The 72,089-nt window shown below is 42.3% G+C and overlaps 1 protein-coding gene across 1 annotated transcript; it reads left to right on the forward strand.

Moving 5' to 3' along the window:
* Positions 1-3,994: 3,994 nt before the first annotated feature.
* Positions 3,995-38,499, forward strand: LOC147620619 (vacuolar protein-sorting-associated protein 37 homolog 1-like). Its single transcript, XM_086824865.1, has 7 exons — positions 3,995-4,150; positions 4,981-5,163; positions 5,595-5,682; positions 5,798-5,837; positions 5,974-6,020; positions 37,680-37,800; positions 37,953-38,499. The coding sequence occupies exons 1-7, from the start codon at positions 4,134-4,136 to the stop codon at positions 38,120-38,122; spliced, it is 666 nt and encodes a 221-aa protein (XP_086680991.1). The 5' UTR covers positions 3,995-4,133; the 3' UTR covers positions 38,123-38,499.
* Positions 38,500-72,089: the final 33,590 nt, after the last annotated feature.

The following is a 72,089-nucleotide window of genomic DNA, read 5'->3' on the forward strand; positions in this document are numbered from 1 at the left end:
GATAAGATGGGCATCAAGGCATTACTACTAAGGAGGTGTATGTGAAGAAGCTCTTCACATACATCTCGAATAATTTTCCAAATGGCTTGAAAATAAGCCACATTGATGTAACCTACTTTCAAGGCCCTTGGGGGTATTCTAGGGAGTATGTGAAGCTCCATGTGTACCGTCTTTTAAAGCCAAGCCATGCATGGGGATACGCCTAGCGGCCATGTCTATGAAGAAGAAGTTTGGGAAGGGGTCCCATGGGCAAGTGGTTGCACAGGGGGATTACCAATCTTCGAGCACTTATAAGTACCCATGATAATTGTTCAGGGTATGAAAGCATGTAGATGAGCATCAAGGCATCACCATCAAATGCATCACTAGCATGATGGGCAACATCAAATGCATGAGGGGAGGAAGGGCATGCACAACAAGATGTGATGGAATAAAAGCATGTATATGAAGAAGTTAAGGAGCATTAAGGACATTTTTTTTAAAAGCCCTTGGAGCTTGAAAAGAGGTCATTTTTTTTCAACTCATTAAGGACAATATGGGTATCAAGGCATGTATATGGGTTTCAATAGAAGATGGGTATCAAGGCATGTAGATAAGGATAAGATGGGAAGCAAGACATTATTAGCCAAGGAGGGGTATATGAAGAAGCTCTTCAGATACATCCCTAATAATTTTCCAAATGGCTTGAAAATAGGTTGCATTGATGCACTTTCAAGGCACTTGGGGTTATTCTAGGGAGTATGTGAAGCTTCTTATATATCCCCTCCCCCCCCCCCCCAAAAGTACCAAAGTGCCTTATAAACACATTGATACATACATACATATATAAGTATGTATGTATGTACACACACACACACACACACAAAAGATGTTAAAATATTTTTAATTTAAAAACTCTAATGCCACCAATGATTTCAAAATGATTTTTTCATTTGATTTGAGTACAAATTTGACCACATTCCAATATTGTATGAAAAAGTTATGATACTTAAATTTATTATCAAATGGCTTGAAAAGAGGCCTCAAAAAGGCACTTTAGTTTTTTTTTTTTTTGGGTGGGAGAGAGGATCTCTCAAAAATCCCCCGAGTGCCTTAAAAGGAGCCAGCATCAATGTGGTCTCTTTTTAGGCCATTTTGGCAAAATTTTAAAGTGTCATAACTTTCTCACACAATATCAAAATATGGTCAAATTTATATTCAAATTGAACGGAACGATCATTTTGAGCCATTGGTATTATTAGTTTTTTCAAACTAATTTGTAAATCTTAAAATTAAAATTTTTAAAATATAGTTTATTTTCTTTACAACATATTTGCAAGTTTCAAGGCACTTTGGTATTTTTTGGGAGAAGTATTTGAAGCTCTTCACATAACCCCTCCCCCCCCCACAAAAAAAACCCCCATGCCCACATGTTTCCAAGTTTCAAGGCACTTTGGTGTTTTTGGGGAGAATATTTGAAGCTCTTCACATACATCTCCCTTGTCCCTTCTCTCTCTCTCTCTCTCTCTCTCTCTCTCTCTCTCTCTCTCTCTCTCTCTCTCTCTCTCTCTCTCTCTCTCTCTCTCTCTCTCTCTCTCTCTCTCTCTATTCGTCGACGATTGGGTGTATAACCCTCTAAGTCGGCATTAAGCGACTCCGTCTCCGTCTCTCTATCTCTCTTTGTCTCTCCCCAAACTTCAAAAAAACAAAGCACCATACTTAATGATGTGCACTTGTTTACATTAGTATTAATTATTGTTTTGAGACTCCCATAGGACTTTTATGTATGCTTAACCTAGTACTTGGATTTATTTGTTGATGGTATATCTTATCATTTTGTTTTTTCCTAAATGACTAGAACTGTGTCTTGATATAAGGGTCATCATATCCTCTACTGGTAGACTCACAAACAAACACATTAATACTTGCTCTATCTATGCTATCTAGTACTCCATACTTATGTCTTTCATGGATGGTCATTAAAGCCTTCATACCCTTAAGACAATACCCTTGAGACAATATCTTTATACATTGTATCTCCATTCAATTTGAGACAATCCCTTTACACATTGTATCTTCATTCAATTTGGAACCCATTTTTTAGCCACACAAAGATCTAATGTGTACGAGTGGGAAATTACATTAATAAAGTTAAATTTCAATTATCTTAGTTGCAGTATTTAATTCACATCAGGTTTTAATAAATTGGAATTTCTATTGGGGTCGGCTTGGTTTTTTTCTTGGCTAGTGTTTTTACTTGCCTTGATAATGAGTTGAAATAGTAGTGCATAATAGTAGTAGTAGTGCAAGGGAGTGGCAGCATTTGGAGCATTTCTTGGAGGCTTCAGCTAGGGTGTTCAAATTATCGTCATGTCAACAATAAGAATCTAAGGGGGAGGGGGTAAGAATGGTGAAGATGTGGCTCTTGTGAGGGTTGTGTACCAAGGTAACGCCAAAGTAGACACTCATGTAGTGGTGGAGAAAGCATTTGGTGGCACTGCGGAGGTCATTCTCAAGGAGTTCAAGGCAATGTTCTATGCCTTGAACACCATGGAGTTCAAGGTGGTGTTCTAATCCTTGAACACCGTTGAGTTTAAGGCGATGTTCTACGTGGTGGAATCATGGTTGGCAGATCGGGCGCTGCTCCTAGAACAGTCTAGATGGGAACATCCGTCTACTTCTCTGCCACCACCGCCATGGTGAGTTGCCTTGGCAGGTCCAGCATTGCCTCCTTGCCTGTCCTCCCACTAATAAGGCGTAGCTTTGCTAAGTCATCGGCCACCCATAAGCCCTCTTCCACTATCAGCACACATGCCAACCTAGGATTCTCTGTGAATCCTTCTAGCTTGGAAAAGGCACCACCTCTGCAGCCCCACTAACTCTTCACTTCCAGCACTTTCTACAAAGACACGGCGATCATTGCCTCCTCCAAAGCCACCATCGTTTTTGGTCCTTACCCGTGGCATCCAAGATAACCCCTGAAACATCACTCGCTCAGCTCGCTAGAGACCCCACATGCCCTCCTTGTCCTATAAGCAAAGGGAGGATCGTAGGTTGAAGCTACACAAGAGACGAGGGTAGCCATTGGCTGTGGCATCCAAGACAACCCCTAAAATATCGCTCACTTCCTTCAACTCGCTAGAGATCTTTAGTTGCCCTACACTTGCAAGCAAAGTGAGGATTAGAGCTTGAATTTGCACAAGAGATGAGGATATAGCCATTGGATAGGGAGAAGTTAACCTTTATTTATCCAAGTTCACAAGTATAATATATCTTTCTTAAGATGTTGTTCATATGATTCTGATTTTCAAGCAATATTCTTCGATGGCTTTCTTGAATCATTTCTCATCCTATATTGATTATGTGAATTGGGTTAGAGTCTCGAGTGTATCCTCTTAGACTTCAAGTCATTGCAACTTCTACCATGATTATTTCATCACGCTATATTTTTTATTTCAATCGGAGTTTCGTTTTTAAGGTATTTTAACAAGGCTCTCACTAATTTTTTATTTTCCAGCTTAAGACATGATTTTTGAGTGGTTAATACTTAGCTTCAATCAAAGCTTGTTAAGCCTTTTATTTCTAGGCTTATTTAAACCTTAACTAACAACAACTAAGGTTTACAAGCCTTAGTAGTTTTAAAGTCTATAAAATACTTAGTTCCTTAAGCCTAATAGACCTAAAATCTTTAAGGTCTAGCACACGAACCTTTGCCACCTAGGCACAACAAGGGCTCCTCCTAACAACTACAACAGGATAAGTCAAGTAAGATGAGGCAAGTTTTTGCCACTCGGTTTTAGATCTCGCTCGATGTTTTGACTGTTTCTAAAGAAGAAAAGTTTTTTTGTTTTGTTTTTCGAGCGTAAGTGGGAAGCGGACCCCAATGTCATTGGAAAAGTCCCTTTGCTAACTGATGCGTCCGGACGCCGGCCAATCGCGCCCACGTGTGAAAGCAAAGCCACCGGCGGTAACCTTTAATGAAAGTGCTAGGGAGTCGGAAGCGTGAATTTTCCTTACGTTGTTATATATTTTTCGAATCGTGCAGGACGAAGCCATTTTCCTCTTGGCTGCTACATCGAACAGGACACTGCTATAATCCAGAGCTTTGAATTAACAGGGTTTCAGTCGCAGCACAGGAATCAGCCTCTGCGGCCATGTACAGACCTTACTCGTAAGTACTTGTTCGCTCTCCCTTCTCAACATTTGTGTACACTCATTTGCCGATTCGGCGCCTGTTGTTCTGCTCAAAAATCGCTATCCCAATACCTCTTTAGGGTCTTTTTCTCAAGCCCAACTCATGGCAGGATAGGATCTGCTCTTCACCTTTGAAAAATTGATAGAAATCCATTTTCTTCTAGGGCGTAGATGCGATTATCAAGGTGGACATGCCTCATACAACAAGATAAGGATGCCATGGCTTTTGGTTTGTGTTTACGCTCTCATAAAGGCAAGGTGGACATGTCTCACATGTCAAGGTAGGGATGCCATCGCATTTGCTTGTGATTATGCCCTTGTAAAGGCAAGATGTCCCTGCAATAATGGCCAATGTGTGGTCAGTGCCTGGGATCGGAGCCATAGTCTAAGGCCTAAGTCACATATCAGACTGGAGACAAGCTTGGACACAGTAGCCTTTATGTACACACTGGGCTAGAATGACTGCAATTGTAATCATTCTCAACGAAGCAAAGCTGTTTGCCAGAGTTAGTACAACACATAGTTGCATAATCATATCACAGGATTGGATTTAAAAACTGGACCTGTACGGAAGATGACAGGGATCCAATCTATGGTTGGGAGCCAATCAAATGTCAGGCGACGATTATTTTTGTGTCAGTTTGTTACTTATTGATACTGGTTCAAGAAAAATCTATCTTCTTGTCTGGATACTAAGCAAGCAGAATGATTTATAAAGTAGATTGCATGCATACACAGTGAGCATGTAGCATTTTAAAGGTTCCAGAGAAGTGATTTACTATGCTTTTTGAACAATTTTTGTTTCAGGAATGGCTCTTACCCGCCCTTTTCAGCACAGTCATGGTATCCAACAGCACAGTCTGGAATGGAAGTACCTCCATCTGGAGGTACTGCATCAACAATTCACAATAACGACCTCAGGCCATATTCTCCACAACAAACTATAGCATCAAGCACTTCTGATATATTCCTTGCTCTTAGAAATAAGAGGTGAGTACTACTCTAGATGTCATGGTTATAGTAGTAATCAACAAGAGAACCGGTACAAATAACTTGGGTTCTCTGGTTTAGTCTGATCATCAAAGCAGTAAAAATTACCTCAATGGCGCAAAACTATTGTGATATATATATATATATGTGTGTGTGTGTGTGTGTGTGTGTGTGTGAAACCAAATACATAAATGAGGATCGTGAAGGTCTTATGCCAAATTTCTGGAGAGAGAGAGAGAGAGAGAGAGAGAGAGAGAGAGAGTTGTGTCAATGTTATGGAAGGCCAAAATGGCATATGAGACCAAATACATGATTGAGGATCGTGAAGGTCTTATGCCAAATTTCTGGAGAGAGAGAGAGAGAGAGAGAGAGAGAGAGAGAGAGAGAGAGAGAGAGAGAGAGTCATCTAAGATGTTTTTGTATCTTTTCAGTACAGAAGAGCTTCAAAGATTGCTGTCAGATCAAAACGCGTATTCTTCATTTCTTCAATCTTTAGATTCAGTCAGACAGATTGACTCAGTAAGGCTTCTAAAGCTGAGCATGTTTTGGCTTTTGTGTTTCATTGTTCATTGTGAATGGTTGCAACTTATTGTACCGAAGCTTACACTTTTTCCTTGTCTTATGATTGTAACAGCTCTGGACTGAGCTTCTAAACAGGAATGTTGAACTTGCAAGTAAGCATTTCTCTTGTCAGTGATGCTCTGTAAGGCTTGTGTCATGGGCAAGTTGTCACTTCTTTTTTAAAAAGTTTTGTAACGTTAGGTGAGGTGCATGATTATTTCCAACTAATTACTAGTGTGTGGGATGCAGAGCAAAATTTAGAGAGAGAATCTGACATTTTCCAGCTCAGAAATCAGGTAGTGTACATCTCATTTTTCTGCGAGAGGGTGGTCACATAGCTAGAGAGAGAGAGAGAGAGTTATATTAACGTCTTCAAAAGACCCAAAGGGTGTGGACAGTGGGAGACCAAAATGATGTGTACATAGTGTCCATGAAATCTGGTCATGGGTGAAATAAGAAAAAGTAACAGTAAACTAAAATCGAAAACTAAAAGCTAAGATATTAGAAATCTCGTCATGGGTGAAATAAGAAAAAGCAACAGTAAACTAAAACTGAAAACTGAAAGCTAAGATCTTAGACTCTTGAGATTATACAAGATGAAAAATCTAGATCCTACTATGCTAGGTATAGGGTACAATAAGTGATGGGATATGGGAGAGCTGAATAAAAATAGTCAATCAACCTTGTATGCCGGGTAAGGGTGTGAGAGGGTAGCGGAAAGATGTAGATGAATAACAAAAACACTGAAGCTCCAAGAGAGAGAGATGAGAGAAACAACAAAACGCTGATGCACTAATCCTCAAGAAAAGAGTGGATACAACTTGCCCAGCCTGTAGGTGAGGAGTGGACTCCGTAGGTAGAGGGTTGAAGGTGCTCACCAAAGTGATCAAGAAAGAATGATGAAAAGTGAGGAAGAGGACAACATACACCACATATGAGCTGGCCGACTGCCTTCCAGGCTCCTACACGACTTGAAAATAGGCATAATAGCCATAAAAAGGGTGGGCAACCCACATCAAAGGCAATGGCATAAAATAGGGGATGCATGAGCATGGAAAGGACCCCTGTAGACACTAGAATAGTCACCAATAGGAGATGATATATGCTAACACCCCCTCTTAGGTCTTGGGAGTGGCCCAAGGCCCAAGGAGGTGCCATGAATGCCAATAGTTGACTGAGATAATCCTTTGGTGAATAAGTTTCTAGTGTTGTTGTCGTGGGTAGGACAATATTCAAGGATAATGTCTCCCTCCAAGGTCTGCTCCCACACAAAGTGTTACGGGATCTCTATATGCTTGGTCCGTGCATGAAATACTGGATTCTTAGCAATAGCCAAGCAACTTTGGTAGTTGCATGAGATAAGGGTAGGTTGCTGTTGTCGAAAACCGATCTCCTCAAGTAGCCGCCACAACCAAATCACCTCACAAGCAGCCGAACATGCTACTCGATATTCCGCCTCAGTCGATGAAAGCACCACCGTAGGCTGCTTTGTGCATGAAATTGCTCCATATCCAAGAGTAAAGCAATACCTTGTAGTAGATTGTTGGGAATTGGCATCCCCAGCCTAGTCGGAGTTGCTTCAGCCATGTGAAGTGGTGTACTCTCCATAGAAAATGCCAAATCCTTGGTACCTGCATGAGAGCACTGAGAATTAGCACCACAAGTGTACAATTAGGCCTTGTGTTGAGCAACCAAATCAAGGAACCAACCAGTTTCCTGTATAGAAGTGTATCTACTGTTGGATCCGATCGAGAAGAGGAGAGTTTGATGCTCGGGGATCAGATCCAGAAGAGGAGAGTTTGATGCCGGGATCCATGGGGGAAGTGATGGGCTTACAATTTGTCATCCTAAAAGTCTCTAGCAGCTTTGTAACATACTGCTGCTGTTGTTGAGAAATGAATATGCCATCCGAGTGCTGAAAATCTCCAATCCAAGAAAGAAGTAAACCAACGCAAGGTTTGTCATCTCAAGTTCCTTACTGAGGGCAGCCTTTGTTTGAGCAATGTGTGTTGAATGGATGCTTGTGATGATCAAGTCGTCCACATAGAGAATGATAAAATTATACAGCCCTTTCTCGGGATAGATGCAGAGATTTGGATCAACCGGCGAGCGCTTGATGTGCTTCTGTTGAAAGAAAGCATCAATCTTCTTATACCAAGCCCTAAGGCCAATTCAAACCATACAAGGTCTTTTTTAGCCTGTAGACCATACCTTTGGAGCCAAGAACTTGAAATTGCGGGGGCTATTCCACATAAACTTCCTTCTTTAGCTCCCTGTTGAGGAATGCCGACTTGACATCCATTTGAAAGATGGGCCAATAAGAGTGTGCAACAAGAGCAAGAACTGTCTGTATGGTTGCCATCTGAGTAGTTATCCAACGGCTTTTCAAGACAAGGTGATCGGTGGAGTGCAGCAAGAGAACTCTATTCGATATCATGAAAATCCACGCCAGCTTTCTAAGAATAGCCTTTGGCCACAAGCTTGGCCTTGTCCAGAGTTCCATCCGATTTGTACTTGGTCTTATAGATCCACTTGACACCAATCACCTTCCGCTTTGCCGGTCTAGGAGCCAGCTCCCAAGTTTGATTCCGTTCGATAGAGTCAAGCTCCGCTTCTATTGCTTGTGTCCAAGTTGGTTTAGAAAGCGCCTCCCGAATATGAATAGGTTCCGAGTCCTTCTGGATGCGTAACATCAGTGCATAATTGACGCATAGGTTCTCTTGAGATGATGTCGTGGTACGCAACCACTCCGATCGTTGGGGACCCCCCTGTTGGAGGTGAAGGCAACCGTGTTACCCTTGAGTCGTGCAATGTCTGGTACAACCAATTGGGAATACGAGATCCCCTCCTCAGAAGTTGAACCCTGCTCCTGAGTTGTAGTCTGCTGTGGAGCATCCACCAAAATCTCCTCCTGATTAATGTTTGAAGATTCCTCCGCCTGAGGTGCTCGAGGACGTGCTGGGTCAAGTCGAGGAACAGGAGGATCCAACGAGGAACTAAGGAGAGGCTGACTTTGCCTTTATTAGTTTCTTTATCCAATGAAACCTTGGTTACCTTTCTTTGAAGAAGAATCCCTGAATATGCCCTCCTGATCAAGGACCATAGGCACCAGCTCATCCCAGATAATGGTTTCCGTCCATCTTGAGGTAAGAAGTGAACAATAGAAGCTCTCATATTTTGGGGACAATTGAGCAAGTAGCCGGATGGCCATATCCTCGGTGGAAATCTCCTTCCCGCACCCAAAAATCTCAGATCGCAATGACTCCAATTTGTTGATGTGATCCCGCATGGAAGTAGAACCAGTGGGTGAAAGCTTCAACATTTGAAGCCCGAGGGAAACTCTATTTATGGGTGTCTTTTGGTCGTAGATGTCGGAGAGTCTCTACCAGGAAACATGTTCATGGGTATTCCGTTTGATGTGAGCGATGACTGAGGGTTGAGAGTTCAGGAGGGTGAATGACGGAGCCTGGGCATTAAGCCGATCCCATAGAGCAGCTTCGTGCGTAAGGACATCCCCCGTATCCTCATCCTCTGCGGTGTCCAAGTTAGGCCGGAGGATTGGTCGAGTGATGAACTCCAGAAGATCGTACCTCCAGGCACATTCCACCATCTGTCGTATAGTCGGCACTTGCCCCAGCAGAGGGGAGATCCGGGATCTTCTCCAGGCCCGCCTTCTTGCAGATGTGGGCAAGATCCTGGACGTTCAGCTACTGGGCCGCGGACACTACCAGATTGAGTTCGAGACAGCCCAGAGCGTGGCCCAGGTCCTAGCCATGAGTCCCCTTGACATTAGGGGCGCTCGGGCCTTCTTCAGACCTTGGCAGCATGGCTTCGACCCAGCAGCGGTGGCTGAGCAGGGAGAGCGCCTATTTCATGTCACAGTTTGCTTCCCTGGACTCCGCCGCGAGTACCTTCCGCTCCTTTCTAGGATAGGAGCATTGGTGGGCTCGGTGCTTGAGATTGGCCCCACAGTAGCTTCAGTGGTGGCTAGAGCAGCTGGCCTGCCTTCGGTCAGAGTTTTGGTTCCTGACATCTCCTCTCTTCCGAAGGTCATTCAGCTACCTAGGATAGGGGGGGGATGGATTGATCAGAGAGTGGAGTTCTCGGGGCTCCCGAACCAGTGTTTTATATGCAGGCAGGTCGGCCACCTGGCCAAGGCCTGCCCTCGCAGGAGACCCCGACCTTCACCACAACAGCAGGCCCCCGATGGCCCGCCCACAGATGCGGCTCGGCAGGCAGCCTCTGGGACACCTGCTCAGCCCACGGAGACCTCGGATTGGTAGCCTGGACAGGGGCGCCGTAGAGGGAGACAGCCATAGCAGCAGGCCCAGAGGCCGATGCAGGAGCAGTCACAGTCTCAGCATCACTGGGTTCTAGTGAGGAACAGCTTTGCTCCCCTCCAAGAGGAGACCCCAGCGCAGACTGAGGATCTGGAGATGCCAGCACCCCCTCCTTCGCCCCCACCCCCCCCCTCCCCCCTCCCCTCCCCCTCCCCCTCCCCCTCCCCCGTCCCCCCCTCCCGCCTCGCTTCCGCCTTCGCCTCCTCCCGTTCCCGCTCCCGTTTTGTCTGCGGCTCCTTCCCCACCCCCTTCTCCCCCCCTCTCCCTCCGCTCGCCTCAGCTCCTCGGGAGGCCCTGGCAGTACCCTAGCGCTCACCTGCTGTCCGGCGGGCAATGAGCACCGACCTTGCTCGAGCACCGCATCAGAGTGCATGTGGTGATACCTCCGGCCCGAGGGGAGGAGGCACTTGATTCAGCGCGGTGGCCTTCTCCTTCCCTCTTTGTGGCACTAGTGACCGGGAGTGGACTCTGGATCTCGCTCTTAGCATACTGAAGACTCATGCAGTTGAGGTTTCTCACCATGTGAGCGATTTGGAGGTGACAGACGTGATAGGCCGACTTTGGGAGCTGGCTCACTTCTTTGATTCCGGGAGTGCGGATGTCTCCGGGGTTCGCCACTTGGTGGTTCGCATAGTGGCAGACCTAGCACGCGACTCTGGATATGTATGTATACACGAGGTTGCTCTCTCTAAAGGGAGGCCGTCGCTATGGGACAGAGCCACTGGCGCCTGATCCGAGATTCTTGCAGCACACCGGGTGGGCAGATTCGTAGCCGCTTGGATGGGGACTATTCTCCATCCAAGCCGCTTGCGAAGGCCCGCCGTATGGCTGAGATAGCCTGTCTCTACGCAGTAACAGTCCACCGCCTTCCACTTGCTCCTCCTGCTGTCCACTGTCTTCCACGAGAAAGAGAAAAACAGAGAGAGAAGCATAGGAAAAGCCTGCAGTCCAGCCCACCTGTTGGCAAGGGAAAGGGAGAGAGCACGCCCAGCTCTGTGCGCCTGCTGTCCTGCAGCCGCCTGCAAGGGAAAGTCCCTGCTGACCAGTCCGCCTCCTTCTCCTGCAGCTGTACCTGCTCACAGATGCTGCAGCCTGACTGTGTATCCAAGAAGAGAACCAGCCAGCCACCTGTAGCCTCTGTATCTCCTGCCCCGCCCTTCACAGGAGCATGAGAGAGAGTTCAGCGTGCAGTTCTGTGCGCCCAGCCAAGCAGCCTGCTTTCCAACGAAAAAGCCAGCCCATGTATCTTTAGGCGACCAGCCCTCCTCAGCGAAAAAGCACACACTCAACAAGAGATAGGCGCCCCTTTTTCTGCCCGCCAGCCCCTCTTCTTCAGAAAAGCACACACGTGGCCCCAAAATAGCATAAGGGCCACGTTTTTCTTTAATGAAGGGCTTTATAATGATTTTTAAAGGTTTTTGAAACCTTTTAAGTTAAAATCTTTTTGCCCCCTTCACACTTGGGGTTGTCCACACATGGGCTTCCTTTTTCACTCCAACCTGATGCCATTCACACTGTCCACCATGTCCCCGTGCACACCTGCATATTGTCCGGAGAAAAACACAGGGTCGTGACATACCTCCCTCTTGAAAAATGGCAAGCGTCCTCGATTGCACTCAATTGCACAGTAAAGCATCTTATGAGCAAAGACACCCCATATGGCAAAAACAATGGCCTTCCAATGCATCTGGGTGATAAAATAATCATCCTGCACAATAAGCCACACTGTCACGCCAAAGTGACAAACACCTCTTGCTTGTTCCTTCAGAACCTACAGCAAAAGTCTAAAACCAAATGGAAACACGTTAACGGTGTTAGCCAAAAACAAAACCATGCATCATTCTACATATGGCACACATATGCATGACACACATATGCATTCGCAAACAATATGCTCCTCAAAATGCTCTACCTACTCCAAAGTAACAGTCTAAGGGCTGCTCGCAAGCCTTACGCCCATGGGCATCCCGCAGGACCCACGACTGATGGTACAACATGAGCATATGCAAGCACTTAACGCATTCCAAACACTACATCGACCAAGTACTTTCCCACATATATCTCATGGCCATCCCGCAGGAGTTACACCCAATGGTGCATCCATGAACATAATAAAGCACTTGATGAATCATACCAACATACATGCAGTACACGACACAATGCAGAGTATTTCCCAATGTATTCTCAATGGTACCAGGATCCAATGGCACCAGAATACAAAAATACCTCTACCTCAAAAAGTGTATGCATACATGCACAAATAGAGTTCGATCCATATTTCCATGAACCAAACCAACTCTAGGACTGCTCGCAAGACTTATGCCCTCCATAGAGTTATCCATAGTTGCAGTTATAGTTCAAGGTGCGCGCGACTGTGAACCATACTCAACCATCATCTCATGTGTCTAGAACACAATATCATAGAAGTCCCATAAGCAGATGTACTGTCAGCCTCAGTACCTTCGGGTGAATACAAAGATGTCACCAAGCGACTCCTAGATAACAACTGAGCCTGTCTGTAACAAGGGAGCGGAGGTGCTACCCCCCTCTTGAGCATCAGGCAATGCTCCAGACCTATGCTCTGCTGAACCTGAATGAGCCGTAACAAGAGTCGACTCCAACTCATAGGCATCAAGATAAAGCTGCAACTCCTGAGGTGAATCTGCTAAGTCACCCTCCTCCATCCACTTTGCATCCATCAGTGAACCTCCTCCATCCACTTCGTATCCATCAGTGAACAGCTCTTGAACTTCACAGGATAGCGACGGGAAACCTTACCCTGTACCTTTCTTTCCTTATGTGCCAGTATTTGCTCGGGAATAAGAACCTCGTCAAGTTCCTCCACTTCCATCTGAGCCTCATCTGATACATCCTCAGGCACCCAAAACCTGCTTGCACTCCACCCAAGTGATAAGCACAAGTCCTCGATGAAGCATAGTAGATCACCACTGCTAAACATAGAAAGAAACTGTCTTCCGAACCCATGAAGCCTCTATGAAGATACCACCGGTGACAAACTGTCGAAAGCCATAGCCTTCAACGCATCTCCTGCACCATAACACTTCAACTGCTTCTTGTTCCTGGCCGACTACTTCTTGTCCTTGGTGTCTTTTCTCCTGAGCTTCATCTTCAGCTCTTGCTCTTCACCTCATATAGGCAAAGACACAAAATCTTGTACCGTGTCCTGCACTTCCTTTTCACTTTCCTCATGTTGAAGCTTTTGATGTGACTCTCATGAGACAACCACAAGCTCGCCCCCTTAGGAAAGTTGGCGATTGTCCCGACCAAAACAACCCTGGGCTCGCCCACTTGAGAAAGTCGACGACATCCCGGCAACGGAACCTTGAAACCGGCCTGACGGGCGGTGAAACAAACACTTGCACATAAAACACTTCAACGCCATTGAGGACCTAGAAAAAGAAAACAAACAGGGGGAGCTAGAGTGCTCCTGCAAACAGTACACAGACACCGATTGGCCCCAAAACGCAGTGGCGCCCCTTGCGGTATTTCTTTAATTGAATATAAGAGCTTTGATTACAATAAGGCTGGGAACTCAGCCGTCACAGCAGAGCCTTTGAAGCCTGCAAAGAACCTGCATCTGGCTTCTTGTCCACACGGCATCCACAAACAAATCCAGCCATTGTTCACATCGAAAGACTCTCTCACAATTGAGTCTGCATACAGAAGCTTTCTCCCATGATCAAGGCTGCCACAACCATCCATAGCCTCTCACACTATGAACAGCATCACACCCTGACACATCCAGTGCTCCTGCATCACAACACAGACTCCCAAACTGTCTCTCAAAAAAAGTATCACAGCACAGCATACCATACAGTCGACACACCTGTACCAACCCTCTCTACCTTCCAAGGGAACTATCCATCTCTGTCATGGATTCCCTGTCCCCTGCCCAATCAGTAGCAAGACTGTACCAAACATGTGTCCATTCCTGTACCTTCTGCTTGCATGTGACCTATCTCCTGGAGAAACCCAAAAACATGTTTCCTCGAGAAACCTACGACCTATTTCCACATGAAACCCTTAGGCCTGTTCCCCTTTGAAACTTCTGTCCTGTTTCCATACATCTAGTTACCTGTTCCCTCATGAAACATCTGGCAACATAGAGATGCCCATAACTGTAGGTCCCTCTGTTCCTTTCTAGCAGGAAGAAAACAATCTGCTCCATGAGCACGCAGCCATGCGAGCTTGCATCACTCCCATGCCAAGAAACATAACCAAAAGACCTGTACTTGTAGTCAAAAACCCAAGCACATAGCTGAATTTGCAGCCAAACAAAAACAGCCCATAAACAGTCCTGTTTTCACCCTCTGAACTGCCAAACCCTTCCTCTCACAAAGGGCTAGAGAGAACCACTCTGGAACAGTCTTGAGCCAGTGAAAAGAGAGACTAAGAGAAGAGAAAATAAACAGTAGCTGGCTGTCTCTACACAGTAACAGTCCACCGCCTTCCACTTGCTCCTCCTGCTGTCCACTGTCTTCCACGAGAAAGAGAAAAACAGAGAGAGAAGCATAGGAAAAGCCTGCAGTCCAGCCCACCTGTTGGCAAGGGAAAGGGAGAGAGCACGCCCAGCTCTGTGCGCCTGCTGTCCTGCAGCCGCTTGCAAGGGAAAGTCCCTGCTGACCAGTCCGCCTCCTTCTCCTGCAGCGGTACCTGCTCACAGATACTGCAGCCTGACTGTGTATCCAAGAAGAGAACCAGCCAGCCACCTGTAGCCTCTGTATCTCCTGCCCCGCCCTTCACAGGAGCATGAGAGAGAGTTCAGCGTGCAGTTCTGTGCGCCCAGCCAAGCAGCCTGCTTTCCAACGAAAAAGCCAGCCCATGTATCTTCAGGCGACCAGCCCTCCTCAGCGAAAAAGCACACACTCAACAAGAGATAGGCGCCCCTTTTTCTGCCTGCCAGCCCCTCTTCTTCAGAAAAGCACACACGTGGCCCCAAAATAGCATAAGGGCCACATTTTTCTTTAATGAAGGGCTTTATAATGATTTTTAAAGGTTTTTGAAACCTTTTAAGTTAAAATCTTTTTGCCCCCTTCACACTTGGGGTTGTCCACACATGGGCTTCCTTTTTCACTCCAACCTGATGCCATTCACACTGTCCACCATGTCCTCGTGCACACCTGCATATTGTCCAGAGTGTGACACATCCAGTGCTTCTGCATCACAACACAGACTCCCAAACTGTCTCTCGAAAGAGAACTCGTATCACAGCACAGCATACCATACAGTCGACACACTTGTACCAACCCTCTCTACCTTCCGGGTACTATCCATCTCTGTCATGGATTCCCTGTCCCCTGTCCAATCAGTAGCAAGGCTGTACAAAACATGTGTCCATTCCTGTACCTTCTGCCTGCATGTGACCTATCTCCTAGAGAAACCCAAAAACATGTTTCTTCGAGAAACCTACGACCTGTTTCCACATGAAACCCTTAGGCCTGTTTCCCTTTGAAACTTCTGTCCTGTTTCCATACAGAACCATTCATGGCACCATTCAACAACAGTGCCAACAACAGCATACATCTAGCTACATGTTCCCTCATGAAACATCTGGCAACATAGAGATGCCCATGACTGTAGGTCCCTCTGTTCCTTTCTAGCAGGAAGAAAACAATCTGCTCCATGAGCACGCAGCCATGCGAGCTTGCATCACTCCCATGCCAAGAAACATAACCAAAAGTGACTTGTACTTGCAGCCGGAAACCCAAGTACATAGCTGAATTTGCAGCCAAGCAAAAACAGCCCATAAACTGTCCCAAAACAGTCCCGAACCCAAAGAAAGAGAAGCTGAAAGTTCCATCAGTTGAACGCCATTGACATGATGTCTATGTTCATGAAAAACCAGCCCCTCCTTTCTGCAAAAAAACACGGCGTCCTCCAAAAAGCACACACCTGGCTGCCTGTGTGTCTAGAGAAACCAACCGGTAAGCGACTCTTGTGCAAAAGAGCATGAGTTTCAGCCCTCTGCGCCTGCAGTCCAGCCCCTTGTGCGTGGAGAAAAACATGCGCTGCTCTGTCCAGCGCTGCCTGCAGCCACCTGTTTGCCAAGAGAGAGAGAGAGAGAAAGGAGGCCTGTGTCTTTGTCCTGTAGCGCAGCACAGCAGCCAGCCTTCACTCTCCAAAAAGCATGCATAAGGAGGTATTAAGCTGCGCATGTACACTCTGCAGTCCATCCACGTGGAGTCCATGCCGACAGTCTCTGCGCCAGCTCTATCTGCCTCCAGCAGCCCTGTAACTGCCTGCGCAGCTTTTCACCAGGAAGGGGGAGAGACCCACGCTCTGTTCAGTGACCAGTCCCTGCCCGACTGTCTTCTCCTCCACGCAGCCGACTTGTACCTGCAGTCCAGCCCCTGTGCAGTCCAACCACGTGGAGTTCAGGCTATCAGATGACAGAGAAAGACCTAAAAGCTCTCTCCTTCAAAAATCCAGCAGGCGCCTCCCAAAAAGCACATGCATCTGGAACTGCAGCTCGACTCCCTCTAAGAAAAGCATAAGGCCACGATTATCCCCTAAAAGGGGTTCTTTTATTTTTAAAGGCTTTTTAAACCTTTGTCCCCTCCAAAACCCTTTTGTCCCTATGAGTTATGAGAGAAGACTTTAATCACTTGGCCCCCTTCACACTTGGGGTTGTCCACACATGGGTTTACTTTTTGACTCCAACCTGATGCCATTCACACTGTCCACCATGTCCCCGTGCACACCTGCATATTGTCCAGAGAAAAACACAGGGTCGTGACAGCACGGAGCTTGCAGCTTGGGAGCGATTTTGCATGACACTGCAGATCACTGATGCATGGCAGCATGAGGCACCTGGCTTATCTACAGTGGTCTTTCGGCGGCCTGTGTCCGATGCGGCCACCCTTTGGAGACACAGAGACACTGCCTATGGGACTGTCCACAGGCGCAACAGATTTGGTTGAGGATGCTGCGCATTTTGGCCCCCCTCTCTCCAGAGGGGATGTATACGTGGGGTGCCGCTGCTTGGTTGACATCGTCAGGGCGTGCTCTGGGATACGAGACGGAGCAGGACAGCCAGGCCATCAGATTCATTAGGGGCCAGCCTCGCCTTGTTCCTTCACCGGATTTCTCGTCCGCCGTCTGGACACAGGAGAGGGATTTACGATGGGAGCTCCTCAGCAGCCTCACCATCTGGTTCACCTGGAGAGCTCGATGTTTCAGGGCCTTTGAGGGGAGATTGGAGCCACTAGCAAAGACTGTTCGGGGGATTTGGCAAGAGCTGATCCACACCTTGCGCGGACAGTATGACCGCATCCGGGACGACTCGGATGCAGCGATCTTGCGGCGCCAGGCCTTCCACACCACTTGGCGCAGCGGCCCCTTCTATACACTACACGTGGGAACCCCTTGCTGGCATTACAGGCCACCTGTTTGGCTTTCCCCCCCTCCTATTGTATGATATAGCTCTCAGTTATTTGTATTGATCTTTGTACCTTTTTTGCACCTAGGGAGAGTCTCCCTAGCTGCCTTGATTGGATCTCTGCTATGCCTTCTTATGAGCAGGAGGGTTTTTTGTAGCCCAGTGGGCGTTTTTTTTAAACTAATGAAAGGATCTTTTCTCGGAATAAAAAAAGGCTAGAGAAGGAGAAGAAGAAAGAGTCAGGCATGGCTAAATTTTTTCGTAAGTGTTGAAAAGGAGGAGTTACCAAACTATGTACAAAATGATTGGGCATTCATCGTGCACTGCACTTATGATCCTTTGTCCATGACGTATGCATGTCAATGAAAGATCAGCATGTTTGGTACTTTGATAGTGGTGCTAGTAAGCACATTACTTCTCAGTGTAATTTATTTTTATCACTTGAGTTTGCTTCTCAAGGAGGAACAATCACATGTGCAAACAATTCCTCGTATCTAGTAAAAGAAGTTGTTAAGGTTGTTCTCACTGTTGCAAATGGTGGGACGATCACTCTCTCAGAAGTCTTGTTTGTGCCAAGCATCAAAAAGACCTTGTGTTAGTCTTGTTTGTGCCAAGCATCGAAAAGACCTTGTGTTAGTCTCTAACATTGTTAACGAAGGCCTAGTGGTCAGATTTGTTGATGATAGGTGTATAGTTCATGACTGGAGTGATGGAGACATCACTGTGGTATCTGGTACTCTAAGCCATGGGCTTCACAGGTTGGACAGGTATGAGAGATTGGCACATGATGCTTGTTCAGTTACTGCCACTTGTGCTATAAGTGACGTGGAGCTATGACATGCCTACTTTGGTCACTTGAATTTTGGTAGTTTGTTGCGTCTTAAAAGACGAGTTACAAAAGCTTGAGGTCCCCATCAAACATGTATGTGAGGAGTGTATTTTGGGCAAGATGCAATGGGCATCATTCTCGAAAGATGGATTAATTAGGGCTGTTCAAAAATTACAGCTTATACATAGTGATGTATGCGGTGCCATGAGGACACCATCGATCATGGGATATTTCTACTTTGTGACTTTTATTAATGACTACTCTAGGTACACTTGAGTGTATTTGTTGAAGGCAAAGTCAGAGGTTTTTACATGCTCTAGACACTTTGCTTCTATGGCTGAAAATGTGTTTGCATGTAAAGTTGGCACCCTTCGTATAGATCGAGGGGGAGAGTATATAGTTTCATGTATATATGGCTGAAAGAGGCATAAAACATCAATGCACAATGCCTTATACACCCCAGCAAAATGGTGTGGTTGAGAGGAAGAACATATCTCTCATGGAGATGGCACGTTGCATGGTTAGGCTAGGATTTGCCTCATGTTTTTTGGTTGGAGGCAGTTATGTGTGCCACTTATGTACTAAACAAATGCCTCATCAAGGCCTTGCATACAATTACTACTTATGAAGCTTGGAATGGCAGTAAGCCCTCTGTTTGGTTGTCTTGTGTATGTTCTTGTGCCTGAGCAACAACACAATAAGCTGGATGATAAGGCGGCAAAATGTATTATGCGTGTTTTTGGTTCTCTTGCCTATGCTCTTGTGCCTGAGCAACAACGCAATAAGCTGGATAATAAGGCGGTAAAATGTATTTTTGTAGAATACAACTCAGAAAGCAAAGGGTAGACTCTACTATGTGGCCACAAAGTGGATTTTGGTGAGTAGAGATGTTGTCTTTGTTGAGAACTCAGTTTATCCCATGCTTTTATGTAAAAAACAGCAAAATGTATGCTCACATGACATCTTTGATACACTCCTACCTTTGTACAATGGCGGATAGCCATATGTGGAGCATGCTAAAAAAGGAGCTACAAATAAGCCCATTCTGGCTGAAAATCAGCTTGAATTTCAGCCCACAGATGAGGCAAATATGGATGATGCAGTGGATGAGGAAAGGGCAGACATACATGCGTCCAAGAGTATGCCGAAATGGTTGGTGCAGACATTGTAGGATAGCAAGTTAGCTACTACTTTACCTAGCAAGACACTTTCATGATGCATCTTTTTCTTTTGTGAATCATGCTATCGTTGCTAGTTTATGCAATGAAGAGGAACCTGTTTTCTTCGAGGAAGCAGAGGAAAATGATCATTGGATGTAGGCCATGCAGGATGAGTACGACTCAATCCTAAAAAATGACACTTGGTATTTAATAGATTTTTCCATATTGTAAAAAGGCCACTGGTACCAAGTGGGCTTATAAGCTAAAGTGTAAAGCTGATGGTAGCGTTGATCGCTAGAAGGCAAGGCTTGTTGCAAAGGGTTATGCATAGATCATGATGAGACCTTTGCATTCACGTCTCGTATGACTACGATAAGGTATATTATTCCATTGGTAGCGCATCATGGTTGGAATGTACATCAGTTGGATATCAACATTGCCTTCTTAAATGATGACTTGCATGAGGAGGTTTATGTATCTTAGCCTCATGGTTTTGTTTAGAAAGGGGCCTGAAGCTAAAGTATGCAGGTTAAGAAAAGCTTTATATGGCCTTAAGCAGGCTTCCAGAGCATGGTATGAGAAGGTAAACACATACTTGGTTGCAAATGGTTTTTGCAACAGTCCAATTGAAAGTACCCTCTATTGAAAGAGGAGTAAATGAGCTGACCAGATCAGTCCGTCAGGGGTGTCCTCTCGCCCCGTTTCTTTCTCTCTTCTTTGCTGAGGCTATGAGCATGTATTTGACGGCAGAGGAGGTTGGTTTGAGAGGACTCCAGCTCCTAGTCAGGGAGGAGGACCTGCTCGATGCTGAGTTTGTTGATGACACGGGCTTATTTTTGCATGGCCAGGAGGCCAATCTTCATCGGGCAGAGCAGTCGCTTATTGGCGCAAGACAGTGGCCTTTTGGATCAGTAGCGCTCCCACTCCGGCATGGAGCCCAGACCCGGGATTTAGATGGATTCCTCCTGGCACAACAATGCGATATTTGGGATGCCAGATTGGACTAGATTTGTCACCTGAGCAGCAGATCGCCCCGCTTCTTCTGAGCATTCGGAAGAAGCTTTTGTATTGGAGTACAGCTCGGCTATCCTTGGCGGGGAGGGTAGTGGTGGCAAATCAGGTGCTTTTAGCGACCATGTGGTATATTACGTCCTGCTGGATCTTCTCGAGCTCTTGCATCAGCCAGGTACAGAGGCTGATGAGGAACTTTCTTTGGTTTGGGCGCGATGGTCAGCCAGCTCGGGCAAAGGTTGCTTGGGCAGTCATTACACTTCTGCTGGCCCAGGGAGGCTTGGGCATTATAGATCCAGTTGATCAGAGTAGAGCCTTATTGGGGAAGCTTATTGTTCGAGGGCTGCTTCCAGGCGTCGAGCCTTGGAAAGAGCTGCTTTTGCAGCGGCTGCAAGTTCGGGCTCCCCCAGCAGGGGGCACTTGGGCACCAGAGATACGATGGATCTTCATAGAGATGAGGAGGACAGGCCTCAGTAGAGGATGGGAGGACAGATTTGCCTTGAGCATCCTGAGAGCTTGGGAGTTGCTGAGACCGGGGCTCTCTCAGAGACCTCCTGCTTGTGTTGAGGAGCGGGCCAGACAGCCGCTCATCTGGAGCCCAGCGGTTCGTACAGAGCAGGTTCATATGTTGGGTTCTCGGCCTCGTCTAGCCTGGGGACCATTGGCGGCAGGCCCAGCACGTAGTTTTGGATATTGGCAGGCCTTCTGCAGCCTCCCAGAGGAGATCCAGGTGGAGAGGCTGAGTCACTTCAGAGGGGGGTTGATTATGAGGGATGACATTCAGGCGGCACTCACAGAGGAGTGGTTCACGCCTCTCGAGCTAGTGGCCCCACGGTGGATGGGAGCCTTTACACAGATGGAGATCCTGATTGCTGTCCGAGCTTGTACTGAGGATGGCAGATGCCTCTACTATGAGATCCAGGATGAGGGCAGACTTCAGAGAGTGGAGGTGGAGTCGCCTTTGGTTGCAGAGTGCATCTTTCAGAGGATACGGGTAGTGGCCGCCGCTTCTCGGAAGTGGCATATTGACCCAGACCCTGCAGATGTGCTCCCTGATTGGCGCATATGGACATATGCAGCGCGCCCCTTGGCCCGGCTCCAGTGGGACCCTGGTGAGTACGAGTGGCATGATCCTTATGCATCCCCTGAGGCCACAGAGATCACCGTCCTGGGAAGATCAAATACAAAATCCATGGCAATGCTCTCCCATGGTATATCTGGAATAGGTAAAGGTTGAAGTAACCTTGGTGTCTTTTGACGGTCATACTTCACCTTCTGACATACGATGCATTGCTTATACATCTAATCATAGACCTTACCAAAATCCTCATCCTGGGCATATTGCTCTTTCATCTCATCAAGCTCATGATGATAAGCAACTGAAATTGCTGAGACCTGTGGCTTGCGTGACAAAGCATCTGCCACAACATTCTTTTTGCCTTCCACATGTACAATCTGAAAGTAGAACATAGACAAAAAGTTGGTCCATCTCATATGCTTCTCAGAAAGTTTAGTTTGCGTGAGGAAATAACGCAAGGTCCGATGATTTGTCTACATAGTGAAATCAGCCCCAAAAGCAAATAGTGTTTCCATGTAGAAAGAGCATGAATTACAGCCAACATCTCTTTCTTATAAACTTGTAAATGCTTCTCGGCATTCTATAATATACGACTCTCATAGGCTATCACATGTCCTTCCTGCATGAGAATTGCCCCATTGCTATTTCCACATGCATCACACTGGACAACAAAAGCCTTTTGGAGATCCGGTAATACCAATACGGGATTTGAAGTAAGCTTTTCTTTAAGCTTTTTAAAGGCTGCAATATTCCGATCAGCCCATTGAAACGGAGTTCCCTTCTTTGTTAAAGCATGAAGGGGCGAAGCAATCTTAGCAAAATATCGCATGTACCGCCTATAATAGGAACACAAGCCCCAAAAGTTGCGTATATCATGCATGGTCCTCAAATCTGGCCAATTGAGAATTGCTTCCACTTTCGAAGGATCCATACGGACTGAATGGGAGAATTAGGGTTAGGTTTTCATGTGGGAGACGTACACAGAGAAGAAGGGAGAGAGAGAGAGAGAATTGTGGGGATAAGTCAACTCATGGGAATGAGTGTGTGACTCCCCTATCACACATGTATATTGCACTAGTACACATAGTGCACTTAGTACATTAAAAGTACTAAGTGTACTATGTACTATAACTTATGGGCTTGTACACACTACAAGGGTGGGCATAATGCCTTTACCCCAACAACCTCCCACTTAAAGGCAAAGTGCCCTTAAGTAAAGGAAAAGAAAAAAAAATCAGCATGTACATGATAATATACAAGGCCATATCAAGGCTGAAACTGGCCTCATCCAATGCCCATCAAGTGTCTGCAATGAGCAAACCGCTCCGGAGGCCAACTCTTTGTCAACAGATCAGCCGGGTTGTCATCCGTATGAATCTTAACAAGCTGAATTTGCTTGTTCTCTATCACCTCTCTGATGAAGTGATACTTCACATCCACATGCTTCGTCTTTGCATGAAAGACAGGGTTCTTTGCCAACTGGATGGCACTCTGACTGTCACAATGCAACAATGGAATATCCCCTGTATAACCCAAATCAACCACTAACCGAGATAGCCATAATGCCTCCTTGCAAGCCTCTGTGGCTGCAATATACTCGGTCTCTGTAGTAGATAAGGCTGTGCACTTCTGCATCCTGGATATCCATGACACAGCACCTCCTGTGAATGTAAACACATAACCGGTAGTAGACTTCCGGTTATCTTGATGACCGGCATAATCCGAATCCGTGTAACCATGCACTAATGCATCCTGTTTGCCAAAGCAAATGCACATATCCTGTGTGCCCTTCAGGTATCTCATGACACCTTTCACTGCTTCCCAATGCTTCTTGCCAGGGTTGGCCATGTATCTAGAAACCACTCCCACTGCAAATGCAATGTCCAGCCTAGTAGCAACCATGGCATACATGAGACTGCCACAAGCTGAAGCATACGGAATCTTGGCCATATCAGCCCTGCCACTATCTGACTGTGGGCTATCCATAGCACTGAGTTTCACATATGGAGGTAAAGGAGTACTGGTCTTCTCCCCCCCGTCCATATTGAACCTCTGCAAAACTTTGCCAATGTATTCCTTCTGAGACAAATACAACACACGCTGATTTCTGTCCCGAAGTATCCGCATACCCAAAATGTGATTTGCATCACCCAAATCCTTCATATCAAAGGTCTGATGCAGCCTCTTCTTCAAGGCATCCATCTCTTTACGAGATTTCTCGGCAATCAACATATCATCAACATACAAGATGAGGATCAATAGACTGCCATCCAAAGCTTTCTTGGTGTATAAGCAGTGATCTATGTCACTTCTCCTGAAATTCTGGGATTTCATGAATGTATCAAATTTATGATACCATTCCCTTGGTGCCTGTTTGAGCCCATAAAGACTCTTTTTCAGCTTGCATACAAGCTTCTCCTTTCCATTCACTGCATAACCCTCTGGCTGTTGCATATATATCTCCTCATGGAGATCACCGTGAAGAAAAGCAGTCTTCACATCCATCTGAATCAAATCTAGATCATCATGTGCAACCAAAGCTAACACAGCTCTAGGTGTGGTCATTTTGACCACTGGAGAGAAGATCTCATCAAAGTCCACACCATATTCCTGCTTGAAGCCCTTAGCCACTAACCTGGCTTTGTACCTTGGCTTTGCATCAGGTGCAACTTTGAGCCTGTAAACCCACTTGCATGGCAAAACCTTCTTGCCTGTAGGCAAATGCACCAACTTCCATGTTCCATTTTTGTGCAGAGAATCCATCTCTGACTTCATAGCACGCTCCCAAAGAGCCTTGTCTGCCCTCTGTAAAGCCTCCTTATAACATGAGGGCTCCCCACAGTCAGTGAGCATCAAGTAGTCAACCCTTGGAACAAACCTGTCAGGGGCTCTGGAGGGTCTTGTGGACCTCCGTACCCAATGACCATCATTTGCAGGTTGCTGTCCAGCCTGCATATCACCTATTGGTGGCTCCTGTTCCATGCCATAAGGCTGAAATATCATGCCCGGTATCTCCTCTAACTGTGGGATATCCATAGGGATATCTTCTGCCATCTCTGGCTGTCCATTTAGACCATTTTCAGCACCATTTAAGGGCTGGTTTTGTTGCTGTAATGGCTGATTTACAGCCCTTGGTTGTTGTCCATGATGTCCATCATCATTAAAGATGACTCTGCCAAGCTCCTGTTGCCTTGCAGGCTCCTTATACATGCATGTTTCATCAAAAATGACATCATTGCTGCGTATAATCTTTCTATTCACTGGATCCCAAAGTCTATACCCCATTTCACCTTTGTCACCATATCCTAGGAATATGCATTTGTGAGACTTAGGATCAAGCTTGGTGCGCATTTCCCTGCGTATGTGCACGTACGCAACGCAACCAAACACTCTCAAGTGCTTGTATGACGGAGGCTTCCCTGTCCATACTTCCTCTGGCACTTTCCCACCAAGCCTCGTGTTAGGTGACCTGTTTATAAGATGAACGGCTGTTATAATAGCTTCAGCCCAAAAACCATGAGGTAATGCAGCATGTGACAACATAGAACGGACCTTCTCCTGAATGGTCGTGTTCATCCTCTCTGCTGTCCCGTTTTGTGGAGGATCATAAGGAGTAGAGAGCTCCCTCTTGATGCCTTTAGCATCACAAAAGTCCTGAAACTGTTTGGACATATACTCTCCACCATTGTTGGAACGCAAAGCCTTCAGTGTTTTGCCAGTTTGATTCTCAACAAGAGCAACAAACTTCTCAAACACTGAGAATGTATCACTCTTCAAACGAAGAGGATAAACCCACACCTTGCGTGTGGCATCATCAATAAATGACACAAAATATTTTGCCCCTCCCAAAGAAAGCTGAGGCATCTCACATACATCTTTATGCACAAGCTCTAAATGAGCATCTTTCTGTCCAAGAGCTTTCTTGTGGGGGCACTGGAGTTGCCTGCCATATATACAATGCTCACAAAACTGAAAACTTGAAGACTTTAGAGAAGGCAAGTAACCAAAACGAGACAATTGCTCCATTCCCTTGACACTCATGTGTCCCAACCGGCTATGCCACATAGAGATTTCCGGCAGCTCGGTTGCATTTACATTAGCATGGTGACAAACACCTGCATGCATGAAGTAAAGAGTGTCCACCTTAGAGCCTCTGGCAACAACCCGTGAGCCCTTACTAATCTTCCACTTTCCACGACCAAATGTGGTAACATAATCAGCATCATCAAGCTGTCCAGTAGAAAGCATGTTCTTCTTGATCTCAGGCACGTGCCTGACATCATGGAGCATAAGTTGTGAGCCATCCGAAAACACAAGCCTCACATCACCTCTGCCAAGAATCTTGCATGCATGGTTGTCACCCAAATAAACTACTCCTTCATTGCCAGCAGTATACCTGACAAACAAGTCTCTGCAACCTGTGACATGAAAGGAGGCATCTGAATCAATGATCCATGAGTGCATACCATGACCATCTCCTGTAAGAAGTGAATGGGCATCAAGCGAAGACGTGAATAGGACCTCATCCTCACTGTCATCTGCATGTGACACATTGACTTCTTCAATCTTGACTCCACTTTTGCCCTTTGGCTTTACATCTTTGGCTTCATCTTTGTCTTTGTCTTTGCCTTTTGCCTTTTCCTTTTGATCATTCTTCCATTTGTAGCATTGCTTTTTGATATGTTCCTTCTTGCCACAATAATGGCATTCCAAGTCCTTTTTGGAGCGGGACTTGCTCCTTCCCCGTTCTTGGCTTTTACCCCTTTGCTGGGATCTCCCACGTGCATTCATTGCATTGGACTTTCCAACAGAATTGTTCTTCCTGTTCATCTCTTCTTGAAGAAGAGCACCCTCCACATCTGCATATGACAGCATAGCATTCGAATTGCTAGTGGCTGTCCTGAATGTGTCCCAACTCTCTGGCAAAGTGCATAAGAGAAAAGTGGCTTTGAACTCATCGTCCATTGCCAATCTTTTGATTAATGACCTGGCTGACAATACCATTAAACTCATTTAGATGGGCTGTCATAGACGCCCCTTCCTTCATTTGAAGACCTATGAGTTTCTTCAACCAATACACTTTGCTTGAGGCACTTTGCTGGGCATACAAGTCCTGCAATCTTTGCCACATTCCCCAAGCTGTCTTCTCTTCACGAATGCTGAAAAGTAAAGAGTCTGACACAGATAACATGATAGTAGATCTTGCCAGCTCATCCATATCTTCCCACTCTTCAGCAGTAAGAGAAGCGGGCATTACACCCCTTTCTTTGATAGGCTTGTGCTGCTTCTTCTGGAGCAACACATTATAGCACTGGGTTTGCCAAATATCATAGTTATGTGAGCCTTCAAGCTTCTTGATGTGAAGCAATGAAGAGCTCTCACCTGTGGTTGCCATAGTAATATGCAACCTGTCAATGCCTGACTCCCTGCAAAATGTGCAAACACTGCACCAAAAGCACACAAAGTGCTCACAGTTGTTCTCCCAAAGTTTATCTCCCACTGCGGAAGCACAAATGCAACTCTACTCCCACTGTATGTGATAAAATCACCAAAATCTGGTTGCTGCAGATTTAGGACAGCACCTTAAATGTGCTCTGTTCCCCTTCCAAAGTACTGTACAACAGTACCAAGTGCTCACCAATGATGTACCAAATCTGTACCGGCAAGTACAGCAGCTGAAAATGAACCTTTTCTTCACTCAAATCAATGTACAGCCATGCCAAAACTTGCACAAAGTTGTACCAAATCTGCACCAGCAAGTACAGTAGCAATAAATGCTCTCCTGGCTGTCCAAATGAGTGAAAATCAGACTTTTACAGTCCCGACCACTGCATACAACAGTCCCGAACAGAAATTGGGCAAAAGCCCCTTGACTGCAAGCTGATTTCTGAGGATTCAAGGCATAAAAGTCTTGCTTGCTGCTTTGCCAAGCTCAACAAGCATAAAATCTTGAAAAGCCCCTTGATTTAAGATCGATTTCTGATCATACGTGGTACATTAACGCACATGAAGGCATCCAGAGTCTTCACAATGCTTCCCCCTGGCCACATATACATCCAGTACATAAAAGCCCCTTGATTTACAGGCACATTGAGTGCTTGACAGGCATCAGCACATTGCCCAAAGCATCAAATGCGAGTGCCTGCATGCAAATCAACCCAATCGGCACAAAAGCCCTTTGATTTGCACTGCAATTTCCTGCAATTTTGGCCTGAATGTGAGATTGCTCACATCATACAGCATGTATGAATGCCCAATTGCACAATTACATCAAAAGCCCCAAATTTTAACGGCCAATGTCCTGCCAATTGACCCAGAATGTGACGAATGTCACCAATTTTGCCAATTGTGCTCAAATTTGAGCCATTGCAACCTGTACCTGCTCAATTGATGATAATTGACAAGGAAAATCCCAAAATTGAAGGCAAATACCTCTTAATTTTTTGATTTTCTACAATTTGCAGGCTGAATTTGTTTGTGTTGATGCTGTTGCAGAAAAGGGGAGGGGGGGGGGGGTGCTTCTTGCTGATGTTGCTGAATCGGATGCTGCTGCTGCTCGTTGCTGTGCGTGTGTTGATGCTGATGCGCCTGCTGAAGGGGTGCTTTTACGTGTTCGCCCACGTGCAGCGTTTGTGCCGCCGCCTTCGCCTAGTGGTGGCGGGTTGTGCTCGCCCAGCGATAACACTCACTGCGACCCACGCCTCAACGCCACCCAGTCGCTCGAGCTCGCCTTCACGGGGACACGCTTCACGGGGACACGTAACCTTTATTACGCCTTGGCCAGCGCTACACGCTTCCCTACGATGTCCACTTGCCGTGCGCTATTGTGCGCTAAGGCTGCCGTCGACTTTCTGCTCTTTCCGCCCACCTGCCTGCGACCTTCTACAGTCGACGTGTTGACACCAGCGTCATCATCACCAGCGTAGAGAGTCGTGCAGCAAAGCAGCTGCTGGAGAGTCGACTTACACACTGAATCGATTACAGATGCTGATAGAAGAAGAAACCCCTACGAGCCAGTGATTCATGAGCGAGTGGGCTAATGGCAAAGCTCCACGAAGAAGCCAACAATGCAGCACTTGAGAACAAAACCCTAAAACCAGGGCTCTGATACCAGTTGAATGGGAGAATTAGGGTTAGGTTTTCATGTGGGAGACATACACAGAGAAGAAGGGAGAGAGAGAGAGAGAGTTGTGGGGATAAGTCAACTCATGGGAATGAGTGTGTGACTCCCCTATCACACATGTATATTGCATAGTGCACTTAGTACATTAAAAGCACTAAGTGTACTATATACTATAACTTATGGGCTTGTACACACTACAAGGGTGGGCATAGTGCCTTTACCCCAACACGGACCCCATCTTTAGACACGTTATGTCCCAAGAAGTGTATCTCTTCCAAGAAGAACTCACTCTTCTTGCCATTTATGACCAACCTATGCTTCCGGAGTTCTTCAAACACAGTGGCCAAATGTTACCTATGCTCCTCCTCTGAGCGTGAATGCACAATCATATCATCAAAGAATAGTGCCCACAAACGCTTTATGAGGCCGGAAAATCCTATCCATCATCCTATTAAAGGTGGCAGGAGCATTTGTCAAGCCAAAGGGCATGACCAAGAACTCATATAGTCCAAAGGTGGTCCGAAATGCTGTCTTATGCACATCCTCGGATCTAATGCGTATCTGATGATACCTGCTTTTCAAGTCTATCCGACTAAAGACTGTGGAGTCCTGTAAGCGGTCCAATATGTCATCGATCCTCGGAATAGGGAATTGATTCTTGGTGGTGTTCTTGTTTAGCGCCTTGTAGTCAATACACATGCGCCAAGAACCATCATTCTTTTGCACTAAGAGCACATGTGAGCAAAAAGGTGATGAGCTAGGCTGAATCAACCCCTTTTTCAACAACTCCTGTACCTGGCTCATAATTTTCTCTTGTTGGCTGCACTAACACGGTACGACGGTCTATTTGGTGGGATACTCCCCGGAATAAGATCAATAGCATGGTCTTCTGGCCTTTCCGGAGGAAGTTCTCTTGGCAATGACTTGAAAAAACAATCCTGGTACTCACGTAGGAAATCAGTCTTGTCTTTATCTAACATAGACAAATTAGATTTAGACTCATCATCTTTTGCATCCTTTACAAAAACCAAGTACGCGGAAAGATGCTTTCTTATTACTGATGAAATGGCCGAAGCCGATACAATAGGAACAGATTCCCCTTTAAGCTTTACATCCAAAATATGCGCTTTCTCTCTATGAGTCAAAGTAATCTTCCTGTTGTACGTATCCACCACCGCATGTATTCTATGACACCATGGCATACCCAACAAAACATCACACCCATCAAGTGGCATGATATAGAACTCCTCACTGTCCACATAACCCTGCACATGAAGCCTCAACTTTCCAATAATAGGGGTAATGGGTTCTGCATACCCAAGACAAGGCATATTAGCCTCATACAAAGGTCCCATCTCCTCTGCACATATCCCTAATCTGCCAACCAAATCTGGTGAGATAAAGTTGGCTCTAGCACCTGTGTCAAAGAAAATCAAAGCATTCTGATCTCTAACTTTGCCCCATGCCCTGCACAACTCAGTCTCCTCACCACCTGGCTGTTCCCCAACAAGATTAGGAACTAACCCTGCAGAAGGCTTTGCTTTCTTAGACTTGGGCTTTCCTTTAGTGTCAGAGTCCTTTTGGGACTTACGCTTGGGACAATTGAATGACATATGTCCCTCCTCAGTACAGAAAAAGCATTTCTTAGCATCCATGAAAGCCTGTCTCTTCTCAGGAGTTCTATTGGGCATTGGTAACTTCTTATACTACTTCTCTGTAGGCACTGTTGCATCATGTGAAGCATGCCTTGACTTTTCAGTTTTCTTACTTGTGCTTTTGCTGCCCTTAAATCCATATGAAACTCGAGTGAGGAACGCATTTGCCGTCATGGCATTCTCTATCATCTGCGACATATTTGTTACTTGAGTCTTCATGCAATAGTCACGCACTTCCTTGGGCAACCCACAACAATACTTCTCAACTTGCTCAGACAATGGCATTGCACGATAAGAAGTAACTGGGAGTAAAGCTTCCCAAAACTTCTTGTTGTAATCCTCAAGATTCTCACATTTCGATGCATCCAACTTGTGCCATGTTGTCATTACATCCACCTCAAATGTAGATGTGAGCCATACGGAAGAGAACACCTGTTTAAACTGTACCCAAGTAGATGGTGCTATGCCCTGCAAAAGAAGAGTGGACCACCTCTGCAATGCATTGCCCTTGAGAAAAGTCGCAACTTTTCTCTTTTTCGAGGATTCCGTGTAATTTCCACTAGAAAAAGCAGCATCAAACTGCTATAAAAAGGTAAGTGCCTTGAGCTTGTCTTTGGCCCCACTGAATGTGTCAAATTTTACTACAGCTCCCCCTTCCTTATAATCCTTCTCCTTACCCATAGGTGTTGGATTATCGTAAGGAAGTGGCGTCACAAGATTGCTACCCCCTGCATTAATGCTCATCATAGGGTCAACATTGCTAGTTTCCACACCTTGTATACCATGCATTCCTGCTGATCCTCCCATGTTTCCAAACATACCACCATGCATACCTGGCTTCATGTCCCCATACATGTTTCCTTGCATTCCGGGCTGCATGTCCCCATACATATTTCCTTGCATTCCGGACTGCATACCACCATACATATTACCTTGCATACCAGGCTGAAAATTAGCTCCAAAATTCCCTTGCATTCCCATGCCTCCCTGAGGGTAACCCCCAGTCATAGATTGGAACACAGAACCACCGCCAAAATAGCCTGGATGCATAGACTGCTGCGGAATAGGTGGTTGTCCGAAAAAGGAACTCTACTTGTGGGAAGGCACCACTATTGCCCTGAGGTGGGTTCCCAGAACGCACTTTCTTCTTCTTCTTCTTCTTAGGCTCAAAAGGGGATCTCATAAATTCAGAAAACTTCTCACTTTGCATGAGCTGCATAAACACATCCATTGCCCCTGCCAAACGAGCTTTAAACTGGGCATCATCTTCCTCTTTACTTGGCATGTCTTCTGGCTGCGTTACATCCTCATATCATGCATCTTCTGCAGCCTGTTCTCCTGTAAGTACATCCTCAGATTCAGTCCTCTCAGGAGTGGTCTCTTGCTCTTCCTCATCATCATAAAAATAGTCATCTTCAGAGTTTGACATCTTGCTGAAATTTTCAGCAATGGCTTTCCTCCAGACAACCACGAGCTCATCTTGCTGAAATTTTCAGCAATGGCATAGAGGTTACACAGCTTTGTGTCCCAAGAACACTACACTGTTATCTCCTCTACCTGCCAAGTCAGTGCATCCATGAGGTCTTGAATATGCATCTGATTGAGCCATGCACATAGCCACAAACTCAGCCATGAAAACAGTCCACAAACTCTTCCAAATCAGCCCACAATGTTGTCCTGTTTCCACCCTCTGAACTGCCAAACCCTTCCTCTCACAAAGGGCCAGAGAGAACCACTCTGGAACAGTCACGAGCCAGTGAAAAGATAGACTCCATAAGACACCTCCTGCAGTCCCACTTGCTCACAAAGAGAGAGAAACTTACAGTCTTTATGTCGCTTTTCACAAGAGAGAAAAGACGCGAGGAAAAGCCCCGTACTGTCCTGCCCTCTTGTCTTGCAGCCGGGAGAGAGAGAGCCTGTGAGAGAACCTGTTGTCCAGTCTTGTATTCCCCTCTTACAGTCCACACTTCTCAGCTGACAATCAGCTTCTTGCCAAAAGCAAAGGAGAGAGAATAAGAAGAACCTGTAGGCGCCTGTATGCTCTGCAGCCAGCAGCCAACCAGTTCTCCAAGAGCTAGCTAGAGAGAGAGAGAGAGAGAGAGAGAGAGAGAGAGAGAGAGAGAGAGTGAGGAGGCCCGTGTCTCTGTTCTGTAGCACAGCACAGCACAGCAGCCAACCTGTGTAATGTCCCCCATGAAACCAGCCCGGTCTGCGCCTGAATCCTCTGTAGTACAGCAGCCAGCCAGAGAAGCGCAGCCCGCCCACAGCTTTCTTCCACAACAAGGAGTGTAGCCAGATGTGCAGACGCCTGTAGCTGTTTTTCTCAGACCTGAAATCAACGCTGCCTGCCTACAGTCCCTCCAAAAGCAAGAGATAGAGAGAGAGGCGTGTGCTCCAAAAATAGAGTACCCCCCTCCCCCCCCCCATAAATGACCTAGGGGCCACTTAAGGTTTTAAAACCTATCTAGAGGCCACCCAAGATTATAAAACCTTCCCAAAGGTTATAGAGTACCCCCCTCCCCCCCCCCCATAAATGACCTAGGGGCCACTTAAGGTTTTAAAACCTATCTAGAGGCCACCCAAAGGTTATAAAACCTTTTAAGTTTTAATTCTTTTGTCCCCTTCACACTTGGGGTTGTCCACACATGTTTCCTTTTTGTTCGGGCACCCAAGTATGAACAATTAAATATATAACTTACTCACTGACTACCATGCTCACACTTACGCTACACCAATTTCACAGGGTCATGACAGTAGGGCTGAAGGTTCAAGCGTTGATCCTCCTAGTGTTGAAGGACTGAAACGCTTGCTCCAATGATCATGAAGGATATGATGGAATGCTAGCTATGCTATTTATATGCACTTGGTTGTTGGTCGGCTGGCAATGAAGCTGGCTGACTGTAGCAATAAATTGCTACACGACTTGCTTATGTGCAATAATGGTAATAATGCTGAAATATTATGGAAAAAATGCCAGATAAAAATGCTAATAAATATGATAAAATGCTGAATAATATTCTGATGCTTCTGCCATGATGTATATGCATATGTTGTGAATGCTATGCAAATGCAGAATGCTTTATAATGCAAACCCTAAGGTTTCTATTGACTCTATATGCATGAATGATTCTCTCCAAGTGGGTTAAGGGACTCGACTGATTGACTGACACTCTAAGGCTAAGGAATGACCTACGCAGCTTGTGCCTGACATATCCTGGACTGAGGATTACAGTGGGGTCACAACGTATGACAAATTCATATCCTAAAAGGGTTCTACTGCTGTACAATGATGCACTAATGATAAGCCATCTTGTCACCATGCACTACAGTGCAGAGTGCGCATGTGACACATGAAGAGACGGCAAGTATCCATAACTGTGACAACCCTTATTCTAACCCTCTATCAGCCCTTCTCCTCTCTCTCTCTCTCTCTCTCTCCCTCCCCCCCCCCCCGCCTGCCCGGTGCTCTATTCAGCTCGCCTCCCCTTGTCCTCTTTCGGGCTTCCCTCGCCCCCGCGTCCCCTAGTCTCTAGATCGTGCCTCCTGCCTCTCGCTATCCCTCTACTCCACCTTCCCTACCTGCACCATAGCCCACGTACTCCTCGAAGCTCCTAGAGAAGAGCAGCTAATAAACAACACATGTCATGTGCACACATGTACATGGCTCATATCCAAGGCTGATCCTTGATGTGGCAACAATTAAACAGATAGTTTAGGGGCTCAAGCGAAGGCCAGACAAGCACAAAAGACAGTCTAGTGGACAAGGACCTTGTCGGCTAGCTTTGAAGTGTGTAGGGAGTAGGTCGGCAGCATATAGCATTTATTGGGGATTTTTTGCTGACCGACCAGCATTCTTGGGCATGTTTGGGTCTATATAAGGCTAAGTCCATCATTCATTTGATTCATCTCACTTCCCTAGGGAGTAGGTCTTAGACTAGGGTTTTGTTTACATGTGAGACACACACACTACTCATCACCTATCTCACAAACATAAATACATTAGTTGTTCCAATTAATTGCTATCTCCACAACAATTAATTCCAATATGAAACATTGATAGACATAAACACAACATGCACTCACCACTTGTTACACTATGATGAGAGTATTATTATACACATAATCTAGCATGGCGTGTATTACCACTTGTTACACTTCAATTAGCATGGCACATTATTTGCATAAATCACTTGTTACCTTTCGATCGTGTTGGTCATGTTCGCTTTTGCCACTCCCGGCTAGTTCAGGTGCGAACCCAGCTTACTCACAGGCATGTTTTCCCTGTGATTGGACACAGGTTTTTTTCCTATGTGAACACACTTACGTGTGTTGGGTATCTTGTCCTAGGCTTTTATGCACTCCTTGTACTTTGTACAACATTATCATGAGTGAGTACTTTTTCCAGCCACACGCTTCTCTCTCTCTCTCTCTCTCTCTCTCTCTCTCTCGTTCACTGCACCATAGTCACAAGGGACGGGGGACGGGGACGGGACAAGGGACGGCCATATGTAGGGAACGGGGGCGGCGGTAGGAACGGCACTTAAAAATTACTTTGTCAGTACCACCCACTCGCCTATACGGGCAAAGCTTGCATGTCCATGGCTGTGCACCACCTCCATGAGGGGATGGGGTGTGATTGACCTCATCCCACCATGTCCATCCCGTCGTCCTTCTACGGGTAGTTGGAACTTGAAGAGCCACTGCCACGAGGAGGATGCCATGGATGATGGATGCCTCCTTGTCACTTGATAGCTTGAGAGAGAGAGAGAGAGAGAGAGAGAGAGAGAGAGAGCGAGAGTGAGTTAGGCGCCCCCCCGTTCCAAGGGTCCGTCCCCTCCGTCCCCTGTGACTATGCACTGCATGCTTGAGCTTCTTGTTGTGTTCGTGTGCAGGTTTGTCCCCAAGCCCACCATTGGTATCAGAGCCTGTTGGTTAGGGTTAGGTTTCCCCTTGCTGCCTTCTACTCCTACAACTTTGGCCTATCGCACAAGAGCCCTTCGAACACACAATCAGCAGTTGCGTGAGAAGTTTCACCTTTAGACTTCAAAGCTAGCCAGTGCTTGCCGTCTGCTATCTCAAAGCTTCTTCGAAGCCAGCCAGCAAGCCAACGACCTGCACCCTGCTGTGCGCTACTGTACCTTCCCATTGCTGTTGCTGTGCGCAGCCACTAACCTGCACCACCTTGTCCACGGTAGCGCTTTGTCATGCACTACCTTGTCCACACCTTCTGCCCGACTCATGTGTGCCCGACTTGTTGAAGCTGTCGACTAAAGCTGCTCTAAAATTGTGCCGATTGCAACCCAACATTCGGAAATTGTGCCGACTGCTACCCATGATTTGGTATTTCTGCAATTTTTTCAAAAACTCAAAAATTGCTAAAAATTAGCAAATCGACTGCATTAATTTTGGGGCTTTTCACCATCGAGCTTGAAATTGCAACATTGGCATTGATTTCATCAGATTTGGTGCGTAACTGCACTAGAAATTTAGAGATTTCGCAGAAATTGACACTTTGCAAGTCTATTATAGACATTTGCAGGCATTTTGGGTGTTACAGGCACATTCACTTGGGGGACATTTCTCTGAACTTTTGGGTGTTACAACATTGGTACGGGTGACAAAAACACATTTGGGGCATTTCCCCTAATTTTTCAAAGGTCTCAGCATTGGGTTGCTTTGCAGATTTTTTACTCTCCAGTTGATGTGGTTTATGTCTATGTATTGAGCAAACACAATGGTATACTTGGGTCATATTGCAGTTGACGCCTTGACTCAGTTACACTACCTGTTTGTACGCATTTGTGACAGCCATGTTTGGGAATACTAGTGATTTGTTTGGTATGCTCTCCATTGAGGATAAGTTGGATGACACCAACTATCCTATGTGGGCATATATGATCTGACAAACCCTGAAGCACTGTAGACACAAGTGAACCATCTGGAATGATTTCATCAATGTTGATAAGCTGCTCTCACAAAACCTTGATGCAGGTAAGGAACTTGTCCATTGAATCACCCTCATTCATATGCTCAGACTCAATCTTCTTGCAAAGATAGGCAACACGATCCTCATTGCAAACCTGATACAAAGAAGCAAGTACATCCCATGCACCCTTAGCAAAAGTGTATGAACGAATGTGCGGTATGACATGCCTTTTGCATGAAAGGGCAATCAAAGCATGTGCCTGAGCATCCTTGGCATTCCCATCTTAGTTATTCTAGAGTGGGTGGCAAAGGTGCAGAAGATGTAGCACCACCTAAAGATACATCATCACCTGCATCAATAGTGCCTGAAGCACTTGTGCTCGTGCAAGAGCAATAGGCCTGACATCAGCCCCTAATACATAGACCCATAAATTCTTTGCGACTAGTACATCCTATCAGGGTTTTGCTACTACTCTTCGTCTACTTATCAAGGGTAATCCAAACTGGTATACCTTTGATGAGTTGGTGGCTCTCTTATTGCAGGAAGAGCAGTCTTGTTCTAACAGGACTAGATTGCTTCAAGCTACCCTTCGTATGGGTGAGATAGATCTCAGTTATGTTGTGGGGCTAGTAAGCCAATTTATGCAGAGCCCCAAAAAACCTCACTTGGATGCAGTGGGTGCAATCAATGAAGCCCTGTGTTATGAGCTGTCAGAATGTTGTTCATGGCCTCCACCACAAACAAAAAGAGGTATAGAGCAAGAAAGCAGTCCTTGCGAACTCACACCCTGATTGAGTACCTAAACTTTGTGGTACTAAGTACTGAATCCAAAACTTCAAGAAACCTGTTCACAACATGTGCCTTTCATCAAGGCCCAGTCCAGTTTGTCATAGGCTTTCTTAAAATCCACCAGTAGTATCCTGAAGCCTTTGTTGTTGCCTTGGCCTCCCAAAATGGAAGAAGTTATCCAGGATTTTCGTAACCTGATTAAATATCCAGAAGCAATGGAAAAGCCTCAAGTTGCCCTTCTCCTATTCTTACCTTGAATGTCTGGTATGGACGACGGTCCTAGGGCACAGATGTGGGAATACCAGGTGCTAGGGGGAATGCCCAAAGGTGAGAAAGGTGGAGGCTTGTAAAAGTACGCATGCAGGAGAGGACAAAGGGCCACATTAGGCAGGAGGCTGTGGGAGCCTCAGCCCCGTGTTCCGCAAATCTGTACAAAAAATCAGTACTAACATCTTACTTTTAAACATATTTAAGGACTGATTTATGACTTCATACTAATGCATGCATTCAGACAAAATGCACCAACATGAAGGAACATCCCTCCCTTGGCTTTCTCCTCCCTTCCCTTCCTTCCCACTGTGCACGTGTGGGCATGCAGTTGTGTGTTAAATTGATAAGGAATCTGGCTTGCCATTTTTTTTTCAGTGCACTATTATTAGGACTACAGAGCTTGCAGCAGCTCAAGAGAGATTTAATGAGGTTCATAAACGGGAAAGAGATGTCAAGGCAGTCTATTCCCCTGCTGTCCTCTTGGAGAGGCTTCAAGGTAACATTTGAATAGCTACCTGAGCAAGTCGAGGTGTTTGATGGACATGCATGTTTGTTTGCTTTGAATTGTACTGATTTTCTCTTCTTTTAGTGTTTTTTGCTCCTTCTTGCTGTATGTATACCTTAACTCGCGTTAATAAACTTTTCTAGATGCTGCATCAAAGGTAGATGATGAATCAGAGATTATCTATCAACAGCTTCTTTCAGGAGAGATCAATGTGAGCGAGTTTTTGCAGAGCTATCGAAAGAAGCGATACCTATACCATAAACACACACTGACTCGGCTCGCAGCAAAAACCTCAATGGTCCTTCCTGGTTGATTGGAAGGGAAGGCTTGTTTTTAGGGGGGTTCTATTGGTCAACTTTTGTGTCCATTAAAGGAGAGGTATTCTATTGTGTACATAGTGTGGCTAAAGGTCTTGTTTGCCGTACAAGGATCATCATGCTATCACGAGGGCCGACATTGTTGAAACTTACGAGTGCTCTTGACCAAAGAGGATATTGCTGGGTGAAAGAATTAGATGGACCATCATTTACGTAAGGCAATCAAGTTAAGTCGAGAAAAATAAGGGGACTGAATTTGCTGTGCTTTGGATGCTTCCCAGGTTGATATTATTCCAATGCAAGGAGTTTGTACTGGATTAATTTGATGTTTGATGTTCTTTAATTTTTTATATAAATGTTTGATGTTCTTTTTTTTGTTTTGCACGTCCTTACATGTCACATTGTTATTTTATTTGTTCGTTTAAAGCTTCTTAAGTAAGGGGGTAGCATAGCAGCAATTCAACCTCCTGCCTTCATAACATGCAGGACATAATAGTATTTCAACTCAATAATATGTTCCGTATAATGTTGAATTGTTTTTCCTTTGGTGTAAGTGCAGAATTCCTCATCAGGATGGGTTTGAGAATGTCATTATTACATTAGAGATGAGGTCTAAATTCTTGAAGGGTTGATGTAGTAAAGTGCCTGCAATTATGATTATGAAGGTCTTGAGTGAGTTTTACTTTTAATAGGTGCTCTAAAGTTACTGGGGGTCTTATATCCCAGATTAATCAATTAGGCCTTGCCCCTTGATTAATTACCAGGATAAATGTTGATAGAGCTGTTGGGAGACAATGTATGTAAAATAGCTAAGCTATAAGCTAGCATAAAAACTATTAGATGGCAAACATCAATCAGGACTAACACAATTTGTCCATGAAGTTCCTTTACCATTTTTATCACTTATTTTCATGAAATTTGCCTATGTCATGTCATGAAATACATGATTTCCTTTATACACTTAACTCTCAAAATTTACGAGTCTAACCTCCTCCTTTTAGCTCTATTGATTAAACATATAGAAGATTGATCTACTCTAAGTAACATTCATTGATCTTTTCCATGCCACTATCTTCAAGAATTGACATAAGCATACTTGATTCACGATGGTTTTAATCATTTGAGTTCTTACTTCAATCCTTTCGTTTTCCATGATAGTATCTACGTGATACTTTAGAAGGCAACCTACTTAAACATGGATCTTAATCTATTCTTTGACAATCCACACCCATATTTATAGGTTTATATTAAACATTGCTATTGGAATAGCTACATTTTTAATCTGAGAATGGGAAAAGGATCATGTCCATGGATACATTAAAGTGTAATGTGAAAGGGTGGTCTTGTATGTAAGGCAACATAAGCCTAATTTGGATACTAATCACTTTACTAATAAAAATTTACTCTCTTTCTAAACATAGACTAATCTTTCTAATCTAGGCTAATCCAAGGCTAATTAAAGCTAAGATAGGTTAATGTAGATGTAGATTTCTTTCAGTGGTATCATAGCTCGTCTTTGATCTATTGCACTTAAATTTTTTGATTTTTTCAAATTTGAAAATTGATTCTCTAGTTTTTCATTGATCTTGGTAGAAATCTTGAGAACTTGCATTTTGCTAATTTTCTTGATTATTTTGGAAGCAAAAACGGCCATATTTAATAAGTTTGGGCTTATCTTTGGCACTTTCTTGATTTTCAAAATTACATGTAATTTTCATGCATTCATTTTGAGCCTTTTCCTTGCAAACCCTAGCTTCCATAGGAGCAAAGCTATGAGCTCGTCTACCCTTTTGTTTACTGATTTGTGAGTCTTTCTAGCTTCTCCAAGTGTGCGTTCGTGTCCATTTTCTCTTCCAATCTCACAAGGAGATGGCGACGATTTCTACATGAGGCTAGAGTACCATTGAAGGTGATTACACACAATGATGGGAAATGGAAAGCACAAGGTGCTTTTAGCAATGGTGGGAATGGCTCTCCAAAAGCTTTAATCAAGTGCTCTTCTCCATTTCCAAATCTTGGGACACATTGGTGAGGTTGCCAATGGATTGAAATTACATGTATTTCCATTAATTTTCATCATGAAACCAAGAAAATGGCAGTGCCTTTGGCTAAAAGCTTGATGATTCATCATAAGGGCAAGCTTGGCCACATTTATGAACCATATCGATCAAGAAATAACTCCATTGAAGCTTCATGCACAATTTCTTGATTCTTGAGGGTTTCTTGCAAGCTTGCCATTGCCATGGAAACCATATGCTCACATATGTGATTGCCATTGAATCAATATACTTGGAGAATGGTAGATTGATGCTTAATGGATGAACTATGATTACTTGGGATTGCATATGATGTGGATGGTTTTGCTTCTTATCATTTTGGCCTATATGTAAGAGGCTTTGAGTGGTGCTTGGAAGCAAGTGTTATGCCTTATGAGATGGGAATTATGAAATGAGCATGCATACATGTTATCTTTGTAAGTGAACTCTCTCACATACTTGGATTGCAAGCTTTCATTACATTTAATTTCAATTCCAAAATGCTTGTAGAATCTAATATGGTGAGAGGGTATCCTTGGCACTAGGTAGAGTGGCCAAACGGGAGTGCGTCTTGAACCTTTTGTGCCGTGATTGCCTTGGTAAAGTAGTATGAGATCTCCGCAAGAAGCATGGCCTCCTCGATGGTTTTGGATCTTTGAGCATCCACATCAACCTTAATATTGTTTTGCAACCCTTTGATGAACTTCTTCAATTTGTACTCCTCACTCAAGCCTTCCACATGAAGTGAAAACTTCACAAACTTGTGCACATAATTTTTGACATTACCCGTTTGAGGGAGATCATGCCATTTCTCCACTATCCTTGATCTATTAAGGGTTGGAAAAAAAATTTCTCCTAATATCATTCTTGAAGTCCACCCAAGTAGTAATCAAATAGCAATGAGCATTCAAGTGCTACCACCAAGCACGGGCATAGCCTTCTAAATGCAAAGTAGCAAACACCTTGACACTGTCACTATGAGAGCTAAGCTCAAAGTAAAGCTCCATCGTATCAATCCATTATTCAAACTCCTGATTGGTTGAGCCTTCACTTTTGAACTTAGTGAATGCTATCTTGTCCTTCACTCCCTTAAATTCATCTTCATCACCACCTAACATGATTGGCCCCTGACTCAATGAAATGATGTGGCCTACCATGACTAGATTCCAATCCATTGTAATAATGACCCATCTCATTGAAGTGAGGACCTCCCATCTCATTGAAGTGAGAACCACCCATGCGTGGAGGATTCCAAGTTCCATCCACCCTTGGTTCTTCCAAAACTATACCTTTGCCTTTGTCCAAACTTCTTTCTTACATTGAAGAGACACCATCCATAGGTATATCTGGCACATTTGTTCCACCTCAATGAATCAATGATGGAGACAAGTGTTGAGATATCGAGCTCATCTAGTGAGGCGGTGGACACTGATGGCCCGCCTGGGGGCCCCACTTACACCACACTGGCATGGTTGGTGAGATCATGGGTGATATGCGGCCAGTGGGATGACAGGCTGTGTGATAGCCATTCTAGAGACTGGCATAGTTATAGCGCCAGCTCATTTAGTTGGGTTCACACTATAGAGAACCCTAGTATGTATTTGGTTGAGTACCTTTTCATATGTGTGTACTCTTATCTTTGTATATGGTGTGTTGAGTGTTGTGTGAAGAAGAAGAAGATTTTCAGCCTCTCACCTTGTGTGTTCTCTTTTAGGGTTGTGTGTGTGTGTGTGTGCTTGCAAGAGCTCAAGCTCTCTTCTCCCATCTTTTCATGGTATCAGAGCTTGGTTCATTCTAAGGGCTAAGGTGCAAGCAAGAGAAGCACAGGAAGCGGTACGAGGGTAAGAGCTTCAACTACTCTTCTCTATTTGTGTTGACGACTACACCCTTGTCGGGGAGCTCTACGAGAGGCACCGGCAAACGATCTCTGATTGAGGAGCTTTCTTCGTGGGAGTATAGCTATAGGGCAACTATACTGTCCTATCGAACTTAAATTTTTTTGGCCAAAAACGCGTTTCAGGCGCGTTACGACCTCCGTTTTTCAGAAAGCAGGCGATTTCGAGCACTGTGGGTAAGTCATCAATTCTCTGCAGAACTCTGTTTTAAGATGTGCACGAAGACATATTCGTTGTGCAGACACTGTGTGTGCTACAAGGAGGTCAACAGTTGCCATTGGGTGTATGTATGCACATTGTGACATTTGAGTGTACTACAATACTGCTGCAGAAAATACTATAGTTTGTGCAGGACAAACCAGAGTGCTGTTTCTGGTAAATTTGTGTGTCTGGCAAGATGTCAAAACGGCGGCCAGGATGATGAAGAGGCCACCGAAGCTCCATAGCCGCATGTGTGCCAAGAGCAACTGGGGAATGGCATAAACCAGATTGTTGTTGAGAAGCTTGATAAGAACAACCAATTTCTTGATGGGAAAGGATTACTGGGACTATATAGAAGGTGAGCATGAAGAGGCACCGGAGATACCAGAGATCAATCCGACTGCTGCAGTTCAAGGATTGGAACCAAGGAGCCAGAAAAGTTATGTATTGGCTCTCTATCAGTATACAGGACACCATGATTGGGCACATACAAGATACCAAGTCCCCCAAGGAGGCGTGGGACACCTTGGTAAAACTCTACGAAACGAATATCAAGGTACAATTGAAGAATGAACTTCATACTGTGCAGAAAAAGAGTATGTCTGTGAATGACTATGCGCATTGAAGATCAAGGATATTGTGAAATTCCTTGCATCTATTGGTGTTTCAGTAGATGATGATGATAAGGTGGAAGTCTGTCTACGTGGTCTCGGACCACAATACAAGGCATTCAAGACGTCTATTTAGACTCGAGAAAACATTCCCAATTTTATAGATTTGGTGTCTATGTTGATTATAGAAGAGAAGAGCTTGGGTGGTGAAGACCAACAGCCTTCACAAAATAAAAACAATTCAGAGCAACAGGCCTTCTACACAAGTTCAGGAAGAGGACGAGGTAGAGGAGGCCGTGGACGCGGCCAAGGAGGTGGCCGAACAAGTAATCAGAATTATGGCCAGCAGCAGCAACAACAATCCCAGAATTCACAACAACAACAACACCCAGGTGGAAGAGGCCAATTCACAGGCAGGGGGAGTCAAAGAGGTTGTGGAAATTGGCAAAGACAGTATAATGATACACGTGGATGCTTTTATTGTGGTAAGCCTGGACATGTGCAGGCAGATTGTTGTGTAAGAAGCAGGCTGACATGCAAAATGGAAAATTGCAACAAAACAACTATGCATCTTCGAGCAGAAACAATGAGGATAATGAAAGGTTGTTTGTTATGCAACATGTCGTTAATGCCATGTCTGAAAATGTTGAAGTAGTACATAAAGATGATGTATGGTACATTGATTCAGGTGCTTTGAACCACATGACAAGTCATGGGGAGTGGTTCAAGGAGATGAAAAACCTTGAAAGACCAGGTTTTGTGGAAACAGGGGATGACACTGCTCATCCAATTGCCAACGTTGGAGATGTGCCATTATCTATGCAGGATGGCAAAGTGAAGTACCTTGCAGATGTACTTCATGTTCCGAACATAACAAAGAATCTGGTTTCAGTTGGCCAGATGATTGAGCAGGGTTTGCAAGTTCGGTTCAACCCTGATGGTTGTTATGTTGAAGACTTTAAAGAGCCCACATGCATTAATGAGGCTGTTGGAAATGTGTGTTGGGAGAAAGCTATGGATGAGGAGATGGATGCACTATATGGAAATGAGACTTGGGATTTAGTGCAATTGCCTGAAGGCAAGAAAGCCATCGGATGCAAGTGGGTGTACAAAGTAAAACATAACAGTGATGGAAGCATAAGCAAGTACAAGGCTAGATTGGTAGCCAAAGGATATGCGCAGACATATGGCATTGATTATGAGGAAACTTTCAGCCCAGTTGCCAAGATGGCAACAGTGAGAGTTGTGATAGCAGTGGTTGCATCAAAGCAATGGTCTTTACATCAGCAGATGGATATAAAGAATGCATTCTTGCATGGGGATTTACAAGAAGAGGTGTATATGTTGCAGCCACCTGGTTATGAGGATGTGAGTCACCCCGAGCATATTTGCAGGTTGAAGAAAGCCTTGTATGGCTTAAAACAGGCACCAAGAGCATGGTCTGACAAGATTTCTGAATATCTTGTCACTATTGGCTTTCATGTAGCCAATAGTGACAAGATTTCTGAATATCTTGTCACTATTGGCTTTCATGTAGCCAATGCAGATTTCTTGCTGTATGTGAGACACAGTGATAGAGGGGTTGTGCTTGTTGTCATCTATGTAGATGACCTGATCATTACACGGGGGACCATGATGTAGAGATCTTTGATGTAAGATCTTGCTTAGACAGAAGTTTGAGATGAAGGATCTCGGGGAGCTCAGATATTTCTTGGGCATTGAGGTGATTAGGTCACCACATGGTATTGGATTATTGCAAAGACAGTATGGCTTGGACATGTTGTCAAGTTTGGTATCACAGGCTGTAAGCCTATCTCAGTGCCATTGGATCAAAATGGCAAGTTGAGTGCAGATTCAGGAGAGATTTCCTACTATGTATAGGCGCATAGTAGGAAGCTTGATCTACATGACGATCACCAGGCCGGATTTGAGCTATGCTGTTGGGTTGGTGAGTCTCCACGGAAGCCGCATTTGGATGCATTGAGACGCATACTGAGGTATGTGAGGTCTACTTTGCATTGTGGACTATTTTATAAAACTGGGACAGAGATATGTGTACATGGGTACACAGATGCTGATTGGGCTGGTAGTATCTCAGATAGAAGATCTACTAGTGGCTTCATGTTTTCTTTGGGGAGTGCTACTGTGACTTGGAGCAGCAAGAAGCAGCCTACGGTTGCTCTATCCAGTACTACAGAGGCCGAGTACAGAGGTGCTGCTATGGCAGCATGTGAGGTAGCTTGGTTGAGAAAGCTACTTGCAGATTTGGGTCTATCAGTGGATAGACAAGTTGTCATTTTCTGTGACAACATTAGTAGTATACACTTGGCCAGGAACCCAGTTTTTCATGCTCGCACAAAGCATATAGAGGTCCACTACCATTTTGTCAGAGAGAAGGTTTTGGCAGGAGACATTGACCTTGTTTATGTCAGCACACATGATCAGGTCGCTGACGTCTTCACCAAAGCGTTGGGTACAGAGAAGCTTTGCAGATTCAGGGCTTCGCTTGGTGTACATGAGATGGAGTTGAGCTCGAGGGGGAGTGTTGAGATATCGAACTCATCTAGTGAAGCGGTGGACACTGATGACCCACACTTACACCACTGGCATGGTTGGTGAGATCATGGGTGATATGCGGCCACTGGGATGACAGGCTGTGTGACAGCCATTCTAGAGACTGGCATAGTTATAGCGCCAGCTCATTTAGTTGGGTTCACACTATAGAGAACCCTAGTATGTATTTGGTTGAGTACTTTTTTATATGTGTGTACTCTTATCTTTGTATATGGTGTGTTGAGTGTTGTGTGAAGAAGAAGAATATTTTCAGCCTCTCACCTTGTGTGTTCTCTTTTAGGGTTGTGTGTGTGTGTGTGTGCTTTGCAAGAGCTCTGTAACGTACCCATCTTCACTAATAAAGAAATGTCCATGTAATTATGAGTTTTTATTAATGATTTTAATTTGAGTCATTTCTACTTAGAATCTTCAAATTATGAGCCCAAATTTGGAATCTGCGCGCGATTTTACCCTAATATAGGATTTTACAGCATCCAAAACGGACACCGGATCAAGCCAATCATTTTAGTTAAAAATCGACGACCTTTAAACCTTAATAAATGCACGACCGCACGTCCAATTGACGAACGGTCTGAACCCTTGCGACCAGGAGAACCTCCCGGACAAAAACATTTTTCGTCCCCCGAGGCGGTCCGACACGCAAATCGAGGCGGGTGCCCTAAATTTGGGTATCCCGTCTCAAAATTTGGTCCGTACACACTTACTAGGGTGCCCATACAATGACCGCCCAAGAACCAAAGGACGGCCGTCCACTGTATGGTCCACGCGTACCCTTACGTGGACACCCATGCTGCCTCAGACCAGATAAGGTACATGCGTACCATTCCTTTCCCGGACAACCGACACCGTACCTTTCCCCTAGACCCATGCAAGCCACTGATCCATAGCCTTTGAAGGTACACTGTCCTTTCGTCCTTGCTTTGCGGAGCGCCCGTACCCTCACCCCTCAGCTATATAAACCCCTGGGTGCTCCACAAAAGGCACGCATTTCTGTGTAGCGTATGCCCTGTTGTGCCGCCGTCTGTCCCTCCGTAGCGTACTTGCTGCAAGTACAGCCGCCCTTGCAGCCACCCCTCTCACACCCCCTCATTTGGCTCTTTTTAGATAAGCCAATTTTCCTCCATCCTCCTCTTGCTAAGGGCCAGTGTCCTTAACTCTTCTCCCCCCCCCGTGTGAATAGACTTACAGAGAGGCTTGCAGCAACCCCTCCCAGCCCTCTCCACGTTTTTGCCTTTGCCCTTAAGGACATCTCACAATCCCCCCCCCCCCCCCCCCTAATTTTTGCGTAGACTTTAGTAAGGGTTTTTTGACTCAAGCGAGGGTTCGTGCGCCATATTCTTTTGCTCATGCGGTGAGCAAACGAGCTCGGAATTCAGATCCGACTGAAGCGTTTCGATCGCAGCAGCGAGCTCTACAAGGCGACGCCTAAGATGGCCTCATCTCGGAGACGACAAAATATTGCCTCAAGAGGAGCACATAACAATGAGATGGGGGAAGATGCGCCCAACGCGGCTCCAGTCCTCCCTTTTCAAGCCCCTCAAGGAAACTGTGGCCAGGTTAGCTTGGTTAATTTTTAAAAAGAAGAGATTTTCCTTAAATTAGTGTTAATGAATGGTGTTTTTTCCTCTTAAAATGACGACATAAAAATTATATGAAGTTATGAATTATGTGATGTTGTATTCGATAAATTGTGTTGAAATTGTTATCTTCATGAATTATGAATATTTAGTAAATTGCATTGAAGATGTTATCTTTAGAATTCAAGATTTTTTTTGGCTTCAACGCTAACTCCGTTCCGTGCTTGTGTAGCCGGGCGGCGTCGTTAGCAAAGCCCGGGAATGGCCCAAGGTATCCCTCATACCTTTGGGAGAATAAGGATCGCCGATTGAGGCGAGAGATTATGAGGCTGCCTAGTTCTGAGGGCCCAGGCTAGTGCGGTAAATAAGCCCACCCTAGTGTGCAGACATCCCTCTGAGGGGTGGGAGGATCGAGCGATGGAGCTTGAGAGGGCGACAGGCTGGCTTGAGTCCCCGCCAGCGGTCGACGATGAGGTGTATGGTCCCGTAGGGTTTTGCCCAGCATGTAGAGGCTGGAAGGCCGAATTCTAGATCATCGGCAGAATAAGAATAAGAGAGCCAGTTTGGCTTGTATGGAATTGGTTCATGTATAAACTTTTTATATAATTACATCTTGTCTTTGGTATGATTGTATTGTGTAAGAAGGCTGTCTTAACGAACCTTGTGAAAAAGGGCCTTAATTAAGGAATATGTTTATTTATGTCAAACAGTGTGGTAGGATTAATTAGAAAACAAATTGAAGCGTGAGTAGGGTGGAAAGTGGGAGGATGGAATGCCCTGACGGCACCATCCTACGGACGGGTGGACCCGATTAGTCGGGTAGCTTTCCAACAGATTAAGTGAAAGCCCTACGTTAGATAGTTAGGTTCTTGGGCAACTCTATTCTAGAAGACTAGGCCAGCGGCTGTGCCTTGCATAAGATGAGGAAAAAAGCGTTGTCCCTAGAAATCAAGTCTAGCAGTTGCCAATTTATGATCAATTGCCCTATGGGTGATTTGATGTTTAGAAAATCACGCTCCCCCTGCGGGATAGAGCTAGGTCATACCTATAAATCGTATCCTTGAATCTCTACAGGGTCAAGGTGTCGATGAATAGGAAATTTTTCCCAAGATAAGACTTAGCGGACTATCTTAAGTGTTTCTCCCATTTTAGAAGGGAGGAACCTTACAAGCTCAAGCTCTCTTCTCCCTTGCATCTTTTCAACGAGTTCTCCTTTCCAAGAATAGATCCATGACTTCTATCACCATGGTGTATACTAGCTTGAGGAGTATGCAATGCCTTTGCATGTGAAGCGAAGGTATTAGAAGACTCTCTATTCTCATATATCAAGTTCTGAATCTCTAGAAGACTCTCTATTCTCATAGAGAGTCTTCTAATACCTTCGCTTACACCATGGTGTATACTAGCTTGAGGAGTATGCAATGCCTTTGCATGTGAAGCTCCTACAAAAGGCCCATAAGCTTGTGGTCCCAATGGTTGAATTGCGTTTGGTGCATATGGATATATCATGGGTCCACCATAAGCTTCTTGCCTCAAACCGATGAGTCCATCACGCAACTCCTTACTAATAGAATCAAACTTATCCACTATATTGAAATCTTTGGTCCATTCTATCAAGCATGTTCTGCATGAAGTACATCATGGTGTTCATGTTCATATCCCTGTCATCCTTAGGCATTTACGGAACATTAGGCATATGTGGTACATTAGCCTCTTGATGCATTCCCTCATTGACATTGAAGTTAATCTCTTCTTGCATAGCTCCTTGGGCATTTTGCGTAACATCTTATCTTGCATATCCAACGTGCCCGTTTCATACTCAAGGGCTTCCTTGTAGTTTCCTTTGGGTTTGGGCTTTCATCTTAAAAATGTCAATTGACCTTTGGATAAGCTCCCAAACTCCGATTTGAGTTATCTTTAGCTCTATGGAGAGGTAAGGGAGTGTGCAATCCAGGTATGTGATCACCTTTGACTCAAAGTTGTAGTAGTAGATTGGCCTTTTAACCTCCGATTTAGGAGTTCTTCGGCTCTATATGATGTTCTAAGAGTGTACTATCCAACTATGAAGTCAGTTTTGATTCAATCTAAGTGTGGGTTAAAACTATGAAAAAAGGGTAGCTGTTATATAATGTGACCTCGCCGATTACCCGGGTGTCTAAATGGAGAGGTTAAGGGTAGAATGAGAGCTTAAGGGATGGGGAATCCAACTCTATATCCACTCCAAAACCTCTTCTACTAAATTAGGGGTTTTTTGTCTACTGTAAAACGGTCAAGTTCTAAGAGTGTACTATCCAACTATGAAGTCAGTTTTGGTTCAATCTAAGTGGGTTAAAACTATGAAAAAAGGGTAGCTGTTATATAATGTGACCTCGCCGATTACCCGGGTGTCTAAATGGAGAGGTTAAGGGCTAGAATGAGAGCTTAAGGGATGGGGAATCCAACTCTATATCCACTCCAAAACCTCTTCTACTGAATTAGGATTTTTTTGTCTACTGTAAAACAGTCAAGATTGCTAAAATTCCTAAAATCATGCATCTGAAGCATCCCTTTGTCCATGGAAACAATCCATTGCTTAACAATGCATTAATCAATGTCCATCAAGTGTTACCAAACAATTGAAAAAATTTGGCATGACCTTTAAGCATCAATTGCAAAATCTCAATGTAAAACCATAAACATATCCATTGCATTGCCTTGATAATCATTGCGAAGTTGATATCAATTCTAATACCAATCAACGTGTGTCGATGAAGCACTACTGGCCGATCTCCTGGCCAAGTCTTCCCACTCCCTTACCAAAGTTTAGAATCCGATGGCAAGGATTGAGGCCATGCCTTCACACCGACATGGAAGCGAAGCAAGGCTTGGGTTTAGGGCTGATTTTGACACTTCAATTATGGGCAAGACTTCAAGTGGTGTGGCATCTCATACGGGTCCTCCTAGATTACCAAGTGTTTATGGAAGAGGTGGGAGAGAAAATTTCAGATTTGGCAACTCTCTTCCTAGGCCTTCAAATGTTGATGGGAAGCAAGTTGATGCGAAAGAATCTAACAAGAGTAAGGTTATTGGTTAAGACCACATTAATGACTTGAAGAACAAAGGCTTGTTCTTCAAGTGTGGTGACATATGGAACAAGGATCATTGGAAGGGTTGCAAAGCCAAGAAGATGGTCCTAAGCATGATTCTCACCAAACCTTTCCATGAAGACACAAAGGAGGATGTGGATGATTATGAGGATTTCTTTGAAGATGCCAACAATGAAGTTAAAGATCTAGAGAATGATTGTGAATTTTCTTTTGAGCCGGGTGGATCGAAGAAGAGTGACATTGACTATGATGATGGGTTGCCTATGTGTGTTCATGATGACAAGGATAATATGTCTACCTTCTGTAATATCTCAAGTGATGCCTATGCTAGTTGTAAGGGTGTAAGTACATTAAGGTTGAAGGCATGCGTATAGGGGAGGGTGGTGCATGTTTGGGTTGATAGTGGGAGCACACATAGATTTATCAACATAAAATCCATGTGAAATATCTCAAATTACAACCCATAGCTTTACCCTCATAGCATGAAGTTCAAGTGGCTAATGGGGCAAAGATGGATTGTACATTGGTATGTAAAGATGTGAGTTTGATACTCACGAGTGATTATACTTGTAAGGTTGGTTTAATTGTCTTGGATATGGTCCCATTGACATCCTATTATTGGGATGTGATTAGTTGGAAACTCTTGGGTTATTTCACATGAATTTATAGCAAGAGTATATGAGTTTCAGGTATGGAAATGATGAGGTTACTTTGATTGGAACTTATGTGCAGCCGAGTATTAAGATGATCAATGCAACACAACTCAAGAGGGAGCTTAAGAAAATGGGATAGTCAACAAACCACCTTAAAGATTGTCAAAAGTAGAGAAGGATGAAGTGGCAAAGCAAGTGCAAGAGCATATGGACATGGGATGGGTCATTCCTAGCCACTCACCTTTTTTATCACCCATAATGTTAGTCAAGAAGAACGATACTTTTTGCATGTGTGTGAACTATAGGGATTTGAATATGTCTACAATCAAGAATAGATTCCCTATTCTAAGGATTGATGACTTTCTTGATGAGTTGAAGGGTGCATGTTTCTTCTCTAAGATTGATTTGAGATCGAGGTATCACCAATTAAAAATCAAAGAAGGTGATGAGTACAAGATGGCATTCCAAATTGAGAGGGGTCTCTACCACTATTTGGTTATGCCATTTGATTTGTGGAATGCACCAATAATGTTTCAAGACTTAATGAACAAAGTGCTTTGACCTTTGTCTACAAATGGGTGCTTGTGTTCTTTGATGATATCTTGATATATAGTAAGGGTGAGAAAGAGCACTTAATGCATGTAAGAGTTGTTTTGGATGCCTTAAGTTCCAACAACTTGCATGCAAAGGAGAGCAAGTGTACAATTATGCAAACAAAAGGTTGAGTATCTTGGGCATATAGTGAGCAAGGAAGGCATTATGGTGGATCCAAAGAAGGTGGAATGTGTTTAGAATTGGCCCAAGACTACAAATATCACTCAATTGAGGGGATTCTTGGGCTTATTATCATTCTATAGGAGGTTCATTAAGCGATACGCTCATATTACTGCTCCTCTTATCGACAAGCTTAAGAAGGAGGCTTTATTTTGGGATGCCATAGCCGATAGAAGAGCTTTCAAGAGCTCAAGGGAATGCTCACATCAGTCCCCATACTTATATGCCCAGACTTCATGAAGCCATTTACGGTTCAAGTCGATGCCTGTGGAAGAGATATTGGGCTGTTTTATTTCAAGATCATGGAGTAACTGCATTTGAGATTTGAAAGCTTGATGAGAAAGAGATGGTTATGCATGTCTATGATCAAGAGGCGGTAGCAATACGTCATGCAATAAACAAGTGGCATCACTACTTGTATGGGAGTCACTTCTTTATTGAAGAGTGATAGAGTACTCCAATATTTTTTGTCTCAACCTACACTATCTTCCAAGCAAAGAAGATGGGTGGCTACGTTACAAAACTATGATTTTGAAATCTTTTACATGAAAGGGAAAGAGAACATTGTGGCAGATGCATTGTCATGTATGTGGGTATGCACATGCATGGCAATTTCGAGGTACATAAAGATTGGATATTGGATATCCAAGAGGAGTACCTATTGGATGAGGACATGGCACCAATGGGGCAAAAATCACAGCAAGGGTTCCATGAAGATATACTACATTTTGAGCTTCACAATGGATTCATTTATTACAAAGGCAAAGTTTACCTTGTGCCTACATTGAGCCACAAGAAGAGGGTGTCAGAAGAGATGCATTCTTCTCTCTTATCAGGGCACATGGGGCTTCTCAAGACCTTTGAGGTGCAAAAGAGTTTTTATTGGAAGGGTATGTGGAAAGATTTGTATGCTTTTATGACAAGTTGCTCACCTTTCCAACAAAAAAAGGATCCCACACATAAGCCCGGTGGTTTGCTTCAGCCTTTGACTATTCTCGATGGCAAATGGATGCATATTTCTATGGATTTCATCACGGGGCTACCTCACACAAGGAGAGGATGGGATAGCATATGTGTGGTTGTGGACCGCTTAACAAAAGTAGCTCATTTCATTCCTTCCAAGGTCAAATTTATGGATCATCTATTCAAGTTATAGTGCCACAACAAATTGTTAGTGACTGAAATGTGAAGTTTTTAAGTACATTATGGAGAACATTGTTTGAGATCATGGAGACTGTTTTGACACCTAGCACTGCTTATCACCCCGAAATGGATGGAAAAACCGAGAGGGTGAACAAGTGGGTGGAGACTTACTTGAGGCATTATTGCCACGATACGCAAGGTGTTTGGGATGAGTGGTTGCCGCTTGCCGAGTTTTCTCATAATAGTATGCATCACCAAAGTATCAGCATGTCACCTTTTAAGGCACTCTATGGGTACAAAGTGAACATGCCAATGATGGCTCAAAAACAAGAGAGGGTGAATTGTAATGTAAAAGAGGAGATGGAAAAGTTAGATGCAGTATTACAACAATGCAGAACTAATATGAAGCAGGCTCAAGAAAGGATGAGACACTATGCAAATTCTCATAGGAGACCATTGGAGTTCAAGGAGGGAGATTGGGTTTTCTTGAGAATATGCAAGACTAGATATGGAGCTCTTAAGGGTAGCATAAACATCAAGTTAGCTCATTAATACTATGGGCCTTACAAGGTTTTGAGATGAGTTGGTGAAGCTACTTACAAATTGGTGCTTCCATATACCACAAGAATTCATGATGTGTTTCATGTACCTCATCTTAAAGCTTACCTTGGGCCAAAAGCTCTTTTACAGGACGAGCTACCTCTAATGAATGAAGAGGGCTTGATTAAGTATGTTACGAAATTGATTTTGGGTAGAAGAGAAAGGATCCTTCGCAACCAAAATTTGGTGGAATACTTGGTAAAATGGTGATGATTACCTAAGGAAGAAGCTTCTTGGCAGCCTACCTCTAGATTGGAATGTTTTGAAGGAGACATTGGAGAATGGGAAAAGGACCATGATCATAGACACATTAAAGTGTAAATGTGAAAGGGTGGTCTTGTACATAAGTTAACATAAGCCTAATTTGGGCACTAATCACTTTAGTAATAGAAAATTACATTTTCTCTCTCTAAATCTAGACTAATATTTCTAAGCTAGGCTAATCCAAGCTAAGATAGGCCAATCTAGATGTAGCTTTGTTTCATTCTTGTTGGTGAATAAGTGTAGGTTATTAGTTTTCCCCTAAGTTGTGCTCTACATTAACACTCACGATCTTCCTTAAAAGTGAGTCTCATCATCCCAAAACCACAATTTTCTATTTATAGATTTTATTTGCATTATTATTAGATTATCTCTTATTTTAAATTAAAGCTATTATAATTTTCATTTAAATCTCTTTAACTCATTTTCTTGAACCTCTTGTACTTTTTAGTCCACTTTGAGGTGCCATTTTGAGGCGTTAACAATTGCACACACAATTAATTAATTTCCTTTATATATCAGTAAATATTAAAGAGAAAATTATAATATTCTCCTTACAAAACAATGTGATCTCTTGAGATGCATGACAAATCTCTCTAAAGCTTTCAAGAAAACATTACATTTCTCAAAAAGATGAGATGAGATACAATATGTGCAACATTTCACGACAATAGATGGTTGATATTTATGGGTAAACAATCAATATCTTTGTACTTGATATCAAAGTATTCTTCAAAGAACATGTCAATTGCTAAAAAAGGGTTGACATTTATTTACATAGCTTTGTACAACATTTGTGTTGAAGAAAATAAATACAATATAAAGAAAGCACTTAATGGGTTAATACATGTAATGAAGTGTGTGAAAGAAGAAAATTACACAAAGAAAGCATCCACTAATGGGGAGAACACCTCAAGGGCTTATTGCAACCCATTGCCCCTAGAAATCACTCAATGGGTTAACACATGAATGAAGTGTGTGAAAGAAGAAAGCTACACAAGTTTATACGAATGGCTTATAGAGCTCGAATGAGCATGAGCATCAAGGCTATGATTATATTTGACTTGAGGAATTGATGGACGTCCATTCACAGAGATCTCAGGGTACATCGAAAAGTTGATAATTCCAAATTTATTACCATATTCGAATTTGAGTTACACGTCATTCATCAAGTTATAGGATTTTCATGCTCGTTTGTGTGAGTGAAGTTAAAAAAAACCATACATAAAGTATGGTGGGGAGTTGGCACAGTCCTCCGTAAAACTTTATAAACATAGGAGAATGTGCCCTTTCCTTATTTCCCAAATAGCACTTCCGATATTGAAAGTGGACCAAAACACCTTCAGTGTTGAAGGAGGCCATTAGTCCTACGTATTGATTCATGATACAAAACTCATTTTCAAATGTGGTAATGAATTTGTAATTTTCTAATTTGTGAGGTACTTTTGAATCCCCATGGAACATAAGAACAAGCTTCAAGCTCATCGATTGTTGCGGATGTCAGTCTAGCATTGCTTCCAAGTATGCTTTCAAATTCATGTTCACGTGAAAGAATTAAAAAAACAATCATATTTTGCAAGCTTCAGAGCATGGATTGCACCTGGTTTTGATGATGATGATGATGATGTGTGTGAGAGAGAGAGAGAGAGAGAGAGAGAGAGAGAGAGAGAGAGAGAGAGAGAGAGAGAGAGAGAGAGAGAGAGAGAGAGTACATGCTTGAGTTTATGCACCAAGACATCTTGTGCATGAGGTAGTTGGGGATTCTTAAGAATATACAAGCTTGTAAAATGTACCCGATGGATGCGGCACGGTGCACCTTGCCATGGATCCCACCTTAGAACGCCAATCGACTGAAGACTGTGCTTTTGCGTTACCTTGGCGTGGAAGGATGACGTGGAGAATGAGGTGGCCATCCTATACAGATTGCAGGATCATGCAAGTAGCTGTCCTAACATCATTAAGTGCCTGGGCTTCAAGAGCGACACCGTGGACAGCCAAGAAGCAGACTGTTGTTGCTCGAAAAAAATCTATAAGGGCAAAGAAGGAGCTTCTTAGAAGAGGAAATAAAAGCATATCAGCAAGTGTTTCTGAAAATTACCAGGGCAGGAGTGTAGTGGTAATCTTTCTTGTGTGCATTGCCCTGTCTAGAGCCAAGGATGGGCCTATTCATGTTTTTAAATGGAGAAGTGCCAACCCATGGTGTGACGACACTTTTCTTTAATGTGCAGCAGTTAGCCAGATGGTGATGGCAGCAAACAAATCATGTTAGCATCAGTTGAGCTGTGGCCATACATGCGGTTAGCAGTGGTCTAAAAGCATATTTTGTGCAGTGCACTGTAGTGCTTGTAAGATTCCTCCCTTCGGCTTTTGAGGCGTGCAAGTGTAAAAACCTTCCCTTCTGATCTTATAATTATTCCCCTCTTTGAAATTAAAGAAAGATCTTGTTCTCCCCTGTTTTGGCCTAGAGAGAGAAAATGCCTAGAGGGAGGTAATTCAAAATTGAGATATTTTTGGATATAAAAATCCTCCTAGTGTCTAAAATGGTTTCCCCAAAAACAGATATTCAAAAAGAAATTTCCAATGTGCAATTGGAATAAACTCAAATCAGGTAAAAAGGATCTTAGCCTAAGGGTCCAGATTTTCTAAAATTTTTGAATTAAGATTCCTATGGACCAATTAGATTAATCCAAATGTAGGGAGGAGATAAATTAAAGAATAAAAGGAAATCCCCCCAAAAATGAGTAAATACTCACATAAGATGAAGAGTTGACTAAGGAGGACAAGGTTATTAGTTAAAAAAGAAGAGATATTTAAAAGAAATGATGCATTTTGACACCTCAGTGTGGGGGAATTCCCCTCATGAAGGAGGCGCCTGTTTCACATGTGTGGTTGAGTTTTAAACTCACAAATAATGAGATATTTTTATCTCTCCTCTCTCTTGCTTCAACTAGATCCAAAAAGTAAGCTAAACTGACCTAAAAATGGTCAAAATTTGACCAAACTGATATGGAAAATTCCAGAATTAGTTTGCTTGGTTAGAGGCTCACTTTTTCCTATAAATGAAGCCTCCCCCTTTGTAAATGGTTAATAGTGTTCTATGCAATGTTACTCTACTCCTCCCCAGAGCCAAAAATAGTGAATTTATTGATAATTCATTAGTTTTTGACCATTTCCTCTTCAAAAGAATTGGTGGCCACTCTTGTTGCAAACAAGAGTAGATTCCTCAAACCATCAAGCCAAAGGAAAGCTCACAAAAATTCATGTAAGCTAGAAATCCTACTTTTTCTTTATTCCATTTAATGGTTATCTATTTTTTTTCTTTAAAATGAAAAATTGTGCTATGCCTTGTTGGTAAGGCTTTCCCCCTCTCTTCATTCTTGAATTCAGCCTTTCTTTATCCTAGATGTGTAATCAAATTGTTATTAGAATTAAACTTTTCATATTGTTTTTCTTTAAAAAGTGGAATTTGATTAGTTTAGAATGCTTTAAACCATTTGGGATAATTTCTAAGTAACTTGAGAATGAAAATAATTGAAAAATGGTCAGCCATACAAAGGAGGTTATGGCAAAATTTTCTTAAATTTTGTGAAATAAGTTTTATCTTTTATTATTCAAAAGAGTAATCCCCACCGCTTGTGTATTCTAAAAGTGTTATTTTTATTCTATGCATAGAAAAATGCATATTAGAAATATTTTTATAATAAAAGTGTTATTTTCATTAGAATTCAGTTCTATGCATAGAAGGATGCATATTGGGAATATTTTGATTATAAAAGTGTTACTTTCATCAAAATTGATTTTTATGCATAAATAGATGCATAAAAGATTTTTTTATTATTATAAAAGTGTAACTTTTATTAAAATTAAATTTATGCATAAAAGAATTTTTTAATTATAAAAGCGTTACTTTCATTAAATTTTGATTTTATGCATAGAAATATGCATAAAGAAATTTATTTTTATTTCAAAAGAGTTATTCTCATCAATTTTGATTTTATGCATAGAAAGATGCATAAAGAATTTTTTTTTAATTTCAAAAGAGCTATTCTCATTAAAATTGAGAAAGATGCATAAAAGATTTATTTTTATTTTGAAAGTGTTATTCTCCTTAAAATTGAACTTATGCATAAATATATGCATAAAAGATTTTTTTAATTAAAAGCGTTACTTTCATCAAATTTTGATTTTATGCATAGAAAGATGCATATAATTTTTTTATTTTTTATTTCAAAAGAGTTATTCTCATTAATTTTGATTTTATGCATAGAAAGATACATAAAGAAATTTATTTTTATTTCAAAAGAGTTATTCTCATTAATTTTGATTTTATGCATATAGAAAGATGCATAAAAAAATTTATTTTTATTTTAAAAGAATTATTCTCATTAATTTTGATTTTATGCATAGAAAGATGCATAAAGAAATTTATTCTTATTTCAAAAGAGTTATTCTCATTCTCCTTAAAATTGAATTTATGCATAAAAAGATGCATAAACAAATTTTTATAAAAGTGTTATTTCCTAGTGAAGTTGTTCTTATGCATAAATTGATGCGTAAAGAATCTTTATATCAATAATAAAAATTCTCTTACATTATATATGTTAAGATGTGATATGAATCGAATAGATGGGAATGAATGGATGGATGGATGTGATGAGAATAGAAGTGACGAGAATGAGAGGTAAATAGATGTGATGAGATGGGATGCGAATTAGATAGATGGGAAAGAATGGATGGATGGATGTGATGAGAATAGAAGTGATGAGAATGAGAGGTAAATAGATGTGATGAGATGGGATGCGAATCAGATAGATGGGAAAGAATGGATGGATGGATGTGATGAGAATAGAAGTGATGAGAATCAGATAGATGGGAAAGAATGGATGGATGGATGTGATGAGAATGAGAGGTAAATAGATGAGATGAGATGGGATGCGAATCAGATAGATGGGAAAGAATGGATGGATGGATGTGATGAGAATAGAAGTGATGAGAATGAGAGGTAAATAGATGTGATGATATGTGATGCGAATCAGATAGATGGGAAAGAATGGATGGATGGATGTGATGAGAATGAAAGGTAAATAGATGTGATGATATGTGATGTGAATCAGATAGATGGGAAAGAATGGATGGATGGATGTGATGAGAATGAAAGGTAAATAGATGTGATGATATGTGATGCGAATCAAATAGATGGGAATGAATGGATGGATGGATGCGATGAGAATAGGAGTGACAAGAATGAGAGGTAAATAGATGTGATGATATGTGATGCGAATCAAATAGATGGGAATGAATGGATGGATGGATGCGATGAGAATAGGAGTGACGAGAATGAGAGGTAAATAGATGTGATGATATGTGATGCGAATAGATGGGAAAGAATGGATGGATGGATGTGATGAGAATAGAAGTGATGAGAATGAGAGGTAAATAGATGTGATGATATATGATGCGAATCAGATAGATGGGAAAATGAATGGATGGATGCGATGAGAATAGAAGTGATGAGAATGAAAGGTAAATAGATGTGATGATATATGATGCGAATCAGATAGATGGGAAAATGAATGGATGGATGCGATGAGAATAGGAGTGACGAGAATGAGAGGTAAATAGATGTGATGATATGTGATGCGAATTAGATAGATGGGAAAGAATGGATGGATGGATGTGATGAGAATAGAAGTGATGAGAATGAAAGGTAAATAGATGTGATGATATATGATGCGAATCAGATAGATGGGAAAATGAATGGATGGATGCAATGAGAATAGAAGTGATGAGAATGAAAGGTAAATAGATGTGATGATATATGATGCGATTCAGATAGATGGAAAAATGAATGGATGGATGCGATGAGAATAGGAGTGACGAGAATGAGAGGTAAATAGATGTGATGATATGTGATGCGAATCAGATAGATGGGAAAGAATGGATGGATGGATGTGATGAGAATAGAAGTGATGAGAATGAAAGGTAAATAGATTTGATGATATACGATGTGAATCAGATAGATGGGAATGAATGGATGGATGGATGCGATGAGAATAGGAGTGATGAGAATGTGAGGTGAATAGATGTGATGAGATGTAATGGGAATCAGATAGATGGGAAAGAATGGATGGATGGATGTGATGAGAATAGAAGTGATGAGAATGAAAGGTAAATAGATATGATGATATGTGATGCAAATCAGATAAATGTGAATGAATAGATGAGATGTGATGTCATGTGAATCAGGATGTAAATGAATGATATAGGATGTAAATGAATGTGATAACATGTGAATCGGGATGTGAATGAACGATAAGGGACGTGAATGAATGTGTTAGCATGTGAATCGGGATGTGAATGAGTGAGATGCGATGTGAAATGGATGTGATAAGATGCGATGTAAATTGGATAGATGTTAATGTATGTGAAGTGATGAGATGTATGGGTAGATGCAAGTAGATGTGATCTGATGTGGATAAATGAGGAAATAAGTGATGAGATAGAAAAAGATGTGATTAGATGAGAATGGGAATACTTATGAAATGAATGTGGATTGATGTGTGGGTAATGTGGATTGATGTGGATGGATGATGTGGATTGACGTAAGGATTGATGTGGATGGATGAGTGGATAATGTGGATTGATGAGGATGATGTGGATGGATGTATGGATGATATGGATTGATGTGTGGGTAATGTGGATTGACGTGAATAGATGTATGGATGATGTGGATTGATGTGTGGATAATGTGGATGGATGTATGGATGATGTGGATTGACGTGTGGATTGATGTGGATGGATGTATGGAAGATGTGGATGGATGTGTGGATAATGTGGATTGATGTGGATGGATGTATGGATGATGTGGATTGGTGTGGATGATGTGGATGGAAGTATGGATGATGTGGATTGATGTGTGGATGATGCGATTGGATGTGATTTGATGTGGGAATGATGTGATGTGATGTGATAGGGATCGATGAAAAAAAAAATTATGAGAAGATGAGAAAAGATGGGGACTAATGTGAAAGGATGTGGAGTGATGAGAAAAAATGGAAATATTGTTGAACTATATTTGTATGTGAAATCCGTTTTTAAATGAACTATCTTATGTCAAGAATGCTGGGGAAGCATTTTGACCGTCTTGTGAACTATATTTGTATATGAAATCCGTTTTTAAATGACTATCTTATGTCAAGAATGATGGGGAAGCATTTTGACCGTCTTGTGAATGAGGTCGTGGAGACCTACCTGTTAAAGTTGCAACTACTGACGGAGAGTCAACGGAGGACGTCTCGTGTAGCAAGGTCGGCCAAGGTCTTGACTAGCCTCGATTTGATTTAAATGGTGAGCTTCCGGTGTACAGTGGATGAGGGACCAAGGAAGCGGCCTATGAGTGAAGTGCTAGGTGACGTGCAAAAGGATCCTAGAAGGTGCTGACCATACGGTGCTCGGACTCTGGGTCACCAAAGATACCCACACGTACGTCGGGGAAGATATTGGAGCAAGGAGTAAGAGTTGTTTTCTGAATTCGGGCATGGATCTGGTTGATTGACCTTGCTGGTCCTCAACGGATGAGTCCATGGCTCTTTTATATGGATCCGTTGGTTGATCTTGCTGATCTTCAATAGAGATTCCATTTTTGATATGTGAATATATTGCCGGTTACTATGAGCTAGGAACTATCGAAAAGGCCCCTGAGTGGACAGGTGGTGAGCGTTCTGGTTGCCAATGATTCCATAGGTATACCGATGAAAGAATGATTGGAAATAAGAATTCAACCGGAGATTTTGAGGATTATGATCAGTGACATAATGGTTTCATTGATTGTTTTTAGAAGATGCTGATTTTGTGAAAAAGGCAATTTCATATTGGGTGTGTAAGTGGTGTGACTAGTTTTAAGTTTGCATGAATATTCGGCTAGGGGGCTTGGGAACTCTTTTCCCTGGTACCCGGGACAAAACCTAACCAAATTCTTAATTGGATCCCATCACTACAGTGGTTGGGCGGTTGGCTAACCCACGGGACTGGATGGGGTTAGGCTGGATTGATGGATCCCTAAAATGAGACTCAATTCTATTATGGTACGATAGATGAAGTAAATCCCGGATAAAAATTATTCTATGGAAAAGAATCAACAGCTGTGCCTCTCAATGAGGAAAAACGCGTTGGTCTCTATGATCCAAGTGCAATCTTTTCCTTGATCTGACTTTGATACTACGAGTTCGGTCAGATCAGTTCAGTTAGTTAAGGCTTTTGACTACATTAGAGAAAAATTTATCCTGGAGGAATCGCCTGTGCTTTTCGGGCAAGGGAAGTTTTTTCGAGTTTGGTTTTGGAAGAACCGATGGATTAGTCTCTTGTCTGGATATCCGTGGGCGAGGCCCCGAGTGTGGGACCCTGCCCCGTGCAAGAAGTGCTACTTTCGCTGCTAGCATCCCTGAATTCGTTGCGCGGTGGGGACAGGGATCTTACAGCTGGTATCAGAGCGAGTTGGCTAATGAGGATCAACCGAGAAGACAAAAATGTCAAAAATTTATGAAGAAGCAGTAAAAGGTTATAATTGTGTGAAAAAATTCATACGAATTGATATTCAAACTGAAATTCGTAAATTGGTAATTGGGTCTTCAGATGGAAGTACCGCAATTATATGGAATCCCTGACTTGCTTGAGGCCTAGACATGATGGTATTTACCTTATAGTTCCAAGGACCGTGACTACCCGTATATGCCGAGGGTAACTGCAGCTCTTTACTGGCAGTATATGCGAGTAAATCTAAGACTTAAAATTATAAGTATTAATTCTATCCAGATGATGAATTTGAATGTGGTTTATATGATTTTAAATTTTGGTTGAGAACTGATGAATTGATTTGGATTCTGATTGAAAAATAAAGATTCTTGAATTTTGGTTGAAATGTATTAAACTAAGCAAAACCACAATGAGGATGAATGGGACGAGTCCCTGTGATGATGTTCATAACTTGAATGACGTTAATGACTTCAGCAAATCAATATGAGATTAGTGGATTGTGCTGACAAATTTGCTACTGTTAACACTTGACCCAGTGGATCAAGTTAAGGGATGCCAAATCAAAAATCTGTATAATTGAAAATTTCCATGAAGGACTGTTCAGATTGAAAATTTCCATGAAGGACTGTTTAGATAGAAAATTCGGTCTAATGGACCATTATTGTGATAAGGATTTGAATGATACGATCTGAGTGAATTATTATCTGATGATGAGTTTTATATAAGGGATCTTTATCCCACGATTCTGTTGGGTTCACCAGACTATAAGGAACCCAAGAATTAGTTGGATCTTAAGGAAAAAAGTTCTCCTCTAATTTTGCGAGATGAGGACATCTCGCGTTTTTTAAGTGGGGTAGGATGTAAGATTCCTCCCTCCAGCTTTTGAGGTGTGTAGGTGTAAAAACCTCCCCTTCTGATCTTATAATTATTCCTCTCTCTGAAATTAAAGAAAGATCCTGTTTTTCCCTGTTTTGGCCTAGAGAGAGAAAATATCTAGAGAGAGATAATTCAAAATTGAGATATTTTTGGATATAAAAATCCTCCTAGTGTCTAAAATGGTTTCCCCTGAAACACATTCAAAAAGAAATTTCCAATGTGCAATTGGAATAAACTGAAATCAGGTAAAAAGGTAAGGATCCAGATTTTTTGAAAATTTTCAATTAAGGTTCCTATGGACCAATTAGATTAATCCAAATGTAGGGAGGAGATAAATTAAAGAATAAAAGGAAATCCCCCCAAAAATGAGTAAATACTCACATAAGATGAAGAGTTGACTAAGGACAAGGTTATTAGTTAAAAAAGAAGAGATATTTAGAAGAAATGATGCATTTTTGACACCTTAGTGTGGGGGAATTCCCCTCATGAAGGAGGCGCCTATTTCACATGTGTGGTTGAGTTTTAAACTCACAAATAATGAGATATTTTCATCTCTCCTCTCTCTTGCTTCAACTAGATCCAAAAAGTAAGCTAAACTGACCTAAAAATGGTCAAAAATTGACCAAACTGATATGGAAAATTCTAGAATCAGTTTGCTTGGTTAGAGGATCACTTTTTCCTATAAATGAAGCCTCCCCCTTTGTAAATGGTTAATAGTGTTCTATGCACTGTTACTCTACTCCTCCCCAGAGCCAAAAATAGTGAATTTATTGATAATTCATTAGTTTTTGACCATTTCCTCTTCAAAAGAATTGGTGGCCACTCTTGTTGCAAACAAGAGTAGATCCCTCAAACCATCAAGCCAAAGGAAAGCTCACAGAAATTCATGTAAGCTAGAAATTCTACTTTTTCTTTATTCCATTTAATGGTTTTCTAATTTTTGTTTTCTTTAAAATGAAAAATGGTGCTATGCCTTGTTGGAAAGGCTTTCCCCCTCTCTTCATTCTTGAATTCAGCCTTTCTTTATCCTAGATGTGTAATCAAATTGTTATTAGAATTAAACTTTTCATATTGTTTCTCTTTAAAAAGGTGAAATTTGATTAGTTTAGAATGCTTTAAACCATTTGGGATAATTTTTAAGTAACTTGAGAATGAAAAAAATTAAACAATGGTCAGCCATACAAAGGAGGTTATGGCAAAATTTTCTTAAATTTTGAGAAATAAGTTTTATCTTTTATTATTCAAAAAGAGTAATCCCCACTGCTTGTGTATTCTAAAAGTGTTATTTTTATTCTATGCATAGAAAAATGCATATTAGAAATATTTTTATAATAAAAGTGTTATTTTTATTAGAATTCAGTTCTATGCATAGAAGGATGCATATTGGGAATATTTTGATTATAAAAGTATTACTTTTATCAAAATTGATTTTTATGCATAAATAGTTGCATAAAAGATTTTTTATTATTATAAAAGTGTTACTTTCATTAAAATTGAATTTATGTATAAATAGATGCATAAAAGAATTTTTTTATTATAAAAGCATTACTTTCATCAAATTTTGATTTTATGCATAGAAAGATGCATAAAGAAATTTATTTTTATTTCAAAAGAGTTATTCTCATCAATTTTGATTTTATGCATAGAAAGATGCATAAAGAAATTTATTTTTATTTTAAAAGAGTTATTCTCATTAAAATTAAATTTATGCATAAAAAGATGCATAAAAGATTTATTTTTATTTTGAAAGTGTTATTCTCCTTAAAATTGAATTTATGCATAAATAGATGCATAATTTTTTTAAATTATAAAAGCATTACTTTCATCAAATTTTGATTTTATGCATAGAAAGATGCATAAAGAAATTTATTTTTATTTCAAAAGAGTTATTCTCATCAATTTTTATTTTATGCATAGAAAGATGTATAAAGAATTTTTTTTAATTTTAAAAGAGTTATTCTCATTAAAATTGAATTTATGCATAGAAAGATGCATAAAAGATTTATTTTTATTTAAAAAGTGTTATTCTCCTTAAAATTAAATTTATGCATAAAAGAGTTTTTTAATTATAAAAGCGTTACTTTCATCAAATTTTGATTTTATGCATAGAAAGATGCATAAAATTGTTTTATTTTTATTTCAAAAGAGTTATTCTCATTAATTTTGATTTTATGCAAAGAAAGATGCATAAAGAAATTTATTTTTATTTCAAAAGAGTTATTCTCATTAATTTTGATTTTATGCATATAGAAAGATGCATAAAGAAATTTATTTTTATTTCAAAAGATTTATTCTCATTATCTTTGATTTTATGCATAGAAAGATGCATAAAGAAATTTATTTTTATTTCAAAAGAGTTATTCTCATTAAAATTGATTTTATGCATAGAAAGATGCATAAAAGATTTATTTTTTATTTTGAAAGTGTTATTGAATTTATGCATAAACGGATTTTAAAAAAGTGTTATTTCCCAGTGAAGTTCTTATGCATAAATAGATGCGTAAAGAATATTTAAATCAAAAATAAGAATTCTCTTACATTCTATAAATAGATGTGATATGAATCAGATAGATGGGAATGGATGGATGGATGTGATGACAATGAGAGGTAAATAGATGTGATGAGATGGGATGCGAATCAGATAGATGGGAAAGAATGGATGGATGGATGTGATGAGAATAGAAGTGATGAGAATGAGAAGTAAATAGATGTGATGAGATGGGATGTGAATCAGATAGATGGGAAAGAATGGATGGATGGATGTGATGAGAATAGAAGTGATGAGAATGAGAGGTAAATAGATGAGATGGGATGGGATGTGAATCAGATAGATGAGAAAGAATGGATGGATGGATGTGATGAGAATAGAAGTGATGAGAATGAGAGGTAAATAGATGTGATGATATGTGATGCGAATTAGATAGATGGGAAAGAATGGATGGATGGATGTGATGAGAATAGAAGTTATGAGAATGAAAGGTAAATAGATGTGATGATATGTGGTGCACATCAGATAGATGGGAATGAATGGATGGATGGATGCGATGAGAATAGGAGTGACGAGAATGAGAGGTAAATAGATGTGATGATATGTGATGCAAATCAGCAGATAGATGGGAAAGAATGTATGGATGGATGTGATGAGAATAGAAGTGATGAGAATGAAAGGTAAATAGATGTGATGATAATAGAAGTGATGAGAATAAAAGGTAAATAGATGTGATGATATATGATGCGAATCAGATAGATGGGAATGAATGGATGGATGGATGGATGAATGGATGTGATGAGAATAGGAGTGACAAGAATGTGAGTTGAATAGATGTGATGAGATGTAATGCGAATCAGATAGATGGGAAAGAATGGATGGATGGATGTGATGAGAATGAAAGGTAAATAGATATGATGATATGTGATGTGAATTAGATAAATGTGAATGAATAGATGAGATGTGATGTTATGTGAATCAGGATGTAAATGAATGATATAGGATGTAAATGAATGTGATAACATGTGAATCGGGATGTGAATGAACGATAAGGGACGTGAATGAATGTGTTAGCATGTGAATCGGGATGTGAATGAATGAGATGTGATGTGAAATGGATGTGATAAGATGCGATGTAAACTGGATAGATGTTAATGTATGTGAAGTGATGAGATGTATGGGTAGATGCAAGTAGATGTGATCTGATGTGGATAAATGAGGAAATAAGTGATGAGATAGAAAAAGATGTGATTAGATGAGAATGGGAATACTTATGAAATGAATGTGGATTGATGTGTGGGTAATGTGGATTGATGTGGATGGATGTATGGATGATGTGGATTGACGTAAGGATTGATGTGGATGGATGAGTGGATAATGTGGATTGATGAGGATGATGTGGATGGATGTATGGATGATATGGATTGATGTGTGGGTAATGTGGATTGACGTGAATAGATGTATGGATGATGTGGATTGATGTGTGGGTAATGTGGATTGACGTGAATAGATGTATGGATGATGTGGATTGATGTGTGGATAATGTGGATTGATGTGGATGGATGTATGGATGATGTGGATTGACGTGTGGATTGATGTGGATGGATGTATGGAAGATGTGGATGAATCTACGGATAATGTGGATTGATGTGGATGGATGTATGGATGATGTGGATTGGTGTGGATGATGTGGATGGATGTATGGATGATGTGGATTGATGTGTGGATGATGCAATTGGATGTGATTTGATGTGGGAATGATGTGATGTGATAGGGATCGATCAAAAAAAAATTATGAGAAGATGAGAAAAGATGGGAACTAATGTGAAAGGATGTGCATTGATGAGAAAAAATGGAAATATTGTTGGAACTGTATTTGTATGTGAAATCTGTTTTTAAATGATTGTTTTATGTCAAGAATGCTGGGGAAGCATTTTGACCGCCTTCTGAATGAGGTCGTGGAGACTTACCTGTTAAAGTTGCAATTGCTGATGATGGAGAGTCAACGGAGGACGTCTCGCGTAGCAAGGTCGGCCGAGGTCTTGACCAGCCTCGGTTTGATTTAAATGGTGAGCTTCTGGTACAGTGGATGAGGGACCAAGGAAGCGGCCTATGAGTGAAGCGCTAGGTGACTTGCGAAGGATCCTAGAAGGTGCTGACCATACGGTGCTCAGGCTCTGGGTCGTCGAAGATACCCACAGGTACGTCGGGGAAGATATTGGAACAAGGAGTAAGAGTTGTTTTCTCAATTCGGGCATGGATCTAGTTGATTGAACTTGCTGGTCCTCAACGGATGAGTCCATGGCTCTTTTATATGGATCCGTTGGTTGATCTTGCTGATCTTCAACGGAGATTCCATTTTTGGTATCTGAATATATTGCCGGTTACTACATGAGCTAGGAACTATCGAAAAGGCCCCTGAGTGGACAGGTGGTGAGCGTTCTGGTTGTTGCCAAAGTTTCTAAGACTCTAAAAACTGATGGTAAGGGTGGTAGACTCTAGATTGGGGTAGGTCCCAACACAGCTACTCTATCAGAGCAAGTAAGACCTGCATCACTTGGTCATACACCCAGCGATCCTGAGGTATGCGAATCCCATCTATAGTCACAAAGGTGTCAGCCCTGGGGGTACCGCGAGACGAACCAAAATAAACGGATCATCTTCAACTTTTCAATCCAATGAATCCACTTTAGGTCGGTGGTAAGGTTCCCAATTCGATTTGCTCGGATGAAGAAATATCTTGGCCCAAGACTCCAAAAATCTCTACCCCATCCTCTTTCAATACGAGAGAAATGAGGGAGGGACATCTTCTCTAGTATCTGCACCATGGTGTCACGGAACTCAAAATTTGAGGAGTGAGCAGTCTCAAAGATGCATTGAAAAACTAGAAACTTCGAGTAGGCATCTTCCTCTTCCTACAATCATTCAAACATCAATTCAACTTGTTTGTTTTAGTAGGATGTTTTTATTAATTAGCATTATATTAGGTAAAACATTCATTGCAAAACAGTCCTTAAATGGCAATTCCTAGGAGCTAAGATCGGCTCTGATACCAATTGTAAGGTTCCCCCCTTCTAAAATAGGGGAAACACTTAAGATAGTCCACTAAGTCTTAACTTGGAGAAAATTTCATATTCATCGACACCTTGATCATGTAGAGATTCAAGGATACGATTCATAGGTAAGACCTAGTCCTATCCCGCGCAGGGGGAGCGTGATCTTCTAAAAATCAAACCACCCATAGGGTAATTGATCATAAATTGGGCAACTACTAGACTTGATTTCTAGAGGCAACGCTTTTTTCCTCATCCATGCAAGGCATAGCCACTGGCCTAGTCTTCTAGAATAGAGTTGCCTAAGAACTTATTTATCTAGCGTAGGGCTTTCACTTAATTTGTTGGAAAGTTACCCGACTAATCGAGTCCACCCGTCCACCCGTCCGTAGGATGGTGCCGTCGGGGCATTCCATTCTCCCACTTTCCACCCTACTCATGCATTAATTTGTTTTCTAATTAATCCTACCACACTGTTTGACATAAATAAACATGTTCCTTAATTAAGGCCCTTTTCACAAGGTTTGTTAAAACAGTCTTTTTCCACAATACAATAATGCCAAAAACAAGATTTATATAAAAAAAGTTTATACATGAATCAATTCCATACAAGCCAAACTGGCTCTCTTATTCTTTTCCTTTATACTGCCGATGATCTAGAATTCAGCCTTCCAGCCTCTACATGCTGGGCAAAACCCTACGGGACCATACACCTCATCGTCGTCGGCGATCGCCGCCGCTGGTGGCGAGGACTCAAGCCAGCTTATCACCCTCTCAGGCTCCATCGCTCGATCCTCCCTCCCCTCAGAGGGATGTCTGCACACTAGGGTGGGCTTATTCACCGCACTAGCCTGGGCCCTCAAAACTAGGCAGCATCATAATCTCTCGCCTCAATCGACAAACCTTATTCTCCCAATGGTATGAGGGATACCTTGGGCCATTCCCGGGCTTTGCTAACGATGTCGCCTGGCTACACAAGCACGGAACGGAGTTAACGTCGAAGCTAGGAAAAACTTGCACTCTTTAAAGATAACAATTTCAATGCAATTTATTGAATACAGCATCACACAATTCGTAACTTCATACAATTTTATGTCATTATTTTAAAAAGAAAAAGATACACATTTATTAACACTAATATAAAAAAAAACTCTTCTTTAAAAGATAACCAAGCTAACCTGGCCACCATTTCCTTGAGGAGCTTGTAAAGGGAGGGTTGGAGCTGCATCGGGAGCATTTTCTCTAATCTCGTTGTTGCGCGCTCCTCCCAAGGTAATATTCTGACGTTTCTAGGAAGGGGCCATCTTGGATGTCGTCTTGCAGGGCTCGCTGTCGTGGTCGAAACGCTCTAGTTGGATCTCAATTCTGAGATCGTTTGCTCACCGTAGCAAAGACCACAGCGCATGAACCCTCTCTTAAGACTAAAACCCCTTACTAAAGTCCACTCAAATGGGGGGGGGGGCGGGGGGATTGTGAGATGTCCTTAACACAAAAATGTTTTGCTAAAGGGGAGAAGGGCTGAGGGCTGGACCGCCCCGGGGGTGATTTTTTTTTTGTTCAGGAGGTTCTCCTGGTCGTTGGGGTGTAGACCGTTCGTCAATCAGACGCCCGGTCGTGCATTTATTAAGGTGGTTTAAAGGTCGTTGCTTTTTAACTAAAAATGACTAAAATTTGTGTATAAGCTTGATCCAGTGTCCGTTTTGGATGCTGTAAAATCCTATACTAGGGTAAAATCACACGCAAATTCCAAATTTGGGCTCAAAATTTGAATATTCTAAGTAAAAATGACTCATTTAATAAAATCATTGATTTTTATACCATTAAAAAACTCATAAATTTATCTATTACATGGACATTTCTTTATTTAGTGAAGATGGGTATGTTACACCACTCTTGCTCTGCAAACAAGAGTAGAACCCTCAATCCCTCAAACCAAAGGAAAGCTTACAAGCTCTATGTAAGCTTAATTCTTACTTATTGTGAATTTTTAAATCTATGGTTTTCTCAAATTTTATGCTTTGTAAATGTTGAATTAAAATTTGATGCTATGCCTTGATGGAAAGGCCACCCCCTTCTTAAACGATGCGTTAGTCTGGTGTATGCTACGCACATAACCAGTAAACATCAGTAGGTTGCCAGAGAAATAAGTGGTCGATTTCCTCGCTAGCACTTTGACAACCACGATGCTTGTTTGCTGCCATTTTGCATGCTGTCTGATTGCTGTTGTGTTTGAAGCTCTCCCCCTTATTTTCAAACTCGTCCCCCATGTCAACATGACAACAACGCTACTTGGAGCATAACCAAGCTCGGAAAATCTTCTTTGCCAATCCTGATAACCAGCCTGCTGAATCAGAACCAAAAGAACTCGCCTACCGCTCAGAGAAATTGGCAAAATTTTCTTAAATTTTGTGGGACTAAAGTTTATCATTAGGTTATTATAAAAGAGTAATTCCCTCCGTTTGTGCATTCTAAAAGATTTATTTTTATATAAAAAGTGTGATTCTCATTAAAATTGAATTTATGCATAGAAAGAAGCACAAAAGATTTAGTTTTATTTCAAAAGTGTCATTCTCATTAAAATTGAATTTATGCATAGAAAGATGCATAAAGGCTCTTTATTTTTAAAAGTGTTATTTTCCTTAAAATTGAATTATGCATAAATAGATGCGTAAAGAATCTTTATATCAAAAATTAGAATCCTCTTAAATTCTATGTTTAAATTCTGTGAATAGAGGTGATGAGAATATGAGGTGAATAGATGTGATGAGATAAGATGTGAATGAGATAGATAATGATTGGATGGATGGATGGGATGTGAATTAGATAGATGTGAACGGATGGATGGGATGTGAATTAGATAGATGTGAATGGATGGATGTGTGTGATGTAAATAGAGGTGATGAGATGTGAGGCGAATAGATGTGATGAGATAAGATGTGAATCAGATAGATGATTGGATGGGTGTGATGTGAATAGAGGTGATGAGATGTGAGGTGAATAGATGTGATGAGATAAGATGTGAATCAGATAAATGATTGGATAGATGTGATGTGAATAGAAGTGATGAGAATATGAGGTGAATAGATGTGATGAGATAAGATGTGAATAAGATAGATGTGATGTGAATAGAAGTGATGAGAACATGAGGTGAATAGATGTGATGAGATAAGATGTGAATTAGATAGTTGGTGATTGGATGGATGGATGTGATGTGAACTAGATAGATACGAATGGATGGATGGATGTGATGTGAATAGAAGTGATGAGAATATGAGGTGAATAGATGTGATGGGAAGTAGATAGATGAGAAGAATGGATGGATGGATGTGATGTGAATAGAGGTGATGAGATGTGAGGTTTATAGATGTGATGAGATGTGATGTGAATCAGATAAATGTGAATGAATGGATGAGATGTGATGTCATGTGAATCAGAATGTAAATGAATGATATGAGATGTAAGTGAATGTGTATGTGAAGAATGGATGTGAATAAGTATGTGAAAGAATGGATAAGGATGTGTATGTGAAGAAATGATGTGAATGTGTATGAGAAGAATGGATGTGAATGAGTATGTGAAAGAATGGATGTGGATGTATGTGAA

This window comes from Cibotium barometz, chromosome 31, assembly GCF_041138505.1.
Source record: "Cibotium barometz isolate CiBa-2024 chromosome 31, ASM4113850v1, whole genome shotgun sequence".
Lineage (NCBI taxonomy): Eukaryota > Viridiplantae > Streptophyta > Polypodiopsida > Cyatheales > Cibotiaceae > Cibotium > Cibotium barometz.

What these genes read in the sequence shown, in the direction of transcription:
- LOC147620619 (XM_086824865.1), top strand. An exon ending in CTTGCTCTTAGAAATAAGAG is followed by an intron (nt 5,164 to 5,594) that starts GTGAGTACTACT and finishes GTATCTTTTCAG; the next exon opens with TACAGAAGAGCTTCAAAGAT. An exon ending in CCTCTTGGAGAGGCTTCAAG is followed by an intron (nt 37,801 to 37,952) that starts GTAACATTTGAA and finishes AAACTTTTCTAG; the next exon opens with ATGCTGCATCAAAGGTAGAT.